Below are 72,089 nucleotides of genomic sequence, written 5' to 3'. Positions count from 1 at the left end.
ACAGTGAGGGGTGTATCTACCTAAACTTCAAATGACGCCTGGGTTTGTACCACAACTGGTGTGAGGGTGACCGGAGATATTTTAGGAGCATTTCCCTCTTAAATGAGTCTAATTGACCCTTCCTGATCCCACTCCTCATCGGCTTCTATCACGTTCACTCCCTCACCTATGTGATCCGGGAGAGGGCTATTGCGGACATTTGGTGCAGCTTCCATTGCTTGTATAACCTTTATGTCGATCATCATCTAAATCTTGTCTTTCAATATGCAACATTCCTCAATGGTATGAGCCTTCATGCCTGAATGATAAGCACATGTTTTGTTGGGGTTGATCCATTGTGAGGGATTTTCTACAACAATAGCAGGAATAAGGGTGACATAACCAATGGCCTTTAGTCCCTCATACAGTTGAGCTATGGGTTCGGCAATTGGGGTGTATTGTCTAGGAGGTCTGCGGTCAAAATTTGGATGTGGCTTTGGGTAATTTTGGCGGGCGGGTGGAGGTTAATGGTAATATGTAGGTTGCGTGTTGTAGGTATGGTAGGGGGTGGCAGGGTATTGGTATTTTAGGGGTGAGGGTTGATATGTGGGTGGAGGTGTTTGGTATGTGAGGGGAGACTTACAGCTCTGGGTTATCATCACGGCACCCACTTCCTTTTTTTTTTGAAATACCTCCTAATTGCAAAGCTTTATTCGTGGCCTGCAACGCCTCAAAATTTATTACCAACACACTCATGATTCCTTTTTCTGTTCTTTCCCCTAACTTGATGATATATGAGAACTTGTGATTTTCGATGACCATCAAACGTTCATAATATTGCGGATCTTATGCTCTAACAAAGAACTTGTTCATTTGTTCTTCTTCAAGTGCTCGCCTTACCTTTGCGGCCTCTTATCTCCAACGAGTAGCATACTCATGGAAGGTTTATGTCGGCTTCTTCTTGAGGTTTTGAATGTAGAAAACGTCTGGCACATTTTTCGTGTTGAACCTGACTCTGTCCATGAAATCTGATGCCATACTTACCCAATTAACTCACTTCTTTGGATTTTGAATGATATACCAAGACAAAGCATCTCTTGTAAGGCGTCGCATGAACAGTTTCATGTGGATTTGTTTATTTTTACCCACTCCTACAAGCTTGTCGTAATATGTTCTCAGATGCACTTTTGGATCACCAGTACCATCAAATATTTCAAACTTGGGAGGTTTATAACCCTTTGGCAGTTTCACATCCGGCTGAATGCACATGTCTTCATATTTTAGACCTTCAACGCCTTTCCTACCTTCAACACTCTGGACTCTCCTTGTGAGCTTCTTGAGTTCCTCCGCCATGTGTCTAATGAGCAGGTCCTTCTTAGTTCGTTCGGGTATATATAGGGTTTGCTGCGGGGTATGGGATAAGGTTTCCACATATATTAGATTGCTTTGGTGAGTTCCTGGAACTTGGGTATATGGGGGATCGTTGTTCAAGTTTTTAAAGATCGGGAGTAGGTTGTGGTGCATTTTGGGGAGTGTGATAAGTAGTGGTTTGCGGGTATTGAGTTGGATGATGGTGTTGTTGTTGAGGGGTTGGCACTGGTAGCGGGTTAAGGTTCTGGGGAGTTGCGGGATTATGATACTGGTGTTGTGCGGGAGGATTCGGAACTATGGGTGGTAGATTCTGATTTTGTGCATTTTGTGGTGGTGTTTGGTTCTGGGTAGTCTGGTTTTGCTGGTTGATGTCGGGAACATTGAGAGTAATGGAAAGGTTTGCCAGATTTTGGACCTGCTCAAGCTTGCCTTGTAGTTCCAGGATTTTCTGCTCCAAGCGTAAGACCAAAGCATTCTGCCCTGGAGTACTTCTACTATCTGAAGTTTCAACATTTTCCGCCACAACAACATTGTCTTTCCTGATACCACTTAAATCATCCATTTTCCCTTTGCCCTTGCTTTTGCTTTTCGGGTCGCTAGGTGGAGGAGGTGGTGAAGGACCTCTGGATCTAGTGTGGTATGTCGATAATGCCAGTATGCACGAACCAACCTTTGGGAATGGGAATAATAATATAAAAAAAAAAAGCAAAAGATAACCAAGTCAGCAAGGTGAAATAAAAGAGTGTTCGCAATATTTAAACATGTTTCACACAAAGTCATGCAATAATTCGCGTCCTAATTTGGGGACATCATTGTGCCCGAGGTAGGCCTAAGCGACACATAGATTTGGAGAAAATTGGTGCCAACGTTTGCTTCATTTCATTAATGCGAAAATGAGCCAAAACAATCTTTTACCAAATCGACAATAATATAATAAAGTTACTAATGGCATTTAGCCTTATTACACATGTGTTGCGCTTCGAACTTGAACGGGATGACATGGAAACCTGAGGCATGACTTATTTCCTTCTAGCTTGTCTCATTACCCTTATAGGAGCGTAAGGGTAGATGCCTCGCAGCCCGATCAGTAGCAAGTGAGTAGTTCCTTTTGATATGATGATGAGCTCACTACTAGGAAACCATTCAAACATCTAATACACTTGCTCGCCTGTCAGATTGCTAAAGAAACGCACCCAACTTACAGTATTTCTAGGCTTTGAAAACTTGTCTGGAATGAACGTCGTTTTCTTTGGGTGATGGTTGGCTATGTAGTCATTTAGTGGCCTTCGCAGAAGCTGTTGGTGATACTCACCCCTCTAAAGGTGTTCCAGCAACAAGAATTGTAGCAATAGATTCCAAACCCATGCTTGAACCGATCTAGAGCACGGTACATCTCAGCTAAGATCATCGGGATGATAGTATAAGTTTGTCCTTCGATACCATCTATTAAGGTCCTGGCGACCATAGATAAGCAAGTATGAATTCTTCCCCCTTTCATTGGAAAGATTCACAAACCTAGGAAGCACACAATGAAAACATAAACCCGGTGATGCACCCATCCCAAAGAAGTAATGTCCAGTTCATCATGATGAAGATGATATGACTTGTTATGCCCATAGAGCTCATAAAGAAACTCAAAAGGGATATATGATTTCTTCAGACAGAGTAGTTCATCATTCTTCTTAAAACCCAACATTTTCAGAAAACCGCGAGGAATGCGATTTTTTGGTACTAGCAGTCCTGGACTATCCCATGATAGCTTGGAGAAATCCCCTATTTCTTCTAGGAGAGGAGTCATTTCTATATTGCCAAACCGAAAAATAGCTCGTTTCTCATCCTAGAATATGGTAGCGGCCTCGATCAATTCCCTATTTGGTTGAACGTTCAGCAAAGATGGCAGGTTACCAAGTACTCTCCTCACATGATTCTTGTCACAAGGCGCAAGGTCTTTCCACCAGTCAAGTAGCAAAGGCAGGATATTATGGACCATACCGAACCTGGGAATTTTGTGCTTCATTTTCTGCAAACAAATAAGAGTTAGCCCTTTCCCCCTTCAGATTCGACTACTTACACAATAATGATCAACATGTTGGCACATTTTCTCCAAGTAACACACATAACATGATAGTGTCCTTTGGGATTATCAAAATCCCATTGTACATTGGACAAGGTTTATCTAAGCAGGTTGCTACGTTAATAATGCTTCAACCCGTACTAGATTTAGCATGATGCAGGTACATTTCAAATTGGAGTGGGGTTTTTAGAAGGGTCTAGACTGGTACTCCCAAGTGGACAACTTGGAAAGGAAAGGTACGGGACCATCGACTGCACCGTTGATCGACTAGTCTACCACAAATAAGCCTTTTCGATTTAAAAAAGGGTGAGTTAAGGAAAGCGCGGACACTCATCAAGCGCCGCTATGTTGATAATTGGCACGAGTGGAGTTTGATGCGGAGTATGCTTTATGCAGAAATAAAATACATTGCCAAGTATTTGCATGATAAACGTACATAAAGCAGTAAATAAAATAGCAAAGGTGAACATGAAAAGAAGAGAAAAGAAAAGGAAGACAAAAGAGAAGTCAGTTTAGCTCATGAAAATGTGAGAGAACGTAATGAAACAAGTAGGGATAGGAGAGTCAAAATATAGTAGTTTTAGACAAGATGAAGGAGATGGAGAGAGGTCATACATGTCATAGCAAATAAAGGAGAATAAGGGAAGCGATGTACATGTAATAGCAATTTACAAAAGATAAAGGTGAATAAGGGAATGGATGTGCATGTCATAGAAGTTTTAAAATAAATAAATGTGAATAAGGAAAGGGATGTGCATGTAATAGCAGTTTAAAACAAACGAAGAATAAAATAAATAAAGTAATCCACATAAGTCAAGTTTGTTATGGTAAGAGCCTACGTATGTTCTCCAGCAGAGTCGACATGCTGTCGCACCTCGATTTCTCGCGAAAGCGGGTTTCGATGTGTGACAACTCTTTTAAAGGAGGTATTAAAAGAGGAGAGTCACTACCTAATGACTTTTAAGGTGCGTTAGGGCACCTATTTGTAAATAATTCTGTTCAACTAGTCTGTGTCACCAAAGATCGGGTAAGGGCTCAAGTTACCTCAAAGAGAAGGTGTTAGGCACTCTTCGCGGTCTACAACTGTGGGTCCTGATCGAATTTTAAACTATTTAGATTATGTAATTAGGCTAGGTGATCAAATAAATAAAGGAAAATTTAGAAGTTGAAGAGCCTTATCACAACACATGAAAATTGGTATAAGTCATAACGATTACAAGGATATAACCACATTGGTTAATTGACTAAGTGTAAATAACAAGTATATAACGAAAAGGGGAGGGGGTCCTAAATTTTTTAGCCTAAAGGATCACCGTTCAACATAAATGTCACGACCCAAAATCACACCTATCGTGATGGCGCCTATCTTAATATTAGGCAAGCCGACAACCTCAATAAACCACAAATTTTATTAAGTTTGAAAACATAGTATTTGAATTCAATAGAAGATCTCACAAATACTAATATAAATACACTCCCAAAACCTGGTGTCACTGAGTACATGAGCATCTAAATGATAACATAGTCTGACTGATAAAAACACTATCTGGAAATATATAACAGTACAAATAACTGAAAGGAAAGCGAGTCAAGGTCTACGGATGCCAAGCAACTACCTCGATAGTCTCAAACAAATAAACTCTGAAATCTAGCAGCTGCCGTATCCGGAAGTACCTGGATCTGCACACGAAGTGCAGAGTGTAGTATGAATACAATCGACCCTATGTACTCAATAAGTAACTAGACTAACCTTTGGGCTGAAAGTAGTGACGAGCTCAACAAGTATAGTCCAGTATAGAAATAATAGTACAGAAATATAGGCATGCTTTCAAGTTCAACAGTTATACTCAGTACGAGTAAAATAGATCAATTCTGAATGTTTTGAGGACTATGACATCTCTATATCGACATGCCAATGTACATTATGTATGTGATGCACCTCAGTGGAAACCTCGTGTACTCATAATCTCAAAATAATCAATCACTGAGTACTGTATATGGCCAATCCATCCCAGGGAAGGTCCATCCCATATATATATATATATACACACACACACACATCAATAAACACTCAGTCACTCAGTACCGTATAAGGCCAATCCAGCCCAGGGGAAGATCCATCCTCGAATATAAATTATTTGGACAAGATCCATGTCCACTCCTCAATATAAATGATTCAGACAAGATTTATGCCCAGGAAAGATCCATCCCTCAATATAATGCTTCGGGCAAGATTCATCCCTCAATATAAATTAACCGCGCTCACAGTGGGGATGCAGACTCCGGAGGGGCTCCTTCAACCCAAGCACTATAATAGCCAGATCCAGGTATAAATAAATAAAATATGCTGCGGCGTGCAGTCCGATTCCATAAATATCACTCAAAGTCTCCAGTCTTTCGGGCTCCAGGATATGCAAATGATAGATGTGACTGAGTATAACATTGTAAATTTTAAACAAGTAATTCAATAGCAATAATACCTCTGTGGGTCCCAAAATATCGGCACGTAGCCTAAAAAGGATATTTAACATGAGTCTCAGCTCAATTTCCTCTAGCACGTGGAGGATATGTGGATAATGGCATGAATATTTGATTATGCAACTCCACAGAATTAATTAAGTCACAATTTCGATGGTGCACTCTCACTTGCGTCACCTCCAAACAAATCATATAACATGTAATTCAGGGATTCATACCCTCAGTACCAAGTTTAGAAATGTTACTTACCTCAAACCGTGCAAGTTCTTTATTCCAATATGCCCTTGCCTCGCGAATCGACCTTCGAACGCCTCGAATCTAGCCAAAAGTAACTCAAATTCATCAATTAACGCCTAAGGAAATAATTCCAAGTGGTAAAGGGCGAATCTTTAATCAAAACCCCGAAGTCAATCAACTTGAAACTTACGGGAACATCATGGAATTCGATTCCAAGAGAGAAGTTTAGCCAACATACCTAAAATTCGCCCCTTAATGATACTACAACGATCCACTACACTAAGCAACTTCAATCTACAATATAAACATCCAATGGGATCAATGTTAGTAATAAGTTTTATAGTTTAGGCCACTTAGACACTTTATTAAATACCTAGTAGGCATAAATCTCTACGTCTCTTAACCATATAATTAGTCCATCCAACTACCACCATTTACCAATAATTTATCCCACCATTAATCTTAAATAATTCACACACCCAATATCATATGCGTGACCAACCATTCACACTCAACCAACAAAATTTCACCAAATAACCACCTCTCAATCTCTACAATGGCTATGAACTTAAATTGGAAACATATGGCTTCCAATAACTATCCCATAAGTTTCAATACATAATTCATACTCACATACTCATAATAAATCCATGCACATATGTTTAGGGGTGAAGAATTAACTTTTGGAAGAAATCATGCAAAACCCGCCTTTGAGTTCTTGAAAAACTTTTCTTGAAAATCTAGGTATTTTATGTGTAGATTTCATCAATACTATTGTAGAAATGATGGGATTTCACATCAAGATAATGGGGATGGCTTACATTGAAGAAGAGAGGAGTTGGTGATTTGAGAGAGTGGGGAAGAGCTCCAAAATTCGTCCAAGTGAAATGGGGGAAATGAACCCCCAAGGTGAGTACTTAAAAAGACTTCAGGTGGGGGTAGTGTGCCAGGTCTAGCACCAAATTCCTATACTTCACTTGTTTTTCAAACTTGCTGAGAGGGCTGGCGTGCCACAATCTGCACGTTGCACGGACCCTAGCACGCTCCCAGTTATTTTCTTTTCCATTTCTTGTTTCTCCACTCACCCTCATTTGATACCTTGCTATGATATAGACCCGAATTGACTTTAAATTTTGCACACAAGTCATAAATGACATAACAGACCTATTCTAATTTTCAAAACTGGATTCCGACCCCAGTATAAAAAGTCAATCTCCCGGTCAAACTTCTAAAAAAATTTCGGACACACTCCTAAGTCCAAAATCACCATACGAAGCTATTAGAATCATCAAAACTCTATTCCGGGGTCATTTACACATAAGTCAACATCCAGTCAACTATTTCAACTTAAGCTTTAAATCTTGGAACTAAATATTTCAATTCATTCTGAAACCTCCCCGACAAGTCACATAATTATAATTGAACACCGAAGAAGCAGTAAATGGGGGAACTGGGCTGAAATACTCAAAACCACCGGCCAAGTCATTACATTCTCCCCCTCATAAATAAATGTTCGTCCTCGAACGGGTTTAGGATTAGACTTGGAGTCTCAAATAGGTGTGGATATTTGCTCAGCATCTCCCGCTCAGTCTCCCAGGTAGCTTTTCCGACTGGCTGGCCTCTCCACTGCACTTTCACTGAAGCTATGTTCTTGGACCTCAACTTTCAAACCTGCTGGTCTAAAATGGATACCGGTTCCACATCATAAGTCAAATTACCATTCAACTAAACCATACTGAAATCCAAAACATGCGATTGATCTCCGACATACTTCCGGAGCATAGATACATAAAACACTGGATGAACACCCGATAGACTAGGCGGCAATGCAGGTTCATAAGCCACCTCTCCAATCTTCTTAAGTATTTCAAAAGGCCCAATATACTTAGGACTCAACTTGTCCTTTTTTCCGAACCTCATAATACCTTTCATAGGCAAAACTCGGAGTAATACCTTCTCTCCTACCATGTAAGAAACATCGCGAACCTTCCGGTCGGCATAACTCTTCTGCCTAGACTGTGCCATGCGAAGTTGATCCTGAATCAATTTAACCTTTTCCAAAGCATCCTGAACTAAATCAGTACCCAATAGCTTAGCCTCACCCTGCTCAAACCAACCTACCGGAGACCGACACCATCTCCCATATAAAGCCTCATACGAAGTCATCTGAATGCTCGATTGGTAGCTGTTGTTATAGGCAAACTCTACAAGCGGCAGAAACTGATCCCAAGGACCCCCAAAATCTATAACATAAGCGCGTAACATATCTTCCAATATCTTAATAGTGCGCTCAGACTGCCCGTGCGTCTGAGGGTGAAATGTTGTACTCAACTAAACCTGTGTGCCTAATTCTCGCTGCACTGCTCTCCAAAACTGTGATGTAAACTGCGTGCCCCGATCTGAAATGATAAACACCGGCATACCATGAAGGCGAACAATCTCGCTGATATAAATCTCAGCCAACTGTTTCGAAGAATAAGTAGTACCAACTGGAATAAAATGCGCGGACTTGGTTAACCGATCCACAATCCCCTAAATAGCATCAAACTTCCTCAAAGTCCGTGGGAGTCCAACTGCAAAGTCCATGGTAATCCGCTCCCACTTCCACTCCATAATTTCAAGTCTCTGAAGCAATCCGCCCGGTCTCTGATGCTCGTACTTCATCTGTTCACAATTTAGACACTAGGCTACAAATCCAACTATATCTTTCTTCATCCTTATCCACCAATAATGCGGTCTCAAGTCCCGGTACATCTTAGCAGCACCCGGATGAATGGAATACCACGAACTGTGGGCTTCTTCAAGAATCAACTCATGCAGCCCATCTACATTTGGCATACAAATTCGACCCTGCATCCTCAACATCCCATCATCTCCAATAGTAACATCTTTGGCATTGCCGTGCTGAACTGTGTCCTTCAAGACAATCAAATAGGGATCATCATACTGGCGCTCTCTGATGCGGTCATATAAGGAAGACCGAGAAACCACACAAGCTTGAACCCGACTGGGCTCCGAAATATCTAATCTCACGAACTGATTGGCCAAGTCCTGAACATCAACTGCAAGAGGCCTCTCACCAACAGGAATTAATGCAAGGCTACTCATACTCACTGCATTCCTACTCAAGGCATCGACCACCACATTGGCCTTCCCGGGATGATACATAATAGTAATATCATAGTTCTTTAGCAGCTCCAACCATCTCCGTTGCCTCAAATTTATATCCTTATGTTTGAATAAGTGCTGAAAACTCTGATGATCTGTAAATACCTCACAAGACACACCATAGAGATAGTGCCTCCAAATCTTCAATGCATGAACGATGACTGCCAATTCTAAATCATGAACATGGTAGTTCTTTTCATGTGGCTTCAACTGGCGCGAAGCATAAGCAATCACTCTACCCTCCTACATTAAGACACATCCAATACCAATCCGAGAAGCATCACAATACACTGTATAAGAGTCTGAAGCTGAAGGCAGAACTAGAACTGGAGTTGTGGTCAAGGCAGTCTTCAGCTTCTGATCTTCACACTCATCCGACCACCTGAATGGAGCACCTTTTTGGGTCAATTTAGTCAAGGGCGATGCAATAGACGAGAGGCCCTTCACAAAGAGACGATAATAACCGGCCCAACCGAGAAAACTCCGAAGCTCAGTAGCTGAAGATGGCCTGGGCCAACTCTGAACTGCCTCTATCTTTTTCGAATCCACCTTAATTCCTTCACTGGACACTATGTGTTCCAAGAATACCACTGAACTAAGCAGAACTCACACTTAGAGAATTTGGCATAAAGTTTCTCCTCCTGCAATCTCTGTAATACAATACTCAAGTATTGTGCATGTTCCTCTTGGCTACGTGAGTATACCAAGATATCATCAATAAATACTACGACAAACAAATCAAGATATGGTTAGAATACACTATTCATCAAGTGCATAAATGTTGTTGGGGCGTTGGTCAGCCCAAAAGACATCACGAAAAATTCATAGTGACCATAACGGGTCCTGAATGCCGTCTGTAGAATATCCGAATCCTAAATTTTCAACTGGTGATACCCAGACCTCAAATCAATTTTGGAGAACACCTTCGCTCTCTGAAGCTGGTCAAATAAATCATCAATACGTGAAAAGGGATACTTGTTCTTGATTGTAACTTTGTCCAACTGCATGTAGTCGATGTACATCCGCATAGTACCATTTTTCTTTTTCACTAATAGAACTGGTGCACCCCAAGGTGACACACTAGGACTAATAAACCCCTTATCAAGAAGTTCATGTAGTTGTTCTTTCAATTCTTTCAACTCAGTTGGTGCCATACGATAAAGAGGGATAGAAATGGGATGAGTGCCCGACACCAAGTCAATACTAAATTCAATATCCCTATCGGGTGGCATACCCGGCAGGTCTGCAGGAAATACATTCGAAAAGTCTCGCACTACCGGCACATAATCAATAGTAGGAGTGTCTGCATCAACTTCTCTCACAAAGGCTAGGTATGACAAATACCCCTTCCCAGTCATCTGTTGGGCCTTCAAGTAAGAAATTACCCCGCTGGGAACATAATCTAGAGAACCTCTCCACTCGACCTTTTGCAATCCCGGTATCGCCACCGTCACGATTTTTGCGTGACAGTCCAGAATAGCATGACATGGAGACAACCAATCTATACCCAAGATCACATCGAAATCAACCATACTAAGCAATGAGAGATAAACTTTAATCTACAGTCCCCCAATAGTTACCACACACGGTCCACAATAATAGTATCGCCTACCGGTGTAGATACACGAACAAGTGAAACTAAGGACTCACAGGGCATATCCAAGTAACGAGCAAACTATGATGATACATACGAATATGTGGAACCAGGGTCAAATAATATAGAAGCTTCCCTATGGAATACTAAGACAATACCTGTGATTACTACATATGAAGTAACGATATCTGGCCTGACAGGAATAGCATAGAATCGGGCCTGACCACCACTTGATCGGCCTCCCCTCTTGGGCGACCCCTAGCTGATTGAGCCCCACCCCAAGCTGGCTGAGCGGGTGGTGAAGCAACTGGTGCTGAAGTCGCAGTCCGACTCCTCTGCTAAGCTGAATCTCCCGTAGGGGGGGGGGGGGGGGGGGCAATATCTCTTTATGTGACCCAAATCTCCACATCCTATACCATCCTCCTTAGAATGCACCCGATAGCAAGAAAACAAGTGAAATGCTTTGGGGTACCTATGGCGTCTTTCTTTTTCTTTTCTCTTCTCATTTTTTTATTTAACTTCTTTATGATTGTTGATTTGTTTGCATGTTTGGGGTTTATCTTACATGGGATTTGGTAGCTAAATCTTATTTAGTGGCATTTACTCTAGTTAAAAACAAATTGCCGATTTTATTTTACATCAATCTTAAGAGCTTTTTTTAAAAAAATAAGCAATTTGAGTTTAAGTTCAAATCTGTCAATGGTCAGTTTATTACAATATTTGCCAACATCGATTTTAGAGATATTTAACATTTTTCGGAAATATTTGGCCGTAAGAAATTTGTTCCCTTTTACAATGTTTAAATTCAAGTTGTCCTAAAAAAGTGGTCTTTGGAGAGTTATTCTAGACGTATGTTGAATTAAAAGTTTTACTCATTTAGTAACATTTTAGTATATGGAATATATTATCACGCGTTATTTTCCGACTATATATTAGAAATATTAAATTATGCAATTATATTGTTAAATTAGACTTTAGACTTATTAACCTAAGTTTGGTTGGTTAACCATTTTTTTATGGATCTTAAAAGGTACCTTACCTCTTCCTTTTGAGATAATTAGAACCCTTACCTAGAATCTATAGGTTAAGTAGATTATTAACGGAGTTATAATTTACTATATTACTTTAATTAACTTTAGGTGTCCTAATTCACCACAATTAATTAGGTGGCGACTCTTTTAACTTTAATCAAACTCAAAATTGCCTATATGTTGTACCTTAGTTTAATCAGTTTAAAATGGGGTATAACAGATATAACATCAAGAAAGTTGAGGAAACATGCTATTTAGAGTTAACAAGGTAAGCACACACAAGATGCACATGCTGAGCCTTCTGGAGTGAGTCTAGGGTAGGGCATGGTTCATAATTAGTCTAAAAGGGATTTTAAAACTATAAATCTAAGTTAGGAAGGTCTGATAGAGCCATAGTCAAAGGATGATAATTACACATAGTAAACAAGAAGACATGCATGATCTATAATAAGTAATAATAATCTCAATTGTGCTGAGTATGATACAAAGGTTCACTAGTTCAAAAATATCATAGTAGAAGACATTGCCAACTTAAGGTTAAACAGAGCAGACATATTTCAGAACTTAAACCTGTCAACCATGCACAATACAGGAAAACATAGTGTAGTAAGATTCAACTAGGAACCTAGGTAATACTCAAGAGTACAAGTTGGCTAAACAGCACATTGTAATTCTTAAAGCCACATGTTTGGTTAAAGCATAGGATTCATCTAAATAAGGACAATATTAGGGCCTACATAAAGGATTCAGAAATTTATTAAGACAAATTTCGTACAGACAGTAATTCTCTAGAGTTTGAGGGCAAGCGTCCAAATTGAGACATAAAGATACAGTATTAAACAATCATTGTGAGAGATTAGGAATTCATAAACACAACAACTTCGAACAAGTGTCACAACCTAGAAAATCATCTAATCATGCTAACTTACACAAATCCAGATGAAGAACTAAAAAAAATCAAACAAATGTCGACATAATATCATATTGGCTTTGAAAAGCCCACATAATAGGGATATTCAGAAGCATGAACACAAATAGGGAAGAAATATAACTGAGAGAGCTTGTGCACTTACCAGTTTGCAAATTTAACAGCAAATAGAGAAAAATCACCAAATGTCAGTAGCAAAATAAGAACAGCAACAGGAATTCCACACCCCTAGTGTGTCAGAGTTCACAGGAGCTTCGAACGAGCCCCGAGCAGTGCTCGCACTAGAGATGTAATTAGATACAATTCTGGTGGCCTTAGCTTTCAGCCGGCCACAACCAAGAGTACATAAAGTAAAGAAGAACGAGAGTAGAGAGGATAATAGTAGTGGTAACAATAGTTGTAGCAGTCGTCGTTCAGACCTCTTAAGGGGAACGAGGAAGGAGGGTTTATATAGTAGTAAAATTGAACGAACAAACAAGGAAATATAATTAATCAAATACAAAATAAGGAAAGAAAAGCATGAAAATTCAATTCAGAATTAATTTAGAAGAAAAATCGGGTAAACCCTAGTTCAAGAAGGAGAACACAAATAGTCAGAGATCTCACTGAATCGAAACCATATAGCCTGGTAATGAGTGTATAATGACGAAATATCATCTGGATCTAAACGAAATGGAGATTGATTCCCTCAATTCGGGGGTACTATGTGATACCAAAATAGTGTAAGAAACAACGAGGCAGAGCATAAATAGAAAGGGAATCATGGAGTGATTCCATGTTGAGGTCGGAGTCTGTAGTATACATTGATGAGTTGGTAGGTACCAATGAGTTATCTGTCAGAACTCAGAAATTAAGTCATTTGACAGTTGCCCATGATTTTAAGGCGTTCAAAGTTTCCTTGGGAAAGTCGAGGATCCTCTACCAGTTTGAAAAAGAACAAGCTAAGCAGATATACAAACTAAGCATAGCTTACTTTGATCTTGTGAATTTGTTGGATTCAAAGCATGATGTCAAACTTCCTTGCATTCAGAGTAGTTTACTGGAATTGCTTGCTATGGTAGATCATTTATTGGCCGGACCCAAAGATTGGAGAGAGCTGGTATGTGTTATTGTGCATTGTTTGCAGAGCAAGATTGTGTATTCACATGTACATTATATTTTATTCGTCATAGTTGAAAATTGTTTCAGGTGCCACATGAGTACTTTGCGTATTCACATGGCGTGGGGGATGTGATGATGAGAGTCAAGACGGCTAGGTACATGTCAGAGGCCAAGTTTTCCAAAATGCAAAGTAAATTGGTTGAGCAAGTTACACCGGTCCAGACAGTCGCAAAGGCTCTGTTCAAGTGCATTGATGCCGATCATGATCATCTCAAGGACAAGCATTCTCAACAAGTTACATCTTTCCTTTTCATAGGACTAACAAGTATATGTCAAAGACAACTTGTGGATTACCTTTCAAAGTACTTAGTTGCAGATGTTGGTTGAAGTAGATTTGTCTACCTGCACTAGCCCAAACTCTTTTCTCAGGTAGATATACAACCAGACCTCTCCATAACAGCGTCGCTATATAACAGTTATTCACTATAAAAGCCAAGTTTTTTATAGAACTAATTTTTATGCTATAGTATAATATATGTTCTCGATAACAACACCACGCTATATCAGTCGAAAAAATCCGGAACAAATGAGGCTGTTAAAGAGATCTTTGACTGTATTTCTGTGATCATGTTTATTATTTGATTTAGCTTCTTAGGCTATTAACATCTGATTATTTGGTTCAGATGCACTTGTTGGAATGAACCCGGTCTCTTGCTGAGGAACGCTATTTTGACGAGACCCTACAGTGTCATACTGGTTTTTAACCTACAATTGGCACATCAATCTGCTTTTACTAATATTATCTCCATTCTGGATGATGGTCTGTTGTCCGACGATGATGGGACTGTCTTAGATTTTCGGAAGATTATTATCATTTTTGTCCCGGATCTAGGAAATAAACGCTTAATTGCCAAGCTTGTTGGTGGAGATCCAAATGGATCCAATATTAAGGATGGAAACATAGACAAGGTATTTATATGGAACTCCTATAGCATGTTTAACAGATTTTTTTCTAATCCATTAAGTTATATCATAAGAAAGGTGAGCCTTGGCATAATTGGTAAAATTGTTGTCATGTGACCAAGATGTCACGGGTTCAAGCCGTGAAAATAGCCTCTTACAGAAATGCAGAGTAGGGCTGAGTACAATAGACTCTTGTGGTCCGTCCTTCCCCGGATCCCGCACATAGATGGGGTTTAGTGCACCGGGCTACCCTTCCCCGAATAAACTCCTGCTATGCGCGGTGTCCGGGGAAGGACCGGACCACAAGGGTATATTGTACGCAGCCTTACCCTGCATTTCTGCAATAGGCTATTTCAATGGCTTGAATCCGTGGTCACATGACAGTAATTTTACCAGTTACGCTAAGTTTCCCCTTCTCTGTCTATCTTACCTTAAGTATTTATTTGTTAATTAAAGGCTTTTCAGTATTGTTGTCTAATATGTGTGTTCTTTCTTTCTTTTCTTTTTTTTGTTGAGGGACAGGTTACTGAATATGCATGACTGTTAAAACTCAAGAGAGGACTCACCAAATTTTGAAGGGAACTGAGTGCAACTGAATTAGTAAATGGATTATAGTTAGACAGACAAAGTATATTATCTATAAACTAGCAGTGCAAGTTGAATATATCTTTTAGTTATTTGCTTTAGGATTTGACTACTAACATCAATCACGCAAACCAGAGATAGAAATGTTTTGGCTCATGCCTTTGCTTTTCATGAACTAGTCTCTTGGCACGTGCGTTACATGTGTATGCTGAGCAGGGGCGGCCCGTCCATAAAGCGGGTAAAGCAATTATTTTAGGTCCCATATTTATGGGGGTCCCATTTTTTGGTTATATTAAATTATATATATATATATATATATATATATATATATATATATATATATATATATATATATATATATTCAAAAAAAATTAAAAAAAAACAATAAAGTGAAATGGGAAGTTTGAACACAAATTTGGGATAGTGGACCACAACTTTGTCGAGCACAACTTTATCGAGCAAAGTGAAGACAACGTGTGCATTAATAGCACTATGCCACTATATTATATTTTTTTACTTTGTTCTTCAATTAATGGATTCATGACTCCATTTTTCAATAGCCAAAGATCAAGCATTATTGTGGAGTTTCAGACTTCAGAGTTCACTGTATTGATTCAAGAAATAGTGGAATGTTTTTTGTTTGTTCTATTTTCATAATTCAAGTCTTATGACAAGCATACTCGAGCAGAAAATTTAATTTGATATCAAGCTATCCGTTCTTGAACCAGGTTCTATCATTCTATCTTTTTATTATTTTCTCATCTAAAATTTAATATTTTGCTATTTATTCTATCTTTTTATTATTTTCTCATCTAAAATTTAATATTTTGCTATTTAGTGCATTTTTAGATTATTTATTAGAAGATAAGTATGTCAAATAGAAAGTGTGAATCTGGTTATGAAAAATTCAAAAAAAGAAGAAGAATTCAAAATCTAATACAATCTCAAAAAGGTGCTCTTGATAAATTTTTATTGAATAATAAAAATCTTGAATATGAAAATTTGGGAGAGTGTTCTCTAGATGAGCAAGTTAGTAATTCGGTTGAGTTAGATAATTCTAAAATTAATAATATTCAAGTAGAAAAAGAACAAGTAAGTGACAAGTCGGAAATAGATCCTCAAAACATACATTGATGCTTATGAATGAAATAGATAATCAACCCCTATAAATATATATGATCCTAGTCAATGGACTAATGTAGATACAAAGTTGAGAGATCTATTAGTAGAAAAGGGACCGATTAGAATAATTGATACAAATTTTCCAAATGATAATTTTTCAAGATATTTTTCTACTACACATTATATTCAAAAATTGGCGAATGGTGAAAGACATGATAGAAGATGGTTAGTTTATTCTAAAGACTTAGATAAAGTATTTTATTTTTATTGTAAGTTGTTTAGTTCGAGTTCCGAAACTTGTAGTAGTAAACTAGCTAGTGAAGGTAGTAATGATTGGAGAAATATTAGTACTAAGCTCAAAACTCATGAAACAACAAATAAACATATTATTAACATGGCTGCATAGATTGATTTAGAAATAAGACTGCAAAAAGATAAAACAATCGATAAAGATGTTCAAGAACAAATCAATAGAGATAGAGAGTATTGGAAAAATGTTTTGTCAAGAATTATTGCCGTGATCAAAACTCTTGGAAAAAATAATTTAGCATTTAGAGGAAAACATGAAAAGATATATCAAGAGAATAATGGAATTTGTTTTAGTTTAATTGAAATGATTGCAGAATTTGACCCCGTCATGCAAGAACATATTCGACGAATTAAGCATGATGAAATTCATAGTCATTACCTTGGGCATAGAATACAAAATGAATTGATAAACCTATTAAAAAGTGAAATTAAGAATAAAATTATAGAAAAAATTATAGAAGCAAAATATTTCTCGATCATACTTGATTGCACTCCAGATACAAGTCATCAAGAACAAATGTCTTTTATACTGCAGAGTGTGGATATTTCAGCAACTCCAATAAAAATTAATGAATATTTTTTAGAATTTTTAAAAGTAGATGATACAAGCGGAAAAGGTCTTTTTGAAGTTATTATAGATGAAATAAAAAATATAGGACTTGATATTTATAATTTAAGAGGGCAAGGATATGATAATGGGTCCAATATGAAGGGAAAACATCAAGGAGTGCAAAAAAGACTTCTTGATGTAAATCCTAGATCATTTTATACACCATGTGGTTGTCATAATCTAAATTTGTTACTTTGTGATATGGCTAATTCTTGTACAAAAGATATATCATTTTTTGGAGTGATACAACGTATATATTCACTATTTTCATCTTCTACTAAGCGATGGAAAGTATTAAAGGACAGTGTACCTAGTCTAACTCTTAAATCATGTCATAAACTCGTTGGGAAAGTCGTATTGAAAGTATTAAAGCAATAGGATTTCAAACTCCACAAATAAAAGATGCTTTATTGAAATTAGTAGAAATTAATGATGATCCAAAAACTAAAAGTGATGCTAATTGCTTAGTAACATATGAACTCGAAAATTTTGAATTCTTATTGGGTATGACTATTTGGTATGATATAATATTTGTTGTTAATTCAGTTAGCAAAAGTATGCAGTCAAAAGACATGCATATTGATGTTGCCATAGATCAATTAAAAGGTTTGATTTCTTTTTTTAACAAATATAGAGAAGAAGGATATGCAACTACTATGATTTCTGCCAAGGAAATTGCATTTGAAATGAATATCGAACCCGAATTTCGTAAGAAACGTGTGATATCTAGGAAGAAAAATATTGATGAGAATGTTGATAATGAAATCTCAAAGTCTCTTGAAGAGTCCTTTAGAATTGATTACTTTTTATACATAGTAGACAAGGCTATATTTTCACTTCAAAATAGATTTGAACAATTTGAAGCATGTGAAAATATTTTTGATTTTCTATTTAGTGGTAAAAAACTAAGATCACTAAATGATGGAAATTTAAAAACACATTGCCTTAATCTTGAATTTTTCTTAAAGCATAATAATCAATCCGATATTGATGGTATAGATTTATTTTCTGAGTTGAAGTATTAAGGGAAATAGTACAAGTAGAAGATAATAGTTTAATCGATATACTCAATAAAATAAAGAGACTTGATTCTTTTCCAAATGCCTATATTGCTTATAGAATAATGTTAACAATTCCAGTTACCATTGCTTCAGCGGAAAGAAGCTTTTCAAAATTAAAATTGATAAAATCTTACTTAAGATCAACAATGTCTCAAGAGATATTAAATGGGTTAGCTATATTGTCAATTGAGAAAGACTTATTAGGAGAAATTGATTATAAGAAAATTATTAGTAACTTTGCATCTAAAACAACGGGAAAAATTGACTTCAAATAATAAAAAAAATTAAAATATTAAGGCCCCTCATTAAAGTTTGGCTTTAGGCCCCAAAATACGTCGGGCCGCCCCTGATGCGGAGTCAAGAATATTAAACCAAAGCTTTGTGTGATAATTGTGGACGAAAGATTAAATAACAAAAGTTTTACGAATGATCAATGTGTATCATCGTATGATGAGTTAATTGTTTGTCGAGGTCAAGATGATTGGATATCCTCACACACACATACACACATACATACATACATACATACATTTTGGTGTGATATCCTTATGAATTGAGATTCTAATATCACAATAGCCTATGATTGTTTTATCATATTTATTTTTATTTTATTTTTAACATTCATCGTCAAATTCACCAAAACCTCCCATAATAGTACGTACATTTGTATGATCATACCAGTGTGTTTAAAATTATAAATTACATAAACTTATCTATATAGTACATCAAATGAACAATTTTTTCTTGTACATTTGTGTAACTTTAACTTATATTTCACGTGTAACTATTATCTCTTTTCTCCTGCCTGGTTCTTCTCCAATAAGTGCAAACTACATCTAAAAAGTATGAGATTAAAATTAATGATAAGTATCAAGTAATTATGTACGAAAAATAATTCCTAAATTCCTAAAGAGTTAGCAAAGATATATAATGTCGTCATAGCAAAAATATATAGTGTCGTCATCAAAATTTATGTCTCTTCCAAAGATACAGAAACGTTAGAAAATTTCGGATAGAAATATCATTGTCAAATTCTTTACAATGGTGTTAGTAAAAATCATTTCAAACGGTTCGTTGGATCAAATCTTATACTATCGATGAGAGTTGTATAAAATCTTATATGTCAATTGTTTTGGAAGCAACCTTATGTGAATTATTCTTATTTTCAAATTAGAATATATTATTATTTCTTTGAACTTATATTGATCAACTTATTAACCTTCATCTATTTCGTGTACCAAACAAGAAAAGTATAAGAAATTGAATAAAACTTACTCTTTAAGTAGGCCTCTATCACTTGTATCAGCGCTAATCATAACTTGGTCTAATAGAAAATCTCAATTTAACTTTGTGAAATTTTGAAAAATCGAACAAAACTCCTCTCGAATATCAGTGGAGAGAATTGTTTTTGAAGTGGTAAAATAATTATTTGAATGGCTGTGAATCTTAAGAAGAAGAATGAAAGTTGGGTTGGGATGTTTGTAGGCGTTAGCAAGACAATAAAAATAAAACAGGAAGTTAAATAATTTGTTCTTGACAACGTAAAAAAAAACGTTTACTTATGAAGATGAATAGAATGCAGTTCCCCCTTAATAACAACTTAATTCGGACTATTAACTAATTTTATTGTTCACACCAGATGCAAAAGCATAAGAAAATCGTATCCCCAGTAACAGATTCATGATGGAATCTTATTGACACATGTTAATAGGTACATATACTAGGGGATTATGCATCTAAATATTTATGACTATTAATGAAGGGGTGTTTAGGTTTAGTTATTTTAGTTTTTTTACTGATTAAAAAAATTGATATGATATTTAGTTTTTTCTTAAAATAAAATAGGTTAACTAAAAGGGCATTTAACTAATTTGACTTTTTTTTACTTTTACGCACTTTTAATATAATATAAATAAATTACCAATGAATAAGTCTGCTACAATCTCTTTCTGCATAGAGCTACCAACAGGGTTGAGATATGGCCTCTGCAAAGGTATCGAGTTAAAGAAGATGGATCAAATTGCAAAACAGACTCGTGGGAAAGTAGCCAGAGACTTAGTTGATACAAACCTATTGATAGGAAAACATCCTGAATTCCTGTTTTATGGCCCTAAAATATAAAAAAATGAGGAATAGTCATGGTGAAGCGATGATTATTGTTCATTAGGTTATTTTTTATAGGCCCACAAAATTTTAGGCGATTCGGAGACAGTTGTCCGAATTCATGAAGATGCACGGACATCGGCACACGAAAAATTGGAAATCGTCCTGAACACATGTTTCATGACCCTAAAACGCCAAAAAATGATGAACGGTCATGGCGAATCAATAATTATTGTTAATTAGGCTGTTTTGGGCCCATAAAGTTTTAGGTGATTCATAGACAGTTGTACGAATTCATGAAGATGGCGTGGACATTAGTACACGAAAAATTAAAAATCGTAATGAATTCCTGTTTTGGAAATGCGGATCCAGAATTTAAAATTTATAGGTTTCTACAGTGATCTCATAGTTATTCCGCCTATGAATACTACGAGTTGTTTGTATTATATTTATCGAGACAGTTTTGTTAGCTCCAAAACTCTTTGACTAGTTTAATAACTTTGTTCCCACTCTAATTCCTATAGTGTAGGGATAATATGATTAACAAATTATTAAACGAATTATACCTAAGATAAAAAAATCATAAGAAGCTCCAAAGATGACACAAGAGGTTAATCGCCAACTGAAGAAGAAATCAGTACCACCCAATCAAATTTGCGAAGGTGTCTGTTTCTTTCTACTGTGTGTGTATGTGTTTTTTTTATACAACGGTGATGTTTGAGCCAACTTTATACAAACTCATAACTCTGACTACCAAGACTTAGACAGATGAGAAAGATTCCTTTTTTTAATACTCCGCTGCGCCCTTGGGGGGCAATCGTGCTAACTACATATTTTAACTGCAGGGGAAAGAGTTATGAAACCGAAATCGTCAAAGAATACAAAGCTAATGAATGTTGATCAGTTGATTTCATGGTGTTACAATTGAGTTTATAAGGTTTTGTTGTTGATTGGACATAAAAAAGGTGTGTTTGCTATGGCTAAAAGGTTTTTTAATTTACTTAGACTGTGAAGATGTTAAGTCAGCAGAGCCTCACGAAAAAATACACTGTGTAAGGTAAGTAGGTAAATGATCATTACTTTATTCAGTAGAACAGTGGCAGAGAAAGTATTTGGGCTCTACATTCCAAAGGAAGAATAATTGCTACATTCAGTTCCCCTTTGGTCCATTTGCTTTATTCCAAAGGAAGAATAATTGCTAATAGTTCCAAGGCTTCTTCGTCCATTCCTTTTGACATAGCTTTCTTTCTTCGCACACATTCATCTGTAATTGGTTACTTGTCAGCAAAGGCGAAGATGTGAATTCATTTCATAATGAAACAAGGTATTCTAGTCCAAAAGACGAGAATTACTTAATTTCTTATTGCATACTAAAGTTCTTTCCTGCATCTCTTTCTTACGGCAAGAATCTAGTTGTGCCCTTCCTTCATATGCAGTGTCATCCGTTTAGTTCTCAAAATACTTTGTTCCCATTTGAACTTGTTAAAACCACTTATAAGTAATATAGAGATATAGATGTTATAATTGCTTTATCAAGATCCATTTTAACAAGTAACAGCAGACATTAAGATAAAAAAAGAACGGATATTCCTAATTTGAAACGATCATATTAGATGAATTAACTAGTGCAAACAGTCTTGAAAGAAAAGGGCTTCTATGTAACATTTGGTATAATAATCTAGCAATCTACTACAAAATTAGTATTATGTTATTTATCTGGTGTAATAGGCAAGTTAACACAAAGCCGTCATTGCTTATTTTCACTTTTTCCTTAAAAAAAACATAAAAGAACAGAGAGATCATAAGGGAGAACGAACCTCAACTTCATCTCGTACTCAGCTTTCTCCAGTCTTGCGCTGTGCTGCGTCAATTGTTTCATCTTCTCCGGACCTCCCTACCATAACAACAGAGATATTTGTATTTAAAAGTTAAAACAGAGATTTTCCCCTAAACAAATTTCAATACCAACTAGGAATGAGCTGCAAAGTTTCTGAAGAGAGTGGACTTTCTACTTGTCTTGTTGCTGCAGATTCTCAAAGACAGAACTCCCCTGAAAATCAACTGGAGTCATGTTGTTCACCATTGTCATACAATTATGTAATATTCTGTAACACGGCCTCAAGCTCAGCTTCTTCGTTATACAACAAACGAAGTCCATACTCCTTCACTTCTCCAGAAAAAGATAGCCTAATAATTCCATAGTCATTTGGTGTTTTTCCATTTGCCTCAGATGTATCCCATAAGACAGCAAGAGGTACCAACAAAAAATGAATATTAAAAAATGTAGTCCAAAATTTTGAACTGCCGGGTGATTCTGTATCCCATTCTGAATGGTTGGATAAGGCAAGTTTCCGGGTCATCCACGACATCCCATCATCACATACGGGAATCAATTGAGTTGTGGTGTCAACTAATATGCCAGAGTAACATACAGCAAATCCCAAGAATTTATCAGGTATATACCAATTTTCAGGCAAATTGACTGATACACTACTATCCCTTCCCTGATAGAGGAACCAACTTGGGATCTTCTTCGCAAGATGCACACTGGTAAACAATGACGAGATGTCATGCTGCAATGACGAGATATTCTGAAACAGGGCATTTGCAAACAAATTATATATAGAATCATTATGTGCATCATCCTTACCATACAGAGGCATGAATATCACCCTCTCTAGTTTCTTTCTCTTTGTTACTAAATCATGGATACTTTTCAGAGCCATATGACAATCTACATGCAATTCATTTAATTCTGGTGGAAGTTCTGGCAGCTGTGTAAGCCTCTTGCATTCTTTTAAGTCCAAGATTCGAAGAGCACCAAGTTGGGCTATGCTTCGAGGCAAATGCTCAAAATTATTTCCATTGAGATACAATTCTTTCAAAGAGGATAAGGATCCAATGTCTTCCGGAAGTCCTCCATCTATTAGATTGCAGTCACTGAGATTCAGATGTACCAATGACCGTAATCCTTCAGCCACTGGAGGGAACTCAAAGTGCACTCCATCTCTCACTCCAAACTTCAAGATTTTAAGTTTGTTCAAGCGTAAGATGGTAGACGGAGGTCGTGAAATTAGAGTACCTCTGGCATCAAGCTCTTCCAAGTTGTCTAAATCCCCTATCTCTTCTGGCAAGGTTACAAGCCTGTAGCAATAAGACACATCTAGACTAACCAAACTTTTCAACCTATAGATGCTTCTTGGAAGAGCTACAAGGTTTCTCATACCCCACAAATTTAGCTCGGTAATATGAGTTTGGTACTGAAAAATAGATGATGGTAGTTCTCTTATCCCAGAGTCTTCCATGTGAATCTGTATCTCCGGCTTCATTCTCCCGTGGATTTCTGGAAATTTCTCTAACCTATAGCAATATTTTAAACCCAGATATTCAAGAGATTCCACGTTAACACATGGAAATTAACCTCTTAAGGCTTTCACACCAACTCAAATCTAACCGAATGAGTTTACTGCAACATCCCAGGGAATAGTGAACCTCTTCAAGATTACTACAATTATACAAATTCACATACTCCAAATTTGGCATCCCCGCGAAACCTGGCATCTGTGTAAGCCTCTGGCAATATGATAAGTCTATGGATCGAAGAGCACCAAGTTGGGCTATGCTTCGAGGTAAATGCTCAAAATTATTTCCACTGAGATACAATTCTTTCAAAGAGGATAAGGATCCAATATCTTCCGGAAGTCCTCCATCTATTAGATTGCAGTCACTGAGATCCAGATCTTCCAATGACCGTAATCCTTCAGCCACAGGAGGGAACTCAAAGTGCACTCCATCTCTGAAACCTACAAACTTCAAGATTTGAAGTTTGTTCAAGCAGAAGATGGAAGACGGAGGTCGTGAAATTAGGGTACACTTGGCCTCAAGCTCCTCCAACTTTTCTAAATCCCCTATCTCTTCTGGCAAGCTTTCCAGTTTTGAGCAATCCAACACACTCAGACTAATCAAACTTTTCAACCTACAGATGCTGCTTGGAAGAGCTACAAGGTTTCTCATACCCCAAAAATTTAGCTCGGTAATATGAGTTTGGTACTGAAAAATAGATGATGGTAGTTCCCTTAACCCAGAGCCTCGCATGTGAATCTGTATATCCGGCTTCATTCTCCCGTGGATTTCTGGAAATTTTTCTAACCTATAGCAATATTTTAAATCCAGATATTCAAGAGATTCCACATTAACACATGGAAACCTCTTGAGGCTTTTACAATAATACAATTCTAACTGAATGAGTTTTCTGCAACATCCCAGGGAATGGTGAACCTCTTCAAGATTACTACAATTATACAAATTCAAATACTCCAAATTTGGCATTCCCGCGAAATCAGGTGTTCGCGTCAGGTTTTCAGAGTAGCTGAGATCTATCCTCCGTAGAGATGGCAAATGCTGTTCAAAACATCGAGAGAATGAGAGAAAAAAGAAAGAACCTATTTTGGCTCCGCAGGATTCCAATAATAAAATATTTGGTTAGCGGGGCTATCTATGAATTTAGAAACTGTTTTATTTTTTCATTTGTATTTGTGAGCATCAAATGACCTCTATTTTCTTGAATTCTTAATTACTTACTCCCTCGACAAGAAGTGAATGATAGCATTTGAATTATGAGGGCAACACATTATTTTTGTGCGAAATTAGAAATTTATATTTTATATTTGGAAAATTACTTGTTAAGAAACTGAATTTTGTAAATTATAAATAAAAATATTGCTAACTGTAATTTAACATGAATGAAAAAAACTGTAGCAAAGAGAAAAGTGTGTCTCTCTTTAAAAAAGTGTAATATAAAATGGGGAACCCAAATGCTAAATCCGAAAGCAATGTATGAAAGAGTATATGTTATTGGAGAAAATAGTTGTACACAATAAATTCCTTTTGTTTTCTAATAAGTATTCCTTCCGTTCCCACTATGTACAGCCCTAGGATAAGATTCATATGAATCTAATCTTACTATGAGAAATAATTGAAGGACTTTTAAATTGAGCTTCTTAGTTAAAATGATGATGGGAAGATTTGGAGAAAAAAGACATGAAGATCTTACAATAATATTGAGAACAACCCCAAATAATATAAAATTAATTTTTTTAGATGGAAATACAAATGTTTGAGCTTATGGAATTAATAGCCCTTGTTCGTTTAAAAACATGCATCATAATTATAGCAAAAATAGGAAGTACCTCAAATAATACGTGACAATAGCAATAATATTTGTTCATTATCACTAAATTAATGGACAAAGATAGTTAGAGAGAAAAATAAATGGCAATAAAAATAAGCTCTACTATTGTACCTTTGTTTCTATCCATAAATAACGCAGTGAACTGCCACGGAGTCGAAGGTGAACAAGCATTTTGGGTTCAAATGTAGATGGCAACGAATCCCAAGGATAGCTAGTCCAGACAAACCAACGCAAGCTATTGGGCAGATACTCAATGGAATCATCACGGTCCCACGACCTACTTATGTTAAATATCCTAAGCCTCTTCATATTTTTCATGGCCTCATTGCTAATGAGTAGTGTACCAGAATAAGAAGAAACCCAGATTGCTTCCATTGCCATGGTCCCCTAGTAAGAAGATCATTAGGAAATGCTGATGTTACTTTAGAGAAATACTTTTTGCAATTAGTTCTATAGTTCTATTTTCTAATATTAGATTTTTTTTAGAAGTTCATCAGAGTCAAGTTTATAAGCTTTTCATGTTGCGATAGAAAGAAACTACAATTGAAACAATACCAATAAATTGTAGTGACTTTTAAAAAAAAAAATAATAATAATGGTAAAGTGAATCAATGATTGAGTTATTATGTAATAAAACGTCATAAGATTTTCAAGTTAATCCAAAGAATGACATTGGATGAAACAGATTAAGTGGCTACTAGACTAATCCATCGCTAAAAAATATAAGAAAAATGAATTAGGCAACGTAAAGCTACTAAACAAATTAGGCAATTGATGTTTTTTTTACTAATTAGGCAATTAATATTACTTTTGCTTCTCCTACTAACTAAAGTAAACAACTAAAATGACGTACCTGTAAGACTATGAAGCAAGAGGAACAAATAATTGGAATTGACTGCCCAATGTGTCTTTGAAATATAAAATTAGAAATTAAATATTATTATTGTTTAGCCTACTTACTGTATTGTTGCTCATCACTTCTTCGACTTCTTCGGCGAGCCATAATCTACTACGTTCTCCGGGACCTTTTTGAAAATTCACTATATATTTACCCATATCCTGTATTAAGTCATGCATTTGAACATGATTATATTCAGAGATGAACACAAGAGATTTGTCAATTAAAATATGCAATTCGTATTCAGCTCCAATATGACAACTCTTAAGAATTTGTAGGATGTAATCTATTCCTTCCCCTTGTAAGAAGCATGCTATATCTAGAAACATCTCTTGTTGTATGGGTTCTAATCCATCATAACTAATTTTGAGCTTTTCAATAATTTTTGAATTAGAATTGATTTTCATTTGCTCTATAGCACTTCTCCAAACGGTTATATCCCTCTTATGTAACAAAGAACCCCACACTTTGAGGGCTAAAGGAAGGCCTTTAGCATGACTTACTACCTCCAATGAAAGCTTCTTAAAATGCTCATCTGGATCTTCTTTATTGAAAGCATGTTGACAGTATAATTGCATAGCTTCATGATCAGGTAGCGTTGTTACTTCATATATTGCATCATCCTTTCCTATCAAATGCTTATCTCTAGTTGTTACAACAACCCTACTGCCATTACCAAACCAACCAATATCACCTGCTAAATACTCCAAATGTTCTCCATCATCTATGTCATCAAGCACAATTAGCACCTTCTTAGAGCAAAGTTTGTCCGAAATCATCCGCTTCCCATCATGCTTATTATTCACGTAATCATCTTTTCTTCTTAACAATTCAGAGAGAAGGGTGTTTTGCAAAGAATGCAGTTGATGTCTTTTTTCATTTTCTTTAATATCCGCAAGGAAACAAGCAGCTTCAAATTGATGAGAAAAAGTGTCGAAAATGGCTCTTGCTATTGACGTCTTTCCTAGACCGCCCATGCCCCAGATTCCCAATATGATCCGAACATCATTGATTCCTACCTTAAGTAGGGACTTTAATTTCTCCAGGTGAGTATCTATTCCCACAACATCCCGCAAAGAAGACAAAGTAGCACTATTGCACAATTTGGACATTTCGTCGACAATCTGCTGAATATTCTTTGCTTTAATCCTACAAAAATAAGAAGACTAATTGTGGATAAATGTAAGAAAGTCAAGTATTAGTAAGCATTTCATAATTTTTTTTTATTATTACATTGGAGTAGGGGAAAGGGAGAGAAGATTGTAAGGTAAGGAATCGAACTCTCATCAACTAGGTAAATAGCCAACAAACCGAGCTACTAAATATAGTTAATTTGCATAGATATGATTAAAAGACTACGCACAAAAAACAAACGCTTGAAGGTAAAATCAAAATATTATATGTGCAAGAATGTTATTGAGGATTGTAGTGATAGGAACTATAGTGACTATTGGCTGACATAAACATATTAGTCAATTGTCATTCTGTTTTACAGAAATTATAAAATAAAATATTTCCAACGTCTAAAGTACATTTTAAAATAAACTGTTGCATATATTTTTTAGTCACCCATGGCGGATGTCTATCCTTTTAGATTTGCAGTTGCAGTTAGAGCAGTGCTCCAACTTTGCACCTTCTTTTTTGTTTTTTGATTAATTTATTTTTGGTGTTGCTCTTATTTTAGGGCCACGAATTTCAACTTGATTTACTTCAAGAAAATTGAATTTAAAAAAAAGAAAAGAGAAAAGGAATAAATAATTAATATGAAAAATATAAAGTAAAAATGCCACTGGCTGATGCTTTTAGGTTAATTTTAGCTCTCGCACTTTACAAGGAAGTGAAGCCACTCTCCATTCAGTGGCACTCCATGAGGTTTTAAATATGAAACGTAATATTTCAGATTTCATGGGTAATAGCAAAACATGAATAGCTTAAGATGTTTTTTATTTATTCTCTCTAATAATATTGATAGGAACAATACCTTCTTACTGATATATAACAACCATCGTTCCCTTTTTTCAGAAAAAAATTAATATATTTTTAACGTCTAAATGACAATCAATGAAATTAGATTGTGGAAGCAGTATTCTTAGCAAAATAAAATGATTAAGTTTCCAAGTTTTAATTTTTATTTTGTAAATATGATAAATTTATTTAGTGTCTATTTTGTTTAACTCATTTTTGAGGTACGGATTCTTTTTTCTATAGTAGAATATGTAGTCTTCACATAAGCAACTACATTTGAATGAAAATTATTCCTTTTGAGCTCCTCACTTTGCTCTCCTATGGTAACTTAAGGGTTGGAGTTGGACCACAGTGTATACACAATGAACAGCTAAAAGTACAAGTGGATGAAGTTACAAAGAAAGAGTCTACCTATCCCAATTGAATTGAATTATTGCTCCAAAGCACAAACATAGCTTTTTCCCTTAACAGTTCAAAGAGAAGAATATTTTGCAGTGAATATATTCTACCTTTGTTTTCTTTTATATATTCTACAAGCACCATCAAATTGATAGGAACTAAACGTCCCTCTCTCTTCTCTGCCAAAGAAAAAGGACACCCATTGATTGAATTTCATTTTCTATTTTAATTTTCTACGGAGGTTGACAAAGTCTTAGTCGAGCAAAATATTTCTCAATCTTTTTTTATAATGAATACAAAGTTGAAATACTTTTGGGCAATGAATATAAAATTGAATGACTTTACGTAACAAAAAAAGAAAAGTGATTTTTAAATGATGAACACAAAGTTGAATGATACCTATGAAATCTAGTCGCAGATTTGTTCCCAATTTATTAAGGTTAAGAAAGTTATTATAAAGTTTTGACAAAATTGTACCAAAAAAGACTTTTATATATTGTCAACTAAGTGAATGTAAATTTTTTAAATATAATAATTGCCGAGATTGAAGATGTTGATTAGGATATGTAAATTTAGCACTGTTATAAGGACATTTGTGTAATTTTTCATGTCTTTAAGAATAAAGATTATTATAATGCAGAGACTTCTTTTTGAGTATCTTTCCTCCTATTCTGTAAATCGGAAGACTTGAAAGATATGTAGCTTAGAGCTTTGCTGCCTTTTTAGCGTAAAATATTTCTTATGCTTGTAGTAAGACTTGGGTTATTTATTGTGGTCGTTGCAGTAAGACAGCTGAGTTCTAGCAAAGTACACTGCAATTTCAATATATTATGCTGGAGTATTTTTCGGATTTTGAACAGTATTTTCGTTCAAATTTATCTTTATATGAAAAGTGGCTAAATTTCGATAACTTTTGAAATTGTGACTATTTTTGAATGACCACTTGTACATTTGGTTATTTTTAAATTTCTCCCGATGATATTTCCGAGTAAGTTATAAATAGGAGACAAGAAATAAATAAGCTAATATCACTCCAAAAATGAATTTTGTTTTAAAAAGATGGGCTCTACTTCGATACAACTATTGCTATTGGATAATGTAGCATTATATGTGGTAGGGTCTCATTGAGTATCACTTCCGGGGCGAAAACATATGTTATTCTCCCTAGATCATATATATAATATTGGGTGCATCTCTTTAAGTGTGATTTTGAGTTCAAATCTTATGTCAATCTTATTAGTTTATTTTTTCTTTTTTAAAACTAGGCATCACTTGGTGCATATTAATTAAGTACATTTCTTTTTATTTCTTTCTTTTTTATGATTTATTCTTTCAAAATTTTCACATATTATAATTCCTATTTTTTGTTTGTCACCGAAAAATCTTACTTATATGATTAAATAAAATGTGCATATTAATTAAACTAGTGGATAATGCAGCATATAGTATGTTATTGGGTTCAACTGATCCCAACATTTTCAGCACGGAGTATGAATATAGATGTAAGAAAATTACTACTAAAATATAATAATTTTGAACTTATAATTTCAAAAGTGTAATGGGTGCAATAGTAAAAACCAAACGTTATCCAGTAAACTTTATATCCTGGATTCACATCTTTGTAACAGTGCACCCATCTTCCTAAAATCCTAGATCCGCCTTCCATTACTTCTAATAGAAAGTAAATAGTAGGATTTTTTTGTGAAGCCTCTTCTTAATATTCTATAGTTTTTGGACGCGCGCGCTGCGCGTGTACCATTTAAAATATTCTTAACTTAAAATTTTCCATGATCACTTAATAAGAAATATAATAAGTAGCACAAATTATAGTTGTATCTTTTATATTTTTATACATTAAATTTGAAATAATAATGCATTTTCAAACAGTATAGGAATCGATCAATTATCTAGTCTATCAATATTTTGCTTAGAACATTAGCAAAGTAATGTTAAAAAATTCTCTTTTAGAAGATGAATTAATTCACAAAGATGATGTAATCTTCATTAACTTATCTTTTAGAAAATAAATTATTTCACACAAAAGACGATTATTCACTTATTTTAAGTGACGTTAACAAAATGATACAAATGAGTTGGATAAGAAATTAAGAAGTAGATCTTAGTCTTAGACAATACACAAAGCACTCTGTATTACTTTTTCGTCACAGCTCTATAATCTAAAAGGACCAAACATATAACTGCATAGATATAACATAATTCATAGATCAACTATAATTCAGATTAAAAAATGACAAGTTTTAAATCTTTAAAAGAAGAAATATTAGACACTTTGAAAATCTAAAAGAATCCACCACGTCCTCAAAGTTTCAAGAATCCTAAGAAGTAATTTGAAGCAAAAATTCTTTTTTGTGTAAATATATTGCTATTATTGAGTAAATAGAACCGGCTATGCTAACTAATGATTTATTTCAAAATGTTTATTTTATAGCGCAAAAGATGCTAGCTATTGATTTATTTCAAGATGTTTATTTTATAACGCAAAAGAATCAATATTTAGTTTAAGATTTGGACAATATATATAAAAGCAACTCATCTTGAACTTTCCATTCGTATCCCCTCCCTCCCGAAAAGAAGAGTAAATCAAAAGGAGGAAAAAATTACATTAAAATTTCTCTACTGTATAGAAAGAGATACATACAATATATAGAAAAGAAGGGGAATGTCTTCGGTAGGGGTGTTCATGGTTCGGTTTAGGTCGGTTTTTCACTGAAAAGAAATCAAACCAAGTAAGTCTGTTTTTCAAATATTGGAACCAAACCAAACCAATTAAGTCGGTTTTTATCGATTCCGTTTTTGTCACTTTTTCGGTTATTTATCGGGTTTTTCTTAAATATTAGACATACACTACCAAACACATATTTCGGCGACTACATTTTCAACGTAACACTATCAAACTAATTGCTCTTTGAGAAATCTATCATTTACCAAGATATATTGATGATTATTTGGTCGGTTAGGTTTTTTTCGGTTATTTTTTTATTAAAACCAAAACCAAACCAAATTTAATCGGTTTTTAAAATTTAAAACCAAAACAAAACCAAACCTAAAAAGTATGATTTTTTTGGTCGATTTGGTTCGATTTTTCGGGTTTTTATGAACACCCGTAGTCTTCGGTATGACTCTTTTGTTACCCACATTTACTACAACCCTTCGTTACACTCATCCACCGCAATATTTCACTAATTCCATCCGTTTCTTTTGAAACCATTTGTTAAAGTTAAATTAGTGATAAAAATGGTACTCCCTCTGTTCATTTTTAGTTGTCCATTTTTTACTTTGAACTCCCTATAAAGAAAAATAAAGTATATATTTTACAGTTTTATCCATAATAATGATAGCATTTTAAAAGGTATTGGGAAATGATTTAAAAAATGAATAGTTAGTGATAAGGGTAAAACAAGAAAGAAAAAAATATTTTTCTCTTGATTTGTTAAAATTGACAAGTAAAAGTGAAAATGTATTTTTAGTATAATGGACAAGCAAAAATGAACGGAGGGAGCAGATGTTTCAAGATAAATTTTGATAAATTTATGGCTTCATACATTAATGATGAAGCAGTAATTTGAGAGGTTATTCTACTACGATTTGGTTAAAAAGTTATAGGAGTAATTGTGCTTTAAGTGAAGCGCTAAATAGTGACTTAGTTTTTAATAGTAGTAATTTTAGGTGAAGCAGTAGTTGTGTTTTTAACGGGACATACTTTAATTTAACAGTACAAAATAGCACACGTATATCATATGCTAAGCCTAAAGGTTACAAAAATCATACTACTATTTATTTTGATGTGTTAATTAAAAAATCACCTTTCTTTTCATATGAGTACATAATATGCAGAAACAAAGTTGTTCTGATTCTATTTCTAGGCAAAAATGTGAGGGACATGATGTCCCTTAATTAGGCCATTACTCCCCTCTTTCATTGTAAGGCAAAGCACAAGTAGGCTAGCGTAGGCTCCATAGCACAACATAAGGAAAAGGATCTCTCATCTCTCTCTGATTTCTTTCCTTTCTGCATTTTTTCTTTTCTTCCTTTCTCTTCTAACTGCACAGCTTAACAGTAAAGGTCACAGCTTCAGCTCAGAATTCCAACTTTGCTTTCATATCTTCAAAATCATCATCTAAGGTAGCAAAGAGTGAAGGCTAGTACAATTTAAAATAAAATTAACTCCATAAACCAATTCTCAAAATACTTAATTCACATAAAGTCATAAACCATGTCAATCTCCAGTTTGTAAAATTTTATTCTTACCAAACCCAAAAACGCCCACTCAAAATTCACCACAAGACATTGAATATACTGCATTAAGTGCTTGGCTGATACATGAAACTCCAGGCCAGGTCTCTTCCCAATCACCTGATTCATTGTAGTACAACCTTATAATTTATTAGAAGGTAATTTTACTTTTTGGTACAAATACATTAAAGAATTGGTGTTTAAGTAAAGGAGAAAACGGACATTCCAGCATTTCGGTAATCTAACTTTGCACTTGTGAACTTCCTACTTTTAGTATAATATATATATATATATATATATATATATATATATATATATATATATATATATATTGTTATAGGGTTTTCTTTGCACTGTAATAGAAAGAAATAAGAAATTCTTTCAAAGACCACCCACCCACCCTGCACCAAATTCCACGGTAATATGTACACAAGGGACAACTAAAAGTACAAGTCGATATATGAAGCTACAAAGAAAACGAAAGGTAATATCCCAGTAATTTTCTTTGTCAACAGTTGCACTAATCAAAAGAAGTACTATGGTCCTATTTTTCTTTGCCATAGAAAGGAAATATAGGTCCATAAATGTGAAGGAATGTTATTTTTCTCAAATGTTTTATATAGAAGAGTCAACTACTGTAATTAATTAAAACAAACTTTACCTTTGTAACGTCAATGTCGATGACACTTGAAAAATTATATTTTTGTTATAAAATATAATTCAAATTAACAATATGGAATAAGGAAAAACAAGCTAAGAGATATATATATATAGAGAAGGAGAGAAGAGATTCTTATTTCTTCTTCAATTGTGTATATTTTTCTATCTATTACAAGGCCTTTATATAGGCATGAAAAGTGAAGAAAATATGTCATTGAATGTCATTAAGCATTTGAGATGAAGATCATGTAGGAAGAGTAGACATTCACCATAATTTGATATTTATTATAATACTCCCCCTTGGATGTCCATAGATAATGTGACTCGTTAAAACCTTATTAGAAAAAAATCCTATTAAAAAAACTAGTGAAGGAAAAAGAGTACATGTTTAGAAATACGTCTTTTGGTTGTCTCGTTATATCTTGCTAAGACATTAACTGAAAAAGTTATGTCAAGCCTTGTAGTATTAGCAAGATACATTAGTGCACCAATTGCACTAAGATATGGTATTTCAAGACCAAGAAACTCTTCATTCTTTTCTTGAGGTCGGAACGAGTCCTTATTCACATCAAGTGATCGAACAACCATCGGAGTACCTAATGGATGTGCTCTATCCATGTAAAACAGTTTCAATACCTTTTCTATGTAGGCAGATTGATGAACAAAAATACCGTTTTCCAAATGTTTAATTTGCAAACCGAGATAGAATTTTGTCTTTCCGAGATCTTTCATCTTCAATTCTTTCTTTAAATAATCAATTGCCTTTTAGAGTTCTGTAGGAGTTCCAATAAGGTTTATGTCATCAACATATATGGCAAGTACAACAAAGTCCGTTGTTGTTTTCTTTATAAAAAAAAGAAAAGAAAGAGGCAAATGGCATCATTTATATAACCTTCCTTTAATAAATATTCACTAAGGCGGTTATACCATATTCTTCCTTATTGCTTTAGACCATACAAAGATCTTTGCAATATGATTGAAAATATTTTCCTGGATTTTGAATTATGTGCGTCGGGCATTTTAAATCCCTCTGAAATTTTTATGTATATCTCATTATCAAGTGAGCCATAAAGGTAGGCTGTAACCACACCCATTAAATGCATGTCAAGCTTTTCATGGACAACAAGACCAATGAGATAACTTAACGTTATAGCATCCATAACAGGAGAATACGTCTATTCATAATCGACATCAGGCCTTCGTGAAAATCTTTGTGTAACAAGGCGTGCCTTATATCTTTGTACCTTATTTTTCTCATTCCTTTTACGTACAAAGACCCATTTATAGCCAATAGGTTTAACACCATTAGGTGTTTGGACTACAGACCCAAAAACTTCACGTTTCGCAAGTGAATCCAACTAAGATTGGATTGCTTCTTGCCATTTTGGCCAATCATGTCTTTGTCGATATTCTCCAACGGATTGAGGTTCAAGATCCTCATTATCTTGCATAATGCTAGATGCAATATTGCATACAAAGACATAATCCACAACTATATTTAATTGATTCAAATTTGTCTCAATATCGATTGGGTTTATTGATAGTTCCTTATTTTCTTGAGTCTCAGGCTCATTGATTTCCTCATGAATTTCAGGATTGGTTAAATCATAGGTTTCTTTATGAGACTCATTGGTAGTGTCATCTTGATCATTTATTTTCCTTTTTCTAGGATTTCGATCCTTAGAACCCAATGGTCTGCCACGCTTTAGGCGTGCTTTTTGACTCATTAACTATGATACTAGAAGATTGTCCAACAGGGACATCAATACGGATATGAACATTCTCTGCAGGGATATGTGATTTCGTTATCCTTTTCATATCCGTAAATGCATCTGGCATTTGATTTATTATTTTCTACAAATGGATAATCATTTGTACCTCTTTTTCACAAATAAAGGCACGTGGATCAAGATGAGACAATGATGTATTTTTTCACAAAATTTCACTTTTGGTTTCACTAATTTCTCCCCCTAATTTTGGGAAAAATACCTCATCGAATCGATAATCTGCAAATCGAGTAATGAACAAATCTCCCGTTAATGTTTCAAGGTAGCGAATAATGAAGGGCGATTCAAACCCAATATATATTCCTAACCTTCTTTGGAGACCCATCTTGGTGCGATATGGCGGTGTTACAGGCACATATACAATGCATCCAAAAAAATTTAGATGGGATATATTAGGTTCATGGCTCAAAACTAATTTCAACGGGGAATATTTATGATAATTTGTCAGTCTAAGATGAATTAGCATTGTTGCATGCAAAATGGCATGACCCCAAACTGAAATGGGTAACTTGGTTTTCATGAGTAATGGTCTTGCTATCAATTGCAGACGTTTAATCAAAGACTCTGCAAGGCCATTTTGAGCGTGAACATGAGCTACAAGATATTCCACTTTTATTCCAATTGATATGCAATAATCATTAAATGCTTGGGATAAAAACTCAGTGGCATTATCAAGTCTAATAGACTTAATTGGATTATCGAAAAATTGTGCCCGTAATCTGTACCATTAATTTTGCAAATGCCAGGTTGCGAAATGACAATAGGCATACATGAGACCATCTAGAAGATGCATTTATTAAGACCATAAAATATCTAAACGACCCACTAGGTGGGTGAATAGGTTCATAAATATCCTCTTGTATACGTTCCAAGAACGCAGGGGACTCAGTCCCAACCTTTGTTGGTAATGCTCTAATAATTAACTTGCCTTGATAACAAAAAGTGCAAAAAAAATTATTATTTAAAAGAATCTTTAAATTCTTTAATGGATGCTCATTTGAGTTTTCTATAATTCGTCGCATCATAATTGATCCAGGATGTCCCAATCGATCATGCCAAAGTACAAAAGTATTGGAATCAGTAACCTTTTGATTTACGATAGAATGTGCCTCGATTGCACTAATTCTTGTTTAATACAGGCCACAAGATAAAGATGGAAACTTCTCAATAACCCTTTTCTGGCCAGAAACATTCTTGGTAACAATGAGATATTCGAGATTATTCTCATCTATTGTCTCAATATGAAATCCATTTCGGCGGATATCTTTAAAACTCAACAAGTTCCTCTTGGACTTGGAGGAGAACATTGCATTCTCTATAATAAGTATTGTTCCCTTAGGCAGAGTTATAGTAGCTCTTCTAGAGCCTTCAATTAATTTTGTACTACTATATATTCATCAACATCTATATGGTGAATATCTCTTTTAAAGATAAAGTTATACCATTATGGTCATGGTCAAAATTAGATGCAAGATGTGTTTCTTACATTATTGTTGTTCTTTAATAATCACATTGCCAAAATATTTTGGCGTACAATAGGTACATGATCAATGACTATTCATGCCATAATAATGACATTATTTTCTTATTTCATCTCAAACCCCCTTCTCGAGATGAGTGTGGTATATTTACTACCACTAGCACGTTCATATTTTTTCAAGAATGAATATGTATTCATAATGATTATCACATTGTTTTCATATTCACTTCAAGAATGGAATATAATAATCCATGCGTGCTTTATAAAATCTCATGCCATATCAATGGCAAGCATCACTTTCACAAAGTGAGGGATTATTTTGAGAGTCATTATTGTTCTCATTACCATAATGATGACGATTATAATTTCATCCATTACAATGTCCACATCGATTCATACCTCCACGGTAAAATCATGTCTTATTTTAGACTTATGGGACGAGTTTTTACTATATTGGTGGCGATTGAATTTAATTTGCATATGCGAACTTTCATTAACTAAACTCAATCAAATAAAAAGTATCAAGCAAATATAGAAAAACACATAATCAATTAAAATCTACGTGTCCTTTGTGATAATTATCCCACTTTAAGATGGAAGAGATTTGTGATAAAATAGAAAGGAAAAATATTTGCTCTCTCAAAAGTATTCACTTCGTGTTTCTTAATATTAACACATAGGAACATAATACTTGTTATAGAAAAAATATTTATCGTTCTTTACACCAAAAATCCTTACATGATTTGATGAACTTTCAAGAAAAACTTTTCCGTAAAGCAAGTTTGTTCATGTATGTAAACATAAATAGCAAAGTGTAAAGAAACTTGAAAATTAATTAGAAAAGGCTAACCGTGATGGCCGAATATATGTTGGAGTTGTACACCTTATACCGTCATCGTTCTTACCATATTATTAACATTAAATGACGCTACCGGCGCTGGCCGCATCATAACAACTCAGTTGGCTAGAACTTCGTGCTGATAACATGTTATAAAATATAACTCAAAGTAACAATATGGAACAAGGAAAAACAAGCTAAGAGATATATATAGAGAAAAAGAGAAGAGATTCTTATTTTTTCTTCAATTGTGTGTATTTTTCTATCTATTACAAGGCCCTTATATAGGCATGAACAGTGAAGAAAATATGTCATTAAGCATTTGAGATAAAGATCATGGAGGAAGAGTAGACATCCACCATAATTTGATATTTCTTAATTCTTATAACAATTTTCACTTTTTTTTCCTTTTGGGAAGAAGAAGGAATTTTGATATATGCTGGAACTTTCCGTGTTGCAGCAAAATAATGACTATTTTTTAATGACTTTGCAAACGCTGACTATTTTTGAATGACCAGTCTGAAAACTGGCTAGCTCGTGCTATTTTTACTTATATCCATTGTCGCTTGTTGCAAATTGCAGTGCATTTTCCCTTCTGAGTGTTAAATACAATTGAATCAGCAATTAAATTCATTAAGAAAACATTAGTATTAAGTAGTGGCCGTAATTTACTAAATCAACCTTATTTATTTCCTTGACTATTAAATGCTAATATTGGAAAGCGAGCACCTACTACTAATCTCCCTCTGTTACATTTTCATTTTTATTTGTCCACTATACTAAATCAAGAGAAAGACTATCTTTTTTCTGTTTTATCCTTATTATTAACTACTCATTTCTCAAATTATTTTCCAAGACTTTTGGAAATACCATTATTATTATTATGGGTAAAATTGTAAAATATATACTTCATTTATTTTTTCTTAAAGGGGGTATAAATTCAAAAGTGGATACTTTCAATCCCTTCAATAGCAAGAGGAAAATTGAAAGAAAAAATAATAATTTTGTTAAATTTTTTAAAGCCACAGATTTTTTGAAATATTTTTTGGGCAAAAACGACAATTAAAATTGGATAGAGGGAGTATCACTTTTTTTTTTCATCACATCCATAACAATATTCCTCAATTTCATATTTTTAATACATGTCCTACCAACAAACGGTGGAAATTCAAACTCTATATAAATGTTCAGTATCCAAATTCCCAAATTCATGAATCTAAGCTAAATTCATAACTAGTTCATAATCTTGTTCCACACCGAAAGGAACTCAATTCATAAATTTTGAGGTAAAAAATTGTCCAAACCCAAGCTATATTAGGCATACAACAAATTTAACTTTACCTATATACATTTTGGTACTTGATGGATCTGAATTTAGTAATTTGGTCTAGGCGGTCTTCCATCTCATCAAATTAGACCGCAATGAGTAATAATTCAATCTTTTTTTCTCAAAGACTAAGCGAAACTTGAGATAGGTTGATAAATTTAGTAGATATAAAAGAACAGTTCGACCAGTGGCGTATGCACAATTTTGCATAAGTTGTACAGATATGTTAAAAAATAGTGAACCAACAGATACTTGTAAGTCGTAACTTGAAGAGCAGGGCGACAAGCCCCCAACAAAGAGAGTAGTCATATCGAGTATGTCCCCCCTTATTCCCGACATGCTATGGTACTCCGTAGTGGCTAGGAGCGAGTCAAGTCTTATCGATTCTACTCAACGAAGAGCAGTACGAACGTAGATGATATTATCGCGACCCCTCTTTTCTTACCGCTAGGGATGCTTAACGTCACTTCGTCAATTGACATTACTCTTTTCGTTCAACTGGTTATTATTGTTACTATTGGTTTTCTTTGAACCTTAATAGAAGGAAGTAGGAAATTCCTTCAAAGACCACCTTTGTATCAATGGACAGCTAAAAGTACAAGTGGATAGATGAAGATACAAAGAAAGAGTCTCCCTATCCCAATTGAATTGAAATATTGCTCCAAAGCACAAACACAAAGAAAAAGGACCCCATTGATTGAATTTCTTTTTCTATTTTAATTTGCTACGTAGGTTGACAAAGTCTTCGTCCAGCAAAATATTTCTCAGTTTTTTGGGGTAATGAACACAAAATTGAATGATTTTTGGGTAATGAACACAAACTGATTGACTTTACATAACAAAAAAAAAAAGAAGAAGAAAAGTGACTTTTGGGTAATAAACATAAAATTGAATGACCACAAATGAAATTTAGTCGCAGATTTATTCCCAATTTATTAAGGTTAAGAAAGTTATAATAAAGTATAATGACCCGACCGGTCGTTTAGAGCTCTAGCATGTCATTCAACGGTTTGAGACCCTGAGTAGCTTCACTTCAGGTATTATGACTTGTACGCATGGTCGGAATTTAATTTCGGAAAGTTTAGAGTTGATTTGGAAAGAAAATTCTAATTTCGGAAGCTTTAAGTAGGAGGAATTGACTAAAGTCTGTTTTTGAGTAGACGACCTCAGAATCGGGATTTGAAGGTTTCAACAGGTTCGTATATTGATTTTGGACTTAGGCGTATGTCCGGATCGGGTTTTGGATAACCTGGGAGCGTTTCGGCGCCTATTTTAGAAGTTGGCATTTTGGAAGAATTTCATAAAAATTGGGTTGAGGTGTAGTTCAATATTATCGATATCCGTTTGGGATTTCAAATTTGGGAATAGTTTCGTATGGTAATTCTGGTATTGGGAGCACGTCCGAAAGTGGATTTGGAGGTCCGTAGGTCATTTTGGTGTCATTTGGCGAAAGTTAGAAATTTGAAGGGTTATTGAGAAGTTTGACCGAGAGTGGACATTTTGATATCGGGGGTCGGATTTTGATCCCGAAAGTTGGAGTAGGTCTGCAGTGTCAATTATGACTTGTGTGCAAAATTTGAGGTCAATCGGACGTGATTTGATAGGTTTCATCATCGATTATAGAAGTTTGAAGTTTTAAAGTTCATTAAGTTTGAATTGGATGATTCGTGTTTTTAGCGTTGTTTGATGTGATTTAAAGGCTCGAACAAGTCCGTTTTATAATTTCAAACTTGATGGTATGTTTGGACGGGGCCTCAGGGGGGCCTGATGCCATTCGGACGATGCGCGGATTGAGTTGGAAATTCAAAAGGGCTATTGGTTACATTAATTATGGTGTAACCGCACCTGCGAGCTTTGGGTCGCAGGTGCGAGCCCGCGGGTGCAAGGGTTCGGTCGCAGAAGCGGCTCTGAAGAGTTTGGCCAGGGACCGCAGGTGCAGAATTTTGTACGCCGCGAATGCGCAGGTGCGAGGAGGAAAGGCGCATGTGCGGGACTGGGCACAGAAGCAGCACGCTTGCCGCAAAAGCGGGACCGCAGAAGTGGGCTCCCATCTGCATAAGCGGCCCTCCCTGGGCTTGAAGGCCTCCGCAGAAACGGACCAAGCACCACAGGTGCGGTAGCGCAAATGCGGCCAACGCACCGCAGGTGTGAAGATTGCTGAGCAGTGAGGTTTTTATAAACTGGGATTTTGGCCATTTTCATTTCATTTCCTCCATGAGAGCCGACCTTGGAACGATTTTGGAGCAAAATTTTCACTGCCCATAATGAGGTAAGTGATTTCTACCACTTGTGAGTTAAATATACGAATTTAGGCTTGAAAATTCATGGATAATTTGTAGAAATTTGAGATTTTGAAGAAAAACCTAGAAATTGGTATTCTTGGATTTTGATCACGAATCTAGGCATGAAATTGAGAATAAATTATATATTTGAGTTCGTAGCGCTATGGGTAGTGCTTGTCTTCGAGAATTTTCAGAATCTGGACACGTGGGCCTGAGGGTTGCTTTATCGATTTTTCGAGCGAAGTTGGAAATTGTTATAAATTGATTAATTATGAGTATTGGAGTATATTTTGATTGGGTTACATCTTATTTTACTAGTTTTGGATCGGCGGTCACCGGTTCGAGGTGTTAGGGCGGTGTTGGAGCGTGTTTTGGAACGTCGGAGTGAGGTAAGTCTCATGTCTAACTCTGTGAGAGGGAAACTACCCCTAGGTGGTATATTTGATGTGTACAACTTATTGCGGAGACTACGTACGCATGAGGTGACGAGAGTCCGTACGTATTTAGATTCATATTATTGTCTTGGTAGACTTAGATTCACACCATGCTGTACTTGTACTATAGGGATTATCCTTGCTTGCTTAATTCCTTATTTTATATTTCTACTTGAGACCAGACTTGCTAATGTAGAGACTTCACGATTTCACGATTAGTCACCGAATAACTTTACTCCTCCTACGGCATGTTTCCGTGATATATATATATATATATATATATATAAAAGAAATTATAACTCGCACGTTTATTCGTGAGTGGGGCCAAGGACCCGTCAAAGCTTCTTATTCTTATGGGATCGGGTCGTTCGCCTCGGCAAGATTATGTATTTCACTCTTAAGAGATCGGGCCGATCGCCTCGGCAGGATTTATGTACCACACTCTCATGGGAGCGGGCCGTTCGCCTCGGCAGTTTAATAGATGCATCTATGGTTTGTGCCGTTCGACCCTCGGCAGTGCACAATTTAAATATTTATGTTGGATCAGGTCGTACGCCTCGACATTTTCTATATCATATCCTCATGTAATCGTGTGTAATATTTTGGCAAGAAGCCGGGGTATCTGTAAATTTCTCCCTGATTCGAATTATAACAACCTCCTTGGTGAGATCCAGTATATATATATATATATTATGCTCCGGCTGAGAAGAAATTTGCTAGTTAAGAGCTTGAGTTTATTGTAAGGAGGATAATTGTACCACATATTTACACTTATTTATTTTATTTATTTACTTTGCCTCGTATTTTCTCACTTCCTTACTGTACTTGATATTATTGGACCACTAGTGAGTATCGATGTCGACCCCTCGTCACTACTTCTCTGTAGTTAGGGTAGATACTTACTGGGTAAACGTTGATTACGTACTCATACTACACTTGCTGCATATTTTTGTGCAGGTACATATGTGACTAGTGGCCTTGTGAGATCAAAGACGCGTATGCATGCGGGAACTTACGTGAGTTGCATTCCATAGTACGACCCGTAACCAGCAGAGTCTCCTTTAGAGTTATTTATATTTTTTCTGTCTAAGTAGTATTCCGGACAGATGTTGTACTTTATTTTACTTCTTAGTTGATGCTCATGCACTTGTGACACCGAGTTTTGGGGTGATTATGGGTTATTCTGTACTGAAATTATTAAAAATATTATTATTTACACTGTGAATTCTATCTTTTACTATTTAATCGAAGAAAAATATTATTTCAAAAATATTAACAGGTAGGTTTGTAAAAGAAAATGCGTGACAAGTCATAGACACGTCCCGAAAAAAGACTTTTATTGTCAACTAAGTGAAGGTAATGTTTTCAAATATAATAATTGCTGAGATTGAAGGATATGTAAATACTAGTGGGGTTGCCCGGACCCAACTTAAACAAAGTTATATTATTTTATTATATACTGTGTTATCTTTTCGATTCTAATTGTAATAGTTTATAATTAATAATCCTCTAGTATAATATAAAAGGCTTTTAAAGCAACTCAGTAAAATGTGGTGAGAGAAATAATTTTTTATATTAACTAATTACTCATAACAATTTATCAAATTAACTGAAGCAAATTCTAAGCATCGTTATCTAAACGCAAGTAGGCAATGACTGAGAAATGTAAATGAGCATTTAATACATTAAGATAGAAACTACTTATAATTGACTTCGTATTATAACTCCAAACCAGTTATCCCATTCATTTAACTAATACAATTATTTTCTTGTTAAATGAATATATAACTGGAATTCTTGTTAAAATAATATATAACTGGTTTGAAGTCCAATGAGTACTTGCATAGTTAGCCCAGTAACATATCCAGATTTTGTTACTTTTCAATTTGAATAGTAAGAAAAATACCTGTATAATAAATTGGAGAAGTCATATCTATATTGTCAAGATTGGCACACAATTTTGGGACGTGTTTAAAATCCTCCATGTTTTAATTTCCAAGTTTGAACTACTAATTTGATTCAAAAGACTGCAAAAAGAATCAGTTGCTTTCTTGGATTCCTATTTCTTAAAGTTGTTTCTAATTGGTTTAAGCCTTAGTAGTACAAAATGACCCGAATTTGTAAGGAAATCATGCCCATTTATTAACCTCTGACCCGAATTGCAACCGGATGTAGCTTATTCTTTTTCCAGAGGCACCTCTCTTTCTCCCTTATTAATAGTAAAGTGATGCTAACTTTTTAAATAAGATATGTAGCTCAGAGTTTTGCTGCCTTTTTAGCGTAAAATCTTTCTTATGTAAAACTTGGGTTATTTATTGTGGTCGTTGTAGTAAAACAGCTGATGATATTTTCGATTAAGTTATAAACAGGAGACAAGAAATAAATAAGTATCACTCCAAAAATGAAAAGTTTCTAAAAAAGATGGGCTCTACTCCTTAAATTATTGCTATTGGATAATGTAGCATTATACGTGGTAGGGTCTCATTGAGTAATACTTCCACGACGATAACATATGCTCTCCTCCCTAAATCATATATATAATATTGAGTGCATCTCTCTAAGTGAGAATGTGAGTTCAAATCTTATGTCAATCTTATTATTATTTTTTTCTTTTCTAAAACTGCGTATTAATTAAGTACATTTCTTTTTATTTCTTTTTTTTTTCTGATTTATTCTTTTAAAAATTTTATTTTTTGTTTGTCACCGGAAAATCTTATATGATTAAATAACATGGGCATATTAAACTAGTGGATAATGCAGCATATAATATGCTATTGGGTTCAACTAATCCCAATATTTCAGCACAGAGTATGGATATAGATGTAAGAAAATTAATATTAAAATATAATAATTTTGAACTTATAATTCAAAAAGTGGTAATGGTGCAATAGTAAGAACCAAACGTTGAACTTGTATAATTTATATCCTGGATTCACCTCTTCATAATAGCGCACTTATCTTCCCAAAATTTTGGATCCACCTCCGACTTCTCCTAATAGAAACTAAATAGTAGGAGTTTTTCGTGAAGCTTCTTCTTAATATTCTTAAGAGAACATTGACTAATTAAGTACGTTTCTTTTTCTTTCTTTCTTTCTTTTTGATTTATTCTTTCAAAATTTTCACATATTAAAATTCTTATTTTTTGTTTGTCACCTAAAAATCTTATATGATTAAATAAAATGTGCATATTAAACTAGTGGATAATGCAACATATAGTATTGGCCCTAAAACGCCAACAAATGATGAACGGGTATGGCGAATCAATGATTATTGTTAATTAGGTTGTTTTGGGCCCATAAAATTTTAGGCAATTCATAGACAGTCGCACGAATTCATGACGACGGCGTGGACATTAGCACACGAAAAATTGTAAATCATCATGAATACCTGTTTTGGCCCTAAAACGCCAAAAAAAAAAAATGGTGGGCGCCATTTTTCTTTGCCAAGGAAGAAGTGATTCAACCACCCCCCCCCCCCCCCCTTTTTTTAAAAATATTATTGTTCTCTAATGTAGATACTAATTGCTACAAGTAATGCACTGTTTTATTCTTCAGCTGAAGTTCCGGGGAACAGTTCCGGAACAATATCACATGTCATAAGAAGATTTATGTATTATGTTTCAATTAAATTTCTTTGGTTTCTAAATATCTTAGGTTGTTTTGACACAATTAACTAAAGATGATTCAGTGTTTTTCTTTCTTATTTGTTAATGTGTCTCTTGAGTAGAATTTGTCTACAATGTTAGCTCACGTTATTCAATTTACAAGCACATTTACGTAAACTAATCCTACAATGTCCCACCGTGGATTTAATTATGGCACAACCAGCCAAGATAAATGAGATGGAAAATTAACGGTAAGCAAATGCGGATCCATAATTTAAAGTTTATAGATTTCTACAGTGATCTCATAGTTATTCCGCCTCTGAATACTACGAGTTGTTTGTAGTATATTTATCGAGACAGTTTTGTTAGCTCCAAAACTCTTTGGCTAGTTTAATAACTCTGTTCCAACTCTAATTCCTATAGTGTAGGCATAATATGATTAACAAATTATTAAACGAATTATACCTAAGATAAAAAAATAATTTATAAGAAGCTCCAAAGATGACACGAGAGGCTAATCGCCAACTGAAGAAGAAGAAATCAGTACCTCCCAATCAAATTTGCGAAGGTATCTGTTTCTTTCTAATGTGTGTATCTATTTTTTTTTTTACAACGGTGATGTTTGAACCAAACTTTATACAAACTCGTAACTCCGACTACCAAGACTACTTTTTTTTAATACTCCGCTGCGCCCTTGGGGTGCAATCGGGCTAACTACATATTTTAACTGCAGGGGAAAGAGTTATGAAACCGAAATCGTCAAAGAATACAAAGCTAATGAATGTTGATCAGGTGATTTCATGGTGTTACAATTGAGTTTATAAGGTTTTGTTGTTGATTGGACATAAAAAAGGTGTTTGCTATGGCTAAAAGGTTTTTTAATTTACTTAAAACTGTGAAGATGTTAAGTCAGCGGAGCCACCTTATAGCAAGCTTCGCGAAAAAATACACCGGGTAGACAGGTGAAATTGCTACATTCAGTTCCTGGAAATAGTTCCCCTTTGGTCCATTCTTTCCTGCATCTCTTTCTTACGGCAAGAATCTAGTTGTGCCCTTCCTTCATATGCAGTGTCATCCGTTTAGTTCTCAAAATACCTTGTTCCCATTTGAACTGCAAAAGCAAAAGAGTGAACTTGTTAAAACCACTTATAAGTAATAAAGAGATATAGATGTTATTGCTTTATCAAGATCCATTTTAACAAGTAACAACAGACATTAAGATAAAAAAAGATCAGATATTCCTAATTTGAAACGATCATATTAGATGAATTAGCTAGTGCAAACAATCTTGAAAGAAAGGGGCTTCTAAGTAACATTTGGTATAATAATCTAGCATTCAATATTTTGCAAGAAATTTAAATGATCGTGAGCCTTTAATTCTACCACAAAACTAGTATTCTGTTATTCATCTGATGTAATAGGCAAGTTAACACAAAGCCTTTGTTGCTTATTTTCACTTTTTCCTAAAAAAAAACATAAAGAACAGAGAGATCATGAGGGAGAACGAACCTCAACTTCATCTCGTACTCAGCTTTCTCCACAATACCAGGATCTGATTTGAGCATAAAAAGTTATACTTGTTGGAATCCTTTAACTCACCATGGTTAAGATGGAGAATCAATTGATAAAAACTCATTGTTGATATGTACATCACCCATTGATGAGCTCCTTTAAATAGGGGAAAGAAAACGAAAGAGGAAAAAGTAAGAAAGAATGAGAAGAAAAAATATATTGATTTTGGAAGAAGACTTTGTAGCTAATAGAAGGAGATAATTACATTAAAAGAGAAAAAAACAAATTTCAATACCAAGTAGGAAAAAGCTGCAAAGTTTCTGAAGAGAATGGCCTTTCTACTTGTTGCTGCAGATTCTCAAAGACAGCTCCCCTGAAAATTAGGAATGTGAACTTTGTTTCTTAGAAGAGGATCAACTGGCTTCATTTGTCACGGAGTCATGTTGTTCACCATTGTCATATCTGCTCCTCCTTATCCCAATGCAATATTCTGTAACAAGGCCTCAACCTCAGGTTCTTCTTTATACAACAAACGAAGTCCATACTTCTTCACTTCTCCGGAAAAAAGATAGCCTAATAAGCCCATAGTCATTTGGTGTTTTTCCATTTGCCTTGGATGTATCCCATAAGCCAGCAAAAGGAAAAAACAAAAAATGTATACTATATTGTCATATCTGCTCAAGCTCCTCCAAGTTGTCTAAATCCCCTATCTCTTCTGGAAAGCGTTCAACTTTTGAGCAACCCGACACATTTAGACTAACCAAACTTTTCAACCTACCGATCTGCTTGGAAGATCTAAAAGGTTATCCATACTTCTCAAATCTAGCTCGGTAATATGAGTTTGGTACCGAGAAATAGATGATGGTAGTTCCCTTATCCCAGAGCGTTTCATGTGAATCTGTATCTCCGGCTTCAATCTCCCGTGGATTTCTGGAAATTTCCCTAACCGAGAGCACTCTCCTACATTCAGATATTTAAGAGATTCCACATTAACACATGGAAACCTTATAAGGCGACTACAAAAACTCAAATTTAACCGAATGAGTTTTTTGCAACACCCCAGGGAATGGTGAACCTCTTCAAGATAACTACAACCCTCCAGATCCAAATACTCCAAATTTGGCATCCCCGTGAATTCTGGCAATTGTGTAAGCCTCTTGCAATTTCTTAAGTCCAAGATTCGAAGAGCACCAAGTTGGGCTATGCCTCGAGGCAAATGCTCAAAATTATTTCCACTGAGATACAACTTTTTCAAAGAGGATAAGGATGCAATCTCTTCCGGAAGTCCTCCATCTATTAGATTGCAGTTTCTGAGACTCAAAGTTTCCAATGAGCGAAATCCTTCTGCCACCGGAGGGAACTCAAAGAGCACTCTATCTTTGGAGCTTCCAAAATCAAAGATTTTAAGTTTGCTTAAGCGTACGATGGAAGATGGAGGTCGTGAAATTAGGGTACAGCTGGCATCAAGCTCCTCCAAGTTTTCTAAATCCCCTATCTCTTCTGGCAAGCTTTCAAGTTTGACGCAACCCGACACACTCAGACTAACCAAACTTTTCAACCTACAGATGCTGCTTGGAAGAGCTACAAGTTTTTCCATACCGCTCAAATCTAGCTTGGTAATACGAGTTTGGTACTGAGTAATAGATGATGGTAGTTCCCTTATCCCAGAGTGTTTCATGTGAATCTGTATCTCCGGCTTCATTCTCCCGTGGATTTCTGGAAATTTCTCTAACCTAGAGCAATATTCTAAACTCAGATATTCAAGAGATTCCACGTTAACACATGGAAACCTCTTAAGGCTTTTACAATAATTCAAATTTAACCGAATGAGTTTGTTGCAACATCTCAGGGAATGGTGAACCTCTTCAAGATTACTACAATATAACATATTCAAATACTCCAAATTTGGCATCCCCGTGAAATCTGGTGTTCGCATCAGGCTTCTAGAGGAGCTGAGATCTATCCTCCGTAGAGACGGCAAATGCTGTTCAGAACACATAATGAGATAGAGAGAGGGAAAAAAAGAACCTATTTTGCTGCTCCGCAGGATTCCAATAATAAAATATTTGGTTATCTATCATTTGTATTTGTGCGCATCAAATGAGTAAATACTTAATTACTTATTGCTAGCTTTCCTAAAAGTATTTGTTACTCCCTCGACAAGAAATGAATGATAGCATTTGAATTATGAGGGCCAACACATTATTTTTGTGCGAAATTAGAAATTTATTTTTTATATATGGAAAATTACTTGTTAAGAAAAGGTAAATTAAAAATAAAAATATTGCTAACTGTAATTTAACATGATTGAAAAAAAGTGTAGCAAAGAGAAAAGTGTTTCTCTCTTTAAAAAAGTGTAATATAAAATGGGGAAACCGAAATGTTAATTCCGGAAGCAATATATGAAAGCGTATATGTCATTCGAGAAAATAGTTGTACACAATAAATTCCTTTTGTTTTACAAATAAGTATTCCTTCCGTCCCACTATGTACAACCCTAGGATTAGATTCATATGAATCTAATCTTACTATGAGAAATATTTGAATGAGTTCAAATTGAGCTTCTTAGATAAAATGACGATGGGAAGATTTGGAAAAAAAAAAGGACATAAAGATCTTACAATAATACTGAGAACAACCCCAAATAAAGCAAAATACAATAATTTCTTTTGAGATGGAAATAATTTGAGCTTATTAATTAACACTCCCTCCGGTCCATAATAAGTGACATTTTGGTCATTAGCACACCCCTTAAGAAAATACTAACTGCTATAAAAAGGTAGTTTTACTAAATTACCCTTAATTAAAATTAGCATATTATTAACTTGACAAATTGGGATTTGTAAACAAGGGCAAAGTTTGGAAAGATTATGTAAAAGGTCACTTATTTTGGACCAAAATAAAAAGGTAAAAAAGTCACTTATTATGAACCCGGGGGAGTAACTTTTGTTCATTTAAAGACATGCATCATAATTCTAACTAAAAAATGGAAGTACCTCAAATAATACGTGACAAAAGCAATAATATTTGTTCATATCACTAAATTAAAGGACAAAGATAGTTAGAGAGAAAAATAAATGGCAATAAAATAGAACTCAACTATTGTACCTTTGTTTCCATCCATAAATAATGCAGTGAACTACCCCAGAGTTCAAGGTGAACAAGCATTTTGGGTTCAAATGTAGATGGCAGTGACTCACAAGGATGGCCATACAAGACAAACCAACGCAAGTTGTTGGGCAGATACTCAATGGAACCATCACAGGTCAACGACCTCTCTATGTTTAATATCCTAAGCCTTTTCATATTTTTCATGGCCTTTTTGCTAAAACGTAATATACCCGAATTGAAATAAGGAAGAAAGATTGCTTCCATTGCCATGGTTCCCTGGTAAGAAGATCATTAGTCTACAAAGTATAATTTCAAATGTAGTATAAAATCCGCTTGCTAATATGACTACTTTTTAAGAAATACTGATGTAACTTCGGAAAAATACTTTTTGCAATTAATTCTACAGTTTTATTTTCTATTATTAAATTTTTCTTAGAAGTTCATTAGAGCCAAGTCTATAAGCTTTTCATGTTGTGATATAAAGTAGTTTTATTTTCTATTATTAAATTTTTCTTAGAAGTTCATTAGAGTGAAGCCTATAAGCATTTCATGATGTGATATAAAGTAATTGTAATTGAAACAGTACCAATAAATTGTAACTATTTATATAAAAAAATAATGGTAAAGTGAATCTCTGTTTGAGTTATTATGTAATAAATTGTCATAAAACTTTCAAGTTAATCCAAAGATTAAGCTACTAGACTAATCCATCGCTAAAACAATATAAGAAAAACGAATTAAGTTGTCTTCAAGAGAAAGCTATTGGATACTTTTTTGCTGAAATTTTGGAACACAAATCTTCGTCAATTCAAGCGTTATATTGCTAGTAAGATAATAAAATCTACGAAATAAACTACAATTACAAAGTTCTTCCATTAATCTTGAAAGAATTTATTTTTTTAAGTAGCTTTAAAATGTGTTGTGACTTAGAGTTTAAATCTTTATACGTTTAGTTATGGATTTATTAATAATGTATTAGTTTTTTTCAATATTTAACAAGAGAAATATGCATATCTTCTGAGATTTTAAATTTGAATAAATTTCTTATCTTTTATATGTAACATTGGAAAAGGAAAAAATGTTGATTTTTGGATAATTTTTATCTATAACGGTCAAAAAATATTTAAACCCCAAATGTTGTTACAGGTGCCATTCACTATAAAAGCCAAAAAATATCGGAACAAGCGAGAGTGTTATAGAGAGGGTTGATTGTATTACATTTTTCTTAGAAGTTCATTAGAGTCAAGTCTGTAAGCTTCATGCTGTGATAGAAAGAAATTGTAATTGAAACAATACCAATATATTGTAGAAACTTTTTAAAATAAGAAAAAATAAACAATGGTAAAGTGAATCTCTGATTGAGTTATTATGTAATAACATGTTAATCCAACAACAACAACAACAACCACCCAGTATAATCACACTAGTGGGATCTGGGGAGGGTAGTGTGTACGCAGACCTTACCCCTACCCTGTGGTAGAGAGGCTGTTTCCGATAAAACCTCGGTTCCTTCCCTCCAAGAACTCCCCACCTTGCTCTTGGGGTGACTCGAACTCACAACCTCTTGGTTGGAAGTGGAGGGTGCTTACCACTAGAGCAACTCACTCATGTCTATAACATGCTAATCCAAAGAATGAAATTGGATCAAACAAATTAAGTGGCTATTAGACTAACCCACTGCTTAAAAAATATAAGAAAAACGAATTAGGCAACATAAATTAAAGAGGCTACTAAACAAATTGGGCAATTATTTTTTTATTTTTTTGCTAATTAGGCAATTATTATTACTTTTGCTTCTCCTACTAACTAAAGTAAACAACTAAAAGGACGTACCTGCAAGAAGATGAAGCAAGATGAACAAATAATTGGAATTGACTGCCCTATGTGTCTTTGGAATACAAAAATTAGAAATTAAATATTATTGCATTGTTTAGCCTACTTACTGTATTGTTGTTGATCACTTCTTTGAAATCCTTGACGAGCCATAGTCTGCTGCGTTCTCCCGGATTCTTTTGCAAGTTCACTATATATTTACCCATTTCTTGTATTAAGTCGTGCATTTGAATCTGACATTTTTCAGAAAAAAATACAAGAGATTTGTCAATTAAGACACGCAATCCATATTCAACTCCAGAATGACAACTCTCAAGAATTTGCATGGCGTAATCTTTATATTTCCCTCGCAAAAAGCATGCTATATCTAGAAACATCTCTTGTTGTTTGGGCTCTAATCCATCATAACTAATTTTGAGCTTATCAACAATTCCAGAATTAGAGTTACTTTTCATGTGCTCTATAGCACTTTTCCATTCAGTTAGTCGTAAATTATGCAGCAACGAACCCCACACTTTGAGGGCTAAAGGAAGGCCTTTAGCATAATTTACTACCTTCAATGAAAGCTCTTTAAAGCACTCATCTGGAACCTCTCTTTTGAAAGCATGCTGATAGAACAATTGAATGGATTCATGATCAGGTAGTGCACTCACTTCATATATTGCATCATCCTTCCCTATCAAATGCTTGTCTCTAGTTGTTACAACAATCCTACTGCCATTACCAAACCAACCAATATCACCTGCTAAATAATCTAAATGATCTTTATGATCTATATCATCAAGCACAATTAGCACCTTCTTAGAGCAAAGTTTGTCCGGAATCATCCGCTTCCCATCAAGCTTATTATTGACGTAATCATCTTTCTTTCTTAGCAATTCAGAGAGAAGGGTGTTTTGCAAGGAATGCAGTTTTTCATTTTCTTTAATATCCGCAAGGAAACAAGCAGCTTCAAATTGATGAGATAAAGTGTCAAAAATGGCTCTTGCTATTGTCGTCTTGCCTAGACCGCCCATGCCCCAAATCCCCAATATGATCCGAACATCATTGATTCCTACCTTAAGTAGGGACTTTAATTTCTCCAGATGAGTATCTATTCCCACAACATCGCTCAAAGAAGACAAAGTAGCACTATTGCACAATTTGGAAATTTGGTCGACAATCTGCTGAATATTCTCTGCTTCAATCCTACGAAAATAAGAAGATTAATTGTGGATAAATGTAAGAAAGTCAAGTATTAGTAAGCATTTCATAATTATTACTTTTTATTACATAGGGGTAGGGGAAAGGGAGAGAAGATTGCAAGGTGAGGAATCGAACTCTCGTCAACAAACTGAGCTACTAAATATTGTTAATTTGCATAGATATGATTAAAAGACTACGCACATAAAACAAACGCTTGAAGGAGCAATCAAAATATTATATGTGCAAGAATGTTATTGAGGAATTGTAGTGATAGGAACTATAGTGACTTCTGGCTGACATAAACATATTAGTCAATTGTCATTCTGTTTTACAGAAATTATAAAATAAAACATATCCAACGTCTAAAGTACATTTTAAATAAACTGTTGCATATATTCTTTAGTCACCCATGGCGGATGTATATCCTTTTAGATTTGCAGTAGCAGTTAGAGCAGTGCTCCAACTTTGCACCTTCTCTTTTGTTTTTTGATTAATTTATTTTTGGTGTTGCTCTTATTTTAGGGCTACGAATTTCAACTTGGTTTACTTCAAGAAAATAAAAAATAAAAAGAAAAGAAAAAAGAAATAAATAATTAATATGCAATACATAAAGTAAAAATGTCAATGGCTTCTATTTTTAGGTTAATTTTAGCTTTTGCACGTTACAAGGAAGTGAAGCCACTCTCCATTCAGTGGCACTCCCTGAGGTTTTAAATAGGAAACGTAATATTTCAGATTTCAGGGGTAATAGCAAAACATGAATAGCTTAAGGTGTTCTTTTATTTATTCTCTCTAATTATATTGATAGGAACAATACCTTCTTACGGATAGAAACATATATAACAACCATCATTCCTTTTTGTTTTCAGGAAAAAATAAAAACAATTTTAACGTCTAAATGACAAACAATGAAATTAGATTGTGTAAGTAGTATTCTTAGCAAAATAAATTGATTAAGTTTCCATCATTTAATTTTTATTTTGTAAATATGATAAATTTATTTAGCGTCTATTCTGTTTAACTCATTTTTGAGATACAAATTTTTTTTCTATAGTAGAATATGTAGTCTTCACATAAGCAACCACATTTGAATGAAAACCGCTCCTCACTTTGCTCCTATGGTAACTTGAAACCCGCAACCCAAGGGTTTGGAGTTGGAGGTGCTTAGCACTTTTTTTTTTTTTTTTGATAACCGTGCGCGCACCTCGACTATTTCCACGGGATACCTACAACCTCCTACCAGCAACAGGTACTAGGTAACTCTATCCACCAAGGCTTGGATAGATGGGAAGAAATAACCTAGTATTTGCCTCCGCTGGGATTTGAACCTGAGACCTCATGGTTCTCACCCATTTCATTGACCACTAGGCCACGCCCTTGGGTAAGGTGCTTAGCACTTGAACAACCCTCTCTTTGTAGTATTCCATTTTTTTTTCATTATAAGAAATTACTATGTGTTTTTAACTCACCCGTCACGGACATCATATCCTTTTAGATTTGCGGCAGCAGTTAGAGCATTCCTCCATCTTTGGAGCTTTTCCATTCCTTCATCATCATCCTTATAGCTTGTTTCATGTCTGTCAAAGGCTTCAGCAAAGCTCTCCCTCTGTTTCCGAACATGTGATGGATCCACACCATAGAAGACTGGTATGACAGTCTGTCCACATTGATCCTTGCATTCCATGATCTTCACTAGCTCATCTAAGCACCACCTCGATGTTGCATAATTCTTTGAGAAAACGACGAGGGCAACTTGAGACTGTTCGATAGCTTTCAAGAGTTCATCTGATATTGATGCGCCATGCTCTAGCCTTTTATCATCTTGAAACGTAAATATTCCACTGTTTTCCAAGCCTTTGAAGAGGTGACCTGTAAATGTTCTTCGAGTATCTTCACCTCTAAAACTTAGAAAGACTTTGTAGTTCCACCGAGGAAACTGTGAAGTACTCGCAGAAGCACAAGATGATGCCATTGATTCAGTTCATTATCTGAAAAGAAATAAAACCTGTATGTGGATAAATTGTAGCTGTGGTAAGAGATCAACTGATGATAATAGGAGAGAAAGATATAAACAACTAGCTACTAGCACTTCAAATAAGAAAAGTTAGTATGAGATGGGCTCTACTCCATAGAAATAACTAGCTACTAGCACTTCAAGTTGTTGTTATTGTTCTTCTTCTTAATGCTTTACTCCAGTTGATTTGAATTATTGTTGTTTTGTTTTCTTTAAACTTTAATAGAAGGAAGTAGGAAATTCCTTTAAAGACCACCGCATCAATACTCCACTGTATATACACAATGGACAGCTAAAAGTACAAGTGGATGCATTGAATTGAATTATTGCTCCAAAGCACAAACACAAACGTCCCTCTCTCTCTTCTCTGCCAAAGAAAAAGGACCCCATTAATTGAATTTCTTTTTCTATTTTAATTTTCTACGAAGGTTGACAAAGTCTTCGTCCAGCAAAATATTTCTCGTTTTTATTTTTATTTTTTATATGATTATATTGTCCGAGTTAGCTCGTTCCATCTCAACTATTTTATTGGAGACCTACACAGATAAAAATTAATCACCTAATGATTTTTTCCTCTAGCGTTCTTATTTGAACAAGAAATTTCATGATTTTTATCTCACATTATTGACCATTAAGCACACCTTTAGATCCAAATATTTCTCAGTCTTCAACAGACTGAATTAATAAAGAACCTAAATAAAATGCACTACTCAACAAATTACGAGCCTGTTTATTTGAATCATAAAATATGTTAAAGACTAAAAGCAAGGTTGTCACACCTCAAGATAAGAAGTTTTTTCAATTTAAGTGACATTATTGAAATGACATTATTTATTTAATTTATAGAATCGCCACTTGGAATAATTATTTATGGCGTCCCAAGTCGCCATTTATTTTAAATCCCAATACAAGGAAAATTGACTATGTTTTGAAGTCTGCGAACATAGAAGACCGGGTAAGGAATTCTGTTAACCCGGGAGAAGGTGTGAGGCACTCCCGGATTCCGTGATTTTAGCACGGTCGCTTTACAATTACACTCGGCTTAATTATCTGATTGTTACATGTTTTAGACCTATTGTGCGCTTTACCGTTCAACCGCTTTTAATTATATACTTAAAACCGCTTTTAGTATTTATGGAATTATTTAAAACAAGTTACAATGTTGTACACTTGTCGTTTTATACACATTGCAAACCGCGCCACGTGAAACGTACCCGCGATTTACAACATGTTTATTTTTAACTTATTTGAAGTTGTAAGGTCAAGTCACGTGGGCGTGCACTTGAATTTTGGAGTTACGCATCATGACTATACCACGGGAACCGTACCAATAGTCACGATAATTTATTTATTTATCATACCTAAACGCATATTAGCGAGTGAATTGTTCAACTCCTAAATTTGAGATTATTGTGAAGGCTATGGGTTATGGAGTTATTGTGGAGGAAGTATAGCACTTAGCTACTGTTGCAGTTGACAGGATTATCTACATTACAAGTAATTAACGGGCTAACATTAAGGGAATCGTGAAGTTGGACCAGCTCTGTTACCTACACCCAAACATGCTTTCTTCTCCAAAAAATCAAATCAACCCACAGCTCACTAAAACCAACAAATAATAGTTCAATACCAAAACCCAATTCTTGTTAGCATCACTTTATCAGCCAAAAACTCCCATGACCTGTTTCAGTTACTTCTATAACAATTCCCAGTTACTTCTGTAACAATTCAGTTGCCTTGGAATTAATATATCTATAGTACTAATTTAAGCATGAATAATTAGATCCAAAGTACTAACTAGAAAATAGCGTTCATTCTTCCCCTAGTTAAACATGAGTAAACATTTAAATACACTGATAACATTCATAAGCAAATAACACCATTCAAAAGCCATATATCATTCCAAACATGTATCCTTCAGTTACTACAATTTATCTTTACAATTCAACTACCAAACAAGAGAGAAGAATCCAAGTCATATACACTTAAACCATTTTCTAAACAAATATGCAGAGTATTCAATAACTTAAAATCTAAAATGCCCATTTTTCAAACCAAACAACAGATCGACACATACAAGGCTATCCATATCAATTCAGAACTAAAACAAAGAATCGAATTCTCAGACTCTTACAAATTGAATCAGATTCAAGCTCTTCAACACTTTAAAAATGCTAAAATGCCGACTAGAACTCCTAAATTTTATTAAACCAATTCCATGTAGCTACTTCAATAATTTGACTAGCTTATGTCCCTTGTTTTCCATAAAGTATTAACAGAAAACTCATCACAGCCTAAGATCATCCAGAGTTTATGAAAGAGTTAATGTTTCTTATCATTTAAAAAATAATTACAGAGCTTTCATACCTGTTAGGCGGAGTAAATAGCTGAATTGAGCCAAATAAAGGCTAGAAAACAGTAAGGATGAAGCTCAGCAAAAATTCCAGCGAACAGCAGCAATTTGAAAAGCAAATTCAGTTTTTGAAAAAACCAATAAAATAGTGATCTGAAACCTCACAGTGATCTGAAGATGAACTTGGTTTCAATTGACGCCTTTGTATTGTCTTAAACCCCAAATTTTCCAAGGAAATTTCAGCTTATTGGTAATTGGATTTCAGATCTGGTTTTTCAGCTGCCTCCCCGGTCTAATGAGGACAAAAGTCCTATTTATAAGTAAAAAAAATTAAAAAAATTACGAGGATAAGTAAAAATTGTTAGGGCACTCTTCCTAATTTTCTTTTCCATTAGGGGTGTTCAAAACCGAACCGAAACCGAAAACCGAATCGAAACCGAAGCTTAATGGCTTATTGGTATCGGGTTAACGGTTTAACGGACGGGGAAAGGATTGAAATTTTTTTATTAACGGCTTATCGGTTTAGGGGCGGATTATTCAATTTTCTTAACGGATAACCCGTTAACCCGTTAAGAATACATACAACTAGAACGTCCTGAAGCCCTGGAGTTATTCATATATATATATTAAATATCAAAAACTCTTCCACTTCTTCCAGCTATTTGCTTAGCTTATTCTCCCACCCTACTATAAGATTGTTTAAATTGTTGTCTATGGTTCACCTCTGCTTTTGTTTTTTTTAAAACTAATGCTTGCTGTCTATGTTTAATAGAAGAACAACAGTGTTGTTGCCACAACTTTTATCCCACAATATTGACGATAGTACTGTCTTGAATTATGTTCTGGGGAAATAGCGCATCTGCATTTCCTGTAAATTATTTACTACTTATAATCCATCCCTATTTCTATACATAACTGGCTTTTGCTTTGTGTTGTTTGTATGGTTAATGATATAGCGTGAAATGCTTGGTTGAGAGTTTAAGTTAGAAATTTGAAGTTGTTGTTTGAACTTTGAAGCTGCATAAATTCAAGCTCTGTTAGGCGTTAGCTGCTGGCCAAACATTTCTGTGTATTCTGCTCACTTATGGATTAATCATTTTGAAATATGTATCCTGGACTCACTTTGAATATAGACTGGAATTTCCTATTCTGAATTTGTATGCTAGGCGTTAACAGACATATGTATGTCTGGACTCATGTAATGTAGTCTGCTTTGGAATTTAATGGTAGGCGTTAATATACATGTATGTCTGGACTCATGTATAGTCTGTTTTGGGATGTAATCTAGCCTACAATGTGTTCTACTTTTTTCACTCTATAACACATGACACACTACATCATTCTTATGTAGGCGTTAGCAGACATATTTGTCGGGACTCAATGTGTAATTTTCTATTATGAATTTGTATGCTAGGCGGTCAACAAACAATTAATGCACGCAATATAGATTTAATTAGGCCGATAAATCGCCCGATAAGAGCTAAACCGATACCAATCCGCCCGATATCTTATCGGGTGGCTAGCGGATTAATACATTTAAAAGCCGATAACCGTTAAGCCAAACCGTTAAGAGTAATTAACCGCCCAATTCGCCCGATAAGCAGCCCTATTTTCCACTACCCCTTTCACTTTTCTGTATTTTCTCCTTTAATCTTCTTTGTCCGACCCCAGTCAGCCAACTTTTTCTTTTGAAAAATTAACCCAAATAGCCGCTCATCCAATTGCTTAAATTAAAAATAATCAGTGAATGTATATATATATTAATATATATATATATATATATATATATATATATATATATATATATATATATATATATATAACTATATATAATGAACGTATAATCTATGTATATGATTAAAAAAGGTAAATAATGAATATGGCTGGCTATATGTGTAAAGATCTAATTTACAAAATTAACCTATTCATTTGTTTTAATCTAAAATTAACCTATTAAAATATTGAATTAACTAATTGACTAACTAACTACAAATGTAAAAAGAAAAAAAGAATAGCTAAATGTAAGTTGTGATTTTCATAATTTTAACAATGCATTTAACACGTAGTTCTAAAACTAAAAATGCAATTAAAATGCAATGGGTGAAAGATCACCAAAATTATGGTTTAAAATGTTTCTAATAATGCAGTGATCAAATGACCTAGAAACGTAATAAAAAATATTTTGGACATTTTCATGATTTAAAGTATTTCTAATTACGAAAATGAAACTAAATGCCATAAAATGCCCACAACAAAATAGAGAAAAATCCTTAAAAATTCTATAAAACTCAAAACTAATTAGAAGACTAACTTTGGACTTTTTAGGAGCAATTTCAAGTGGGGCAAAAATTACATGCTCACAAAGATAATATCCGAGTAATTTCTTTGTCACTAACAACGCACGCCGGCTTGACTTTATTGTAGTTGAACATAATAACCAATCAAAAGTACTACCGTCTATTTTGCTCCTTATATTTTCTTTGGGCATACCATGAAAATATAAGTGGGCCTAGAAATAACACGGAATGTGTCTTTTTCCAATTTGAAGTTTATCAAAATTTAAATCTTTCTCAATTTAAATTTCTAAGAAGTACTGTATTGAAAAGTACTAAATACTAATAAAAAGAGCTTTCAACATTTGCAGAGGAAGAAGAAGAAGAAGATGATGATGAAGATGGATTTAGTTAATTGTCTGAAGAAAGAAAACGAAAACTGTATGAATATATTGTGGTCTTTGTACTAAGACAACGGATGATATTTCCGACTAAGTATCACTCCAAAAATGAAAAGTTTCTAAAAATATGGGCTCTACTCCATATAATTATTATTGTTGGATAATGTAGCATTATATGTGGTATGGTTTTATTCAGTATTACTCCGTAGGGCGTAAACACATACTTTCCTCCCCAGATCATATACTATAATATTGGGTGCATATCTCTAAGTGAGATTGTGAGTTCAAATCTTATGTCAATCTTATATGTTTTTCTTTCTAAAACTAGGCATCACATGGTGCGTATTAATTAAGTACATTTCTTTTTCTCTCTTTCTTTTTGATTTATTCTTTCAAAAATTTCACATATTGAAATTCCTATTTTTTGTTTGGCACCGAAAATTTTTATATGATTAAATAAAATATGCATATTAAACTAGTGGATGATGCAGCATATTGTATGCTAGTGGGTTCAACTACTCTCAATATTTTCAGCACATAGTATGAATATAGATGTAAGAAAATTACTATTAAAAATAGAGAAAATACATAAACACCTCCTGACCTATAGTCGGATTTCCAACTACACACTTTATCTATATGGGGATCCTATTACCCCTCTAAACTATTTTTAAATAAAATTACTATACCTTTAGTGCTGATGTGGCACAAGAGAGTGTATGTCATTCTCCTTGGGAGAGTGAGAAAGAGAGAGAATGCTGAAATTTTATTTTTATATTATTTTTATAAAATATAGGAGTACTACTTTTTATTTTTATTTTCTCTGTTTTTTCTTCTTCTTCTTCTTCTTTTCTTTCCTCCGGTTGTGTTACTTATAGATTGGCCAAAAATTAGCTTCGGCATTCTCCATATTTTTCGGCGAGATAGAGTTGAACGTTTTATTCTTTCCTCTACATATTTCACTACACTTTATAGAGGCTTACAGTTATTTCTAACCTCTTCACTCACCACTTTTAAACTTTCAATTGCAATTGCTTCTCACATAAAGGAATGAAAAAATCTCTTTCCAATATCAATTTTCGATTAAACCCGGAAGGAACCTAGAAAAGACTGAACAAGAAAAAGGGTTTTGATTATTATTTGCAAAAAAGATTCTCGCCATGCTTGCCGTTTCCCGATTGAGGCCTTCGGCCTTTCACTGCTATAGGTAATGGGGTGGGTGAGGGGAGTCCTATTTTTTTAATTAATTAAATTTACATAAAAGAGAGAACAAGGGAGAAGAGTATGGTTGTTAATTGTTGATTGCTAGAAAGTTTTCTAGGAGCTCACCATTTTTCTACCCGCTTCTTCAACCAAAACAATTTCGTTACTTCACTTGTGGGTTGGGGGTGAGAGAAGGTGGGTTGTGTGAAAAGAGAAAAAGAATTTTAAAAAATACAGAAAGTGAGTTGGAAAAGGAAATAGATGGGGAAAAAAATGATTTTAGTGGAAAATACATGTGTCAGGCGCGTGTATTTCACCACCAAATACGGATGTGGTAGTGGCATTTCAGGGTGATACTAATTTCATTTAAAAATAGGTCAGGGGGTAATAGGATCCCTGCAAAGATAAAGTGTGCAGTTGGAAATTCGACTATAGGTCGGGGGTACTTATGCATTTTCCCTTAAAAATAATAATTTTGAACTTATAATTCCAAAATTGTAATGGATGCAATATTAAGAACCAAACGTTGAACTCGTATAATTTATATCTTGCATTCACCTCTTCGTAATAGTGCACTCATCTTCCCAAAATCTTGGATACACCTCCGACTACTCCTAATCGAAAGTAAATAGTAGGAGTTTTTGTGAAGCTTCTTCTTATTGTTCTACTCCAGTTGATTAGAATTATTATTGTTATAGGGTTTTATTTGCACTGTAATAGAAGGAAGTAGGAAATTCATCAAAGACCACCCACCCTCCCTACACCAAATTCCATTGTAATATGTACACAAATGATAGCTAAAAGTACAAGCTGATATATGAAGCTACAAATTAAAGAAAACAAAGGGTAATATCCCAGTAATTTTCTTTGTCAACAATTGCACTAATCAAAAGCAGTACTATGGTCCTATTTTTCTTTGCGCGGATAGAAAGTGATAAAAAATGTAGGTCCATAAACGTGAAGAAATGATACTTTTCTCAAATGTTTTATATAGAATAATCAACTACTGTAATATGTACACAACGGACAGCAGAAAGTACAAGCCGATATATGAAGCTGCAATGAAAACGCAGGATAATATCCAGTAATTTTCTTAGTCACAGACAACAGTTGCACTAATCAAAAGTAGTACTATGGTCCTATCTTTCTTTGCGCAGATGGAAACTGAAAACAGAAATGAAAAGGAATATTACTTTTCTCATAAAGTTTATATAGATAAAGAATCAATTACTATAAGTAATTAAAACAAAAAATAGACGAGGAGTAAGATATTTTGATAAATGCATTATATCCTTTGTCGCTTGTTGCATTTTCCTCTAGCTATGTTGCCCATTCTCGGGAATCCCAGTAAATTCTGACTGCTAAAAACAATTGAATCGACAGTTAGATTCATTAAGAAAACATTAGTATTAAGTACTAGCTGCAATTTACTATATCAACCTTATTTATTTTCTTGACTATTAAATACTAATATTGGAAAGAGAGCACCTACCACTAATTACTTCCTCGGTTACATTTTCACTTTTACTTGTCCACTATACTAATTACAAGAGAAAGATAATTTTTTTTTCTGTTTTACCTTTATTATTAAATACTCAATTCTCAAATTATTTTTCAAGACTTTTGAAAATGCCATTATTATTATTATGGGTAAAATTGTAAAATATGTAACGATCCGACCGATCGTTTTGAGCTCTAGCACGTAGCTCGGTGGTTTGAGTAGTTTCACTTCATATTTTATGACTTGTACACGTAGTCTGAATCGAATTTCGGGAAGTTCAGAGTTGATTCGTATGGAAAATTCTAATTTCGGAAGCTTTAAGTTGGGAGAATTGACTAAAGTTTGACTTTTGAGTAAACGACCTCGGAATCGGGATTTGAAGGTTCCAACAGGTTCGTATGATGATTGCGGACTTGGGTGTGTGTTCGGGTTGAGTATCGGGTGATTCGGGAGCATTTCGACGCTTATTATGGAAAGTTGGCATTTGAAGATATTAGAATTTCATAAGTTTGGTTTGAAGAGGATTTTGATGTTATCGATGTCCGTTTGAGGTTCCGAGCCTTGGAATAGGTTCGTATTGATTTGTGACTTGCACGCAAAGTTTGGCGTCATTCCGGAATGTTTTACTATGAATCAGGCGCATTCGTCGAAGTTAGATTTGAAAGTTTACAGAAGGTTTCGATTGTCGATTCATGGTTTTGATATTGTTTGGTGTGATTTGAGACCTCGTGTAGGTTCATGTTGTGTTTTGGGACTAGTTTGTGTGATTGGACGGGGTCTCGGGGGCCTAAGGTGTGTTTTAGATATCTTTGGATGGTGTCACGCTCTTATTTGATGTTAGGCATCATTTCTTTGTGATTATATTAAACCATTAGATTCGTATCGTAATTACGAAGCACTAGTAACAAGAATCGTCGAATTCCGATGTCGTATGAGAGAGTTATGCCCATTTCCGTTTCAGACAAAATTGATGGTTTCTGGTGCAAAGCTTTGTTCTTCGCGAACACGAGAGAGGTTCCGCGAATGAGAAGAAGGATTTCTGGGTTGACCAGTCAACGCAAAAAATTGCTCTTTGCGAACACGAAGGTCTTCCGCGAAGGCGATGAAGAAAAATCATGTGGGTAGTGTTTTAAATTGAGAATTTTAGTATTTTGGGCATATCTTGAGTTCTAGAGTTCCGTTTGAGGTGATTTTTGCGGCATTGTTCTCGTCTCAACAAGGGGGTAAATATATGACCTTTAATTTGATTTTTTTCCATTATTATTTCCATTGATTATTATTTTTATCCGTATTTGGATTGTAGAAATTGGGATTTTGAGCCCCAAAATTGAGAAATAGTAAATCATTGATTTGAGGGTCGATTGAGGGACGAAATTGGATGATTTTATGGATATAGACCATATGAGTTATGGGTAATATTTATTTTTAATAATTTTAGGAATCCGGGCACGTGGGCCCGAGGGTTTACTTTATTCGAGCGGAGTTGAGAATTGCTATAAATAAATTAATTATAATGTTGGAGAATACTTTTATTGGTTTTTCATGATTGTTTGACTAGTTAGGACTGATGGGCTTTTGGTTTGAGGTGTTAGAGAGGCGTTGGAGCCGGTTATGGATCTTCAGAGCGAGGTAAGTCTTTTGTCTAACCTTGTGAGGGGAAAATTACCCCGTATGTGTTATATTCTTATGTGCTACATGTTGTGGGAGCTACGCACGTATGAGGTGACGAGTGTCCGTGCGTATGCTAGAATTCATGATTATGTCCGAGTAGACTTAGGTTCACGCCATGCTATAATTGTATTATTTGAGTTATCTTTGCTCGTTAAATTCCGTTATTTCACGTTATGACTTGAGACTAGACTTGCATAGGGTGTTAGACTCGCTATTGTAGAGATGTGACGAGCTACTTGATAATCCGTGTAATAATTTGTGCTTCCCTTATGAATTTCTCCTGCATTGTGTGTATTCATCGCAAGGTTTTCCTTAAAATTCATAACTCACGCGTTTATTCGTGAGTAAGGTCAGGGATCCGTTAAAGCTTCTTATTCTAATGGGATCAGGTCGTTCGCCTCGGCAGGATTATGTACCACACTCTTATGGGAACAGGTCATTCGCCTCAGGAGTATAATAGATGCATCTATGGTTCGTGTCATTCGGCCCTCGACAGTGCACACATTATGATGGGATCGAGCCGTTCGTCGTGGCATTTCTATAAAACACTCTTATGGACCGGGCCGCTTATCTCTGCAGCGCCGTGCGTAATATTTGATAAGAAATCAACATTTTTGTGTGTGTTTTTCCTGATTTGAGTTGTGACGACCTATCTGGTGAGGTCCATTTTATATATACTCCGGTTGAGGAGGTAACTGCTAATTGAGAGCTTGAGTTTACCGTTCAGAGGTGGATTGTACCTCATATTTATATTGGTTTATTGTCACGACCCAATATCCCACCTCAGGCGTCGTGATATCACCTAATCTCTAAGACTAGGTAAGCCGATTTCAATCACATTTCAAGCTATTTTTTTAAATAAGTAATCAAAACTAACAGCGGAAACAAATATGAAAATCTCCCAAGACTGGTAATACCGAGTCACGAACTCTAACTGAAAATATTAAATGATCTCAAGGATCGAATACTCAATACTGTTTGAATAATAATTAACATTACAATAAAATGAAAAGACTCCAAGGAACTGCGACGCCCAAGCAGCTCTATCTTGAATCCTTGCGATCCCACTCTAACTCTGTCCGAGTCCGATATCTTCAATACCTAGCTCTGCACAAAAATGTGCAGAAGTGTAGTATGAGTACATCACGGTCGGTACCCAGTAAGTATCAAGACTAACCTCAGTGGAGTAGAAACGAGGTACAATCAAGACACTCACTAGTCTAATAACCTATGCAATATGATATACAAAATAATAGGAAACAAATAACAATAAGGGCAACACAAATCAACCAGTGATATGCACAGCAGGGTAACAAGAACGCCGTTAATATCGCTCAACAAATAATAAATACAAGTACACCTAATTAAATCAAGTCCTTCAAATAAATATCTTTCACATATATTCTTCCAAATAACTCTTTCAAGTATAATTTCCTCAAATAAATATCTTTCAAATATAATTCTTTCAATAAATCTCTTTCAAATATAATTTTCTCAAATAAATATCTTTCAAATATAATTCTTTCAATAAATCTCTTTCAAATATAATTTCCTCAAATAAATATCTTTCAAATGCAATTCTTTCAAATAATACTTTTTAAATAAAAACCCTTCCAAATAAATATTATGAATATAAATCTTTCAATTAAAAGTCACCATGTGACACCCCATTTCATAAACATAAAAATATGGGTCTCAGCCCTTTTTCATATTTTACGTAAACACGGGTGTCACGACCCAATTTCACCTATAGGGCGTGATGGAGCCCAACACTATAGCTAGGCAAGCCAACTTAATAAATTAATCATACATTGACAAAGTTTAAAACCAAGAAAAATAATAATACACCAAATTCTACCAATGTGTGCGCCAAGACCTGGTGTCACAAGTGTATGAGTATCTAGTAGATTATACAAAGCCTCAAATACTGTCTGAAATAAAATAGACATAATGAAAAATACAAGGAGAGACACTAGTAGCTGCAGAACGGCTCAGAAATGCAGCTCACCACTATGGCCCTGGATAACGTGGGTGTAAGACGATAGGTCCCCCACTAGTACTTGCCTCAGGTCCTGCACAAAAAGTACAACAGGTGTAGTATGAGTACGTAAACAATATGTACCCAGCAAGTATCAAGCCTAATCTCGAAGTGGTAGAGACGAGATTTCCAACTTTGACACTCACTATGGGTCAATAATAATAACTGAAATACAACTAGAATATCTCAATCATCATGATTCACAGAATTTACAATAATTTATTTAAACCAGCGAAAATAATCATATTCCTTCAAATGCAACAATTCTCAATATATTAATTAAATTCCTTAAATTCAAATAATTTCTAATTTATCAATTAATCTCATTTACAGGAATAACAATTAATTCCTTAACAAGCAGGAATAGTAATTCATTAAATTTTAAGGATTTTTCAATTTATCAATTAGCTTCGCAAGCTTGAAATAACTATTAAAGTATCGTGTAATTATTATTATTAAGCACGATTTCTGCCGAGGACGTACGACCCGATCCAGAATGTCGTGTACACTGCCGAGGGACATGCGGCGCGATCCATAGATGCATCTATCCTGCCGAGGCGTTCGGCCAGCTCCACAAGAAAGGAGGATATTTTCTTATGTACCTCCGGAAGGAGAGTATATTTATTATAAGATAAATTCAGGAGGAAGAATAATTTCTTTTAACAATTAATTAATTTAAACAGAAAATCAAGCATATGAGATTTCCATCCTTTAATATCTTTATCTAACAATTCACAATATATTCATATATATATATATATCCATTAATATTAATTAAACAAAGAATACAATGTACACAAGTAATTCATGCTTTGAGTCCTAAACTACCCGGACTTTAGCATTAATAGTAGCTACGCACAGACTCTCGTCACCTCGTGCGTACATAGCCCCCGCAATTAGCAACAATTATTCAATTTAATCCCTATGAGCTAATTTCCCTCTCACAAGATTAGACAAGAGACTTACCTCGTATCAAAGTCCATTTTCCGATTACCACGTTGCGTTGAATTCTTGATTTGATGCCGAAAGATCCGAAACTGTCCAAATATTATACACAATAGTTAATATATGCTAAATGATTCGAAATTTATCTATTAAATAAATTACCTTATCCAAAAAGGTAAAATTTCTAAAATTCACTCTGGGCCCACGTGCTCGGATTCCGGAAATTTTCGGATGAAAATGTTACCCATAATCTCAAGAACTTAAATATATAATTTCTATCCAATTCCATAACTATTTTCGTGGTTAAAATCTCATTTTTATAAAAATCTAGGTTTTTCACCTAAACCCTTGATTTCTAAGATTTACTAGTTATAATCTACCTCTAATCTATATATTTAACTCAAGGGGTGAGGAATTAACTTACCTTTCAATTGCTAGTTGAAACCCCCTTCTCAAAAGCTTTGAAATTGCCCGAAAATGGAGGGGAAATGGGCTCAAAATGTCTGAGCCCCGACTTTTAACCATTCTGCCCAACAGTGATTTTTGCACCTGCGGAAATTCCTCGCAGGTGCGCATTTTCCCTCTTTTCCTGGTTCCGCACCTGCAGAAAAAGAGCTCGCTTCTGCGCAAGCGCAGGTGCGCCCATTCCTTCGCACCTGCGCATCCCTCCGCTTCTGCGCACAAGACCTTCGCACCTGCGCGTTCGCAGGTGCGCCAAATTACTCCGCATCTGCGATAGCTGGGCAGGCTCCTCTCTTACGCACCTGCAGCTGTCCAAGCGCAGGTGCGATTATGACAATAGCTGGGAGCTTCAGTCCTTGCTCAATTTCCCAAAATTAGTCCGAGCTTCGTCCGGTTAACACTCGGGACCCCCGGGGCCCCGCCCGAACATACCAATAGGTTTGAAATCATAAAGCGGACTCGTTCGAACTCTCGAAATACGTAAAATTACATCAAATCTAAGAATCATACCCTAAACCAAATTGATTCAAACTTAAGAATTTCAAGTTCTTCAATTTACTTTCAATGCGCCGAAATATACTTAAACTACTCGGAATGACACGAAATTTTGCGTGCAAGTCTTAAATCACTATACAGAATTATTCCCAAACTCGGAATTCCAGACGGACTTCAATTACTCAAAAACCTACCCCAAACTAAATTTAAAGAATTTTAAACCTTCAAATAGTTGATTTTTACTATTAAGCGTCAAAATGCTCCCGGGTTATCAAAAACTCGATTCGGACATACGCCCAAGTCCAAAATCATCATACGAACCTATTGGAACCGTCAAATCCCAATTTCGGAGTTGTTTTCTCAAAATGTTGACCGAAGTCAAATTTGTCCATTTAAAGCTAACTTAAGGAACCAAGTGTTCCAATTTCAACCCACACACTTCCAAATCCCAAACCAACCATCCCCGCGAGTCATAAACTAATAAAAGCATGTTCGATGAGTTTTATTTTAGGGAACAGTTTTTTAAAAGTTAAAATGACCAGTTGGGTCATTACATTCTCTAACTCTTAAACAAACATTCGTCCTCAAACGGGTTTAGAATAATACCTGGAGTGCTAAATAAGTGTGGATATTTGCTCCGCATGTCCTCCTCGGCCTCCCAAGTCGCTTCCTCCACTGGTTGGCCCCTCCACTGGACCTTTACTGCAGAAATCCTCTTGGACCTTTACTGGCGAACTTGTTTATCAACAATGGCAAATGGCTCTTCATCATAACCCAAACTCTTATCTAGCTGAACTGTGCTGAAGTCCAACACATGTGATAGGTCAGCATGATACTTCCGGAGCATAGATACATGGAAAACCCGATGAATTCCCGATAGACTGGGAGGCAATGCAAGCTCATAAGCGACCTCCCCAACTCGTCTCAACACTTCAAATGGGCCTATAAACCTTGGGCTCAACTTGCCCTTCTTCCCGAATCTCATAATTCCCTTCATCGGCGAAATCTTCAAGAGAACTTTTTCACCTACCATAAATGATAAATCACGCGCTTTATGATCCGCGTAACTCTTCTGTCTAGACTGTGCTTTACGAAGTCACTCCTGAATCAACTTTACCTTTTTCAAGGCATCCTTTGCCAAATCAGTACCATATAACTTAGCCTCACCGGGCTCAAACCATCCGATAGGTAAACGACATCGACGACCATATAAAGCCTCAAATGGAGCCATCTCGATGCTAAATTGGTAACTGTTTTTATAAGCAAACTCGGCCAAAGGCAGGAAACGATCCCACTGATCTCCAAAGTCAATAACATATGCCCTGAGCATATCCTCCAAAATCTGAACTGTCCGCTCTGACTGCCCGTCAGTCTGCGGATGAAAGGCTGTGCTGAGCTCTACACGGGTCCCTAATTTACTCTGTACTTCTCTCCAGAAATGTGAAGTAAACTGAGGGCCTCTATCTGATATGATGGAAATTGGCACACCGTGCAACCGAACTATCTCCTAAATATAAATCTGGGCCAACCTCTCTGAAGTGTACGTAGTCACAACAGGAATAAAATGTGCCGACTTGGTCAACCTGTCAACAATCACCCAAACTGCATCAAACTTCCTCAAGGTCCGCGGCAACCCAACTACAAAGTCCATAGTAATTCGTTCCCATTTCCACTCTGGTATAGTCATCTGCTGAAGTAGGCCGCCTGGCCTCTGTGCTCATATTTAACTTGCTGGAAATTTAGACACCTAGCTACATACTCAACTATGTCCTTTTTCATTCGTCGCCACTAATAATGCTACCTCAAATCACAATACATCTTCGTAGCACCTGGATGAATAGAGTACCGAGAACTGTGTGCCTCCTCCAGGATCTTTTTCTTCAGTTCATCCACATTAGGAACACACAGACGATCCTGGAGTCGCAGAACACCATCCACACTAATAGTAACTTCCTTGGTACCACCTCATAGTACCGTTTCTCGAAGAACCATTAAGTGTGGGTCATCATAATGGCGAGCCTTGATCTGCTCAGATAGTGAAGACTGAGCTACGACACATGCAAGAACTCGGCTGGGCTCTGAAATATCTAGCCGCACAAGTCTGTTGGCCAAGGACTGGATATCCAAAGCTAATGGCCTCTCTTCTGCTGAAATGAAAGCCAAACTACCCATACTCTCCGCCTTTCTACTCAAGGCATCTGCAACTACATTTGCTTTACCTGGATGATATAGGATAGTAATATCATAATCTTTTAATAATTCCAACCATCTGCGCAGCCTTAAATTTAGGTCCCTCTGCTTGAACAAATACTGCAAACTGCGATGATCAGTATAAACTTCACAAGACACCCCATAAAGATAATGCCTCCAAATCTTAAGAGCGTGAACAATCGCAGCTAACTCCAAATCATATACCGGATAATTCTGCTCATGGGGCTTCAACTGACGTGAAACATATGCAATAACTCGCCCTTCCTACATTAATACACAACCCAAACCAACGCGTGAAGCATCGTAATACACTGTATACATTCCCGAACCAGAAGGTAACACTAACACTGGTGCTGTAATCAATGATGTCTTGAGCTTCTGAAAGCTTGCCTCACAATCATCGGACCATCGGAACTGAACACCCTTCTGGGTTAATTTGGTCAAAGGTTCTGCAATAGATGAAAAACCTTCCACAAACCGACGATAATAACCTGCTAAACCTAGAAAACTCCTGATCTCAGTCGCCGAAGTGGGTCGATGCCAATTCTGAACTGCCTCAATCTTTTTGGGATAAACTTTAATACCTTCGCCCGATACAATATGTCCCAAAAATGCGACATACTCTAGCCAAAACTCACATTTAGAGAACTTAGCATATAGCTTTTGTTCCCGTAATGTCTGAAGCACTACTCCCATATGATGCTCATGTTCCTCCTTACTGCGCGAGTAGATCAAAATGTCATCAATGAAGACTATAACAAACGAATCAATATATGGCATGAATACCCTGTTCATCAGATCCATAAATGTTGGTAGGGCATTAGTTAAACCAAAAGACATTACTAGAAACTCATAATGACCATATCTAGTACGGAAAGCAGTTTTCAGAACATCCGAATCTCGAATCTTCAACTGATGATACCCTGATCTCAAGTCGATCTTAGAGAACACCCTAGCACCCTGCAACTAGTCAAATAGGTCATCAATACGCGACAACGGGTACTTGTTCTTAATAGTAACTTTGTTCAATTGGCGATAGCCAATACAC

General features: G+C 35.2%; 1 protein-coding gene across 6 annotated transcripts; it reads right to left on the bottom strand.

Moving 5' to 3' along the window:
- Positions 1-21,767: 21,767 nt before the first annotated feature.
- LOC104096413 (TMV resistance protein N-like) lies at positions 21,768-58,143 on the bottom strand. 6 transcript variants are annotated; one of them, XM_070175405.1, is made up of 8 exons: positions 57,856-58,139; positions 54,944-55,479; positions 52,844-53,477; positions 52,400-52,522; positions 50,454-50,732; positions 47,641-49,329; positions 47,343-47,501; positions 46,576-46,944 (listed from the first exon to the last, which is right to left on the bottom strand). In XM_070175405.1, exons 2-6 carry the CDS (start codon positions 55,444-55,446, stop codon positions 48,115-48,117), a joined length of 2,754 nt encoding a protein of 917 aa, XP_070031506.1. In that variant the 5' UTR covers positions 55,447-55,479; positions 57,856-58,139; the 3' UTR covers positions 46,576-46,944; positions 47,343-47,501; positions 47,641-48,114. The 6 variants fall into 6 exon arrangements, with proteins under 6 accessions (XP_070031508.1, XP_033512137.2, XP_070031506.1 ...); XM_070175407.1 differs by lacking the exons at positions 46,576-46,944; positions 47,343-47,501; positions 47,641-49,329; ... (1 more) ...; positions 52,400-52,522; positions 52,844-53,477 and adding exons at positions 21,768-21,978; positions 22,532-24,074; positions 24,865-25,115; positions 26,017-26,292; positions 26,866-27,952 and having other exon boundaries at positions 57,856-58,143; XM_018770877.3 differs by having other exon boundaries at positions 52,400-53,477.
- Positions 58,144-72,089: the final 13,946 nt, after the last annotated feature.

This window comes from Nicotiana tomentosiformis, chromosome 5 (genome assembly GCF_000390325.3).
Source record: "Nicotiana tomentosiformis chromosome 5, ASM39032v3, whole genome shotgun sequence".
Classification (NCBI taxonomy): Eukaryota; Viridiplantae; Streptophyta; class Magnoliopsida; order Solanales; family Solanaceae; genus Nicotiana; species Nicotiana tomentosiformis.
This window is presented reverse-complemented; position numbering and strand designations above follow the sequence as displayed.

Bases quoted from the DNA above. Each gene is read 5' to 3' on its own strand.
- LOC104096413 (XM_070175407.1), bottom strand. From the start codon at position 55,446: ATGGCATCATCTTGTGCTTCTGCGAGTACTTCACAGTTTCCTCGGTGG. The intron at 27,953-54,943 runs GTGAGTTAAAAA...TTATTTTTGTAG, and splicing joins GGATATGATGTCCGTGACGG to GATTAAAGCAAAGAATATTC. The intron at 24,075-24,864 runs GTTAGAAAAATT...ATATTGCTATAG, and splicing joins GATTTAAAATATTGCTATAG to GTTAGAGAAATTTCCAGAAA.